Raw genomic sequence first — 72,089 nt, 5'->3', positions numbered from 1 at the left:
GACTATGAGACAAAGGGGGGAAGATGCAACTCTTCCAGCTCTGTCCCACTAAACATCTGTTCAGCCGAATTAAGTGGCCATGTGTGAAACCCTTCCTTAATCAGTTTGCTATCAGCTCACTTCCCCATATATGTACTATACATATTACTTATTTGTACATTTTCAACTGAAAGTGTTTAGATACGCTCGCAAATTGAACACTACTTCAATGCATTAAAAATACATACATTCTATTGTATTGTTGTACAGTTAAATGGTCCATCACATGGCAAACACAGAGACTCATAACTATGCCGGGCACACACAAGTGAAACATGCAAACTCCACACCCAGGCTTGAACTGGGGACATGAAAATGATACATATTAAATCTATCTTTCCTTTCTTTTTTTTTGTTAAACTGCATGCATAGCTAAAAATCATTTGCATAAGGGAAAATGCTGCAGTTGTGAACTAAATACTGCTCGTGGTTTTACAATGTTTCCATAGTCATCATCAAATTTCTGGCAAAGTAAGAAAATTACAAGAATCTATGGCATTAATTTGATCTCAGAACATTGTGCAAAGGTTTGGAAAACCATTTTTGAGTTCACACTGTCAAGTACATACAGTGAGTCAATACTATCTGTAGTTATTGGTAGATCTTTAAAAAAGAAACATGCTTTGATTTATGTTCAACAGAAACCTGTAAAGGGAGCATTTTACTATTGTATTTGCAATTTACTGTCTGTTTCTTTGCATGCTACATGCACAGATGTTGTATTCATCTGCATGCGTTTCATTTAATAACAGTATGTATCAACACTGTAGGTTTAATACAGGTACATAGAGTTCACTTTATGGTGAGCGACACTGAAGTGGAGAGACTAGACTACAGCAACGTCCTTCATTCCGGGATACAATGAGATAAATCACTAACCCCCCCACACAGAGGAGAGACAGACAGTAAAAGTCTGACAAGAGGACTAAGAAAAGGATTCTTGTTTGATGCAGGAAGGGGACATTGTTCACAAGATGCCAAGGCGTGGGCATCCAGGCACAGATTAGCCACAGGGAAACATTATCTCTCTGGGCCAGTATACGAGACCCACTCTGGACAGGCTTGGCGTATTTTGACCGTCTAGGTACTCCATGTACTGAGTGGCTCTTGTCTCCCATACGAACAAAGTGGGAGCTTGTTGGAGTAACCTCAAGGGGTGAGTCCATGCTCTCCTCCCACCTCCATCCTCCCAGCTTCTCCTCCCCTCTGTGCCCCGCACCAACAGTGAGCCTGCTGGAGTTCAAGCCTGGCCACGTGTTAGCCATTACAGTCCCACAATGACCTTGTTGAGCTCAACATTTAGAGTCCCATAAAAACATTATTGTCTGAGTCCTGGGATCATTTGTCCACTACCACAAAGACTCAGCGAAAACCAAAATGTTAACCCCTCCAGGGATTTGTGAAGGCACATTTTTCAGATTCTGCCCCCTCTCTGCCCATCCACCCCCTCGGTGCCACATTGCACCCACATTGACGCACTTCTCAGTGCCCACAGGGTACTCCTACACCAACTCATTCAGATATGAGGAGGGCTGTATGGTCAAAAGGCTACCCCATAAAAAAGACATTTTGTCTGCTGAACGCCCAAAGAGCAATACCAACAATATCCATTTTCTTCTTGTTATACCAGCGCTTGGCTTTTTCCCCTTTTAATTTCATCGACTTTTACCCACAAATGTTACTGTATGTCATCTGTCTATCTGTTTGTCCGTCTCACCTTCCCTTTCCGGTGCATAGCAGTAGACCAATAACAGCTAAAAGTCTGTAATGGTCATTTAGACTTTATTTCCATTTCACATCGGCTTGGTGCATGTACCTGGAGAGTGAATGGGCAAGGTCGTGCCAGCCTATTAGCCATATTAAAAAAACAGCCCATTATGCTAATTGGCGAGGTCTAATGCATGTACAGGTTGCTTAGTGCCCATGTATTAGCTCTGATAGATGACTCAGTGATTAGCATTGAAAGGTACATTGTAGTACAGTGCCTCTGCTTGCCCTCATGCTCGCTGTCCTCTGATCCTGTCTCTCAGTGCGGTGACCTCTACAGTGGACACTTTAGGTCAGTTATGCATGCTCCAAACCAAACGTTTGGTGCTGGCAATGAGAATGACTGCTGTTGACCATGAGCATCCTTATTCTTTTACGAAGGCATGTAACTCTTTTATAAAATAACAATATTATTTTGTACAATAACAATTTCCCCATTTGGGGGAAAGATGAGAATCTTGTAAGAAATTGTTTGATTTTGTTTTATTATCTTATCCATGTTGTAAAATTACTCTAAAAATAAACTCTACATCCACATCAACACCCTGACAAATTTAAAATAGTGTGCCGAACAGCATACAGAACAACAAAGAAGACACAGTGATTTGTATTATGAAAAAGTTTTAATACAACGTCACATTGACTGTGAGAAGTTTGTCAAGGTGAGCACCTTGCATGACCGTAATGTTGGTGTGCGAGTGAACGGGTCAATGCAGTGATGATATTATTTAAGAGCATGAAAGAGTCTCAACCCTAGAAATGTTTTTATTGGTCTGAAAATCGAATGGGACCTTTGTACCAAGATTGAAAAAAAAAAAAAAAAAATCCCAAACAGCAAATAGTAATCACAGTGCCTTTGTTTGTTGTGGTAAAGTCTTTTGATCAAAAACCCTTTAACATTTTGTGATAGTGAGTGACACAGTTTCTTTGGTATGATTGCAAACATCTAACAATTAGAAAAACAAGTACTTGATTGGATAATATGGCTGGGAAAAGCAAACAAAATGGATATTACAGCAGTGTTAATACAGTGCTACTACAATGAGATTTTTTTAAAATTTGGTAGCCCATAAGGAAAACACTTTGCCTTGAGTATCAAAATCACATTTCATTAAATTTTGCCATCTGTCCCAGACCACCGGCACCCACTACAATCCTCATATTCCCAATATAGAGCTTCAATCCCTTGCTCTGTTAGCGGCCCTGACTGGGTCTCTCAGGGAAGGGAGCACATTCTCCTTTCATCCCCTCTTAGAGGACAAACATCAGTCCCATCTCGCTGCCCATCCATATTCATGAGCCGCTTATAAATATCTGATAGGAGCCTTGCTACAGCTGTTTAGACGAGAGAGCAACGTAAAGCTCCCTGCACATGCACAAACACACAAAAACTGTTTTACCGGGGTGTGCATATATGCATGTGCTTTAACATGTAATGTATTGTTCTTCTTCTCTCTCTTTCTGACACACACACACACACACACACACACACACACACACACACACACACACACACACACACACACACACACACACACACACACACACACACACACAGGTTGGTTGCCAGATCTCAGACTTTCCTCTACCTGCCTTGCCCCCTGATAGCATCGGCTCATTGCTGGGCTATCACTCTCCCTTGTTCTCTCGCTCTCTCTCTCCCAGCCTTAATTAAAGTGTAAGTGTGACTACAGAATGAGAGAGGAATCCTTAAGTGCCGTATTTACCTTCCCTCTGACAGGACTCATGCTTATCAGTGAGACTGGAGTACTGGTGCCAGAAGACAGGGGCTTCTCAAAGGCCTAAGTAATCGCCAGAGTCCCTTCGCAACAACACGGGCACGTACACACACGCACACAGATTCCCAGTCTGCGCATCACCTCCCTTGTGACGGTTTTCCTCCTGTTTATGCATATGGAATACAAATGCTTCACGCTGGTTCTTGTGCTTTTCTGAAATTTTAAATGGTTAATGAAACATAGAATAAGTGAGGAAGGTTGGGCTATACCAGCATTCATAACACCTAATTAGAAGAACAGGGTGTGAAGATGAGCATTTCTTGTGTTCATTCATGATCATTGCGATTGGTATTAATTATTCTTCTTTTAACTGCAATCAACCAATGGATTTTTCATTGTGGCTGCAATGTTTAACTTGTATGCCTGAGGACTTTTTGTGTCCCACTGGTACATTATTATTGACACCTAAATATTTAGAACAGCAAGGGTAAAAGCTTATGAGCTAAAATCAAGAGTGCCATAGAATGATGATGAAACAATTTTAAAACTCTTGTATTAGATTAAATGTTTAATGTGCCATGAATATCTGAGACAGAGTTTCAAAATGTGTGATCTTTTTATTCTGCATTGACGTGAAACTGCAAGTTTTTGTTTTTATCCGCATAGTACAACCTTTACCAAGCGGTGGCATCCACATTTCCAGAAATAGAACCACTCATTCCAGCAACACATGCCACAAAACATTGGATTGTCTGTACCGGTGTACTGCAGCTGCACATCTTCCTCTCTGAGTTCTGTTTTTTTTGTGTGATGCTCTAATTTCTGTTGTAAGTATGAAAAGACAATAGCCCACAATGACATTCGCAGATAAAGTTATTAAAACTAACAGCATTTTGTAATTTTGTCAAAAACATTTTTCCAACATAACATTGTGTGTAAAGTATAATTAATCAACTTTATAGAATTCAATTTTATTCAAAAAGAAATTGCAGTGAATGTCCTGATACTTGATTTTTTTCCCCCCCGTCACTATAAGTTTTATTCTTCCAGCCAGACACGGCCAATTTACAAAATGTTTTTGTTTGTGTTTTGTTACGGCACTTTATTTTATACATTTTATCTCCACCATATCAATGTGACTCTGGAGTGAAGACCCTTGACAATAACATTAGTTAAAAATGACAGACAAGGACAGGCGAGTCACCGCCATTTCCAGACAATTTGTAAGCAATGGCAAAGTTGTGAAACTGGAAAGTTGTTCCTCCGGTTGTCTTTTTTCCTATTGTCGCCTGTGTTCCCTCATGTGCTAGGTGCTCAGTTTGCCTGTTGTTCTTCATCAGGTTCCCTGCAATCTTTCTCCTGTAATCTCTGGTTTCCCCCCCCACTAGATTTTAGGCTCTCCCATATTGATGGAATATTTAGGGACTTATTTCCCTTGTGTGGAAACAAACTTTGTAATTGTTTAGTGAATGTATTTTCTTTGTTTGTGCTTTTGTGAGCTAAGCTAATTATTTGGCTTCATTAAGAGGGTGCATCATTGCCCCCTGTGCAATCTTTGCCCCGGGGGCTCTTGTCGCCCTGACACAAGTGGTAGTTTTACGTGGTGGAATACATTTTGACAAGCGCTGACACTTTCATGCCAATAGCCATCGTAAAGAGTATTACATCCATGTTAGATCAGGATTGACCAGGAATAAAGGAATGAGATATAACAAGTCAAAGAAAAACCACTAGAGATGGCGAATGTTTTCATGTGGGCTAAGTCAATATAACTGGTTTTGCTTGTTTTGAATTCAAGGTTCAATTAAAAGTTGCTTGCGGCCCCCCAAAATGGAACTTTGGCTTTAAATCTCATGTTTTTGACTCTTCTCATTTTTTTTACGCTCCAGAAAGATGAAAAGTCTTGATGTATGTTGCCCCTTTAAGATGGGGTTCCAGACTCTTTGGAAGAGGAAAACAAAAATTGCTTCCTTTTTTCCAAATAGGCTCAAGATTAGAGAGGTGATATAATACCTCCTTATCACTGTTTACTAGTAGCTTCCTAATCACATGAGAGAGAGAGAGAGAGAGAGAGAGAGAGAGAGAGAGAGAGAGAGAGAGAGAGAGAGAGAGAGAGAGGTGGTTGCAGGCACAACCTTGGAAATCAAATGCCACAATCCACCACGTGCTTAGTATGGCACAGATACAGCAACAGCATTCAAAGGTGACATTGCAATCAGTGGACAATGCTGGCACAGGTTGAGTGCACTTTTCTGAAGGCAGAAGCCCCAAACTGCACTTCTGAGGAACTTTTCTGGTTTTCCTCCTCTTTCACTTGTGACTCCTTTTTTTTTTTTTTATTTACTGATACCTTACTGCTTCCAGTCTCTCCTCTTCTCCTCCAACTCATTAGAAACATTAGAATTGCTGATGCCGGCAAGAAAACACATTTTGCTTCGGTCTGAAGAATATCTTTGTTCTGTATCCAATACAAATAGAAGTAGATTTAAATATTGCTCATCTGGAGTGTGCTTGCGTGGCTCTGAGAGAGGAGGCAGAGAGTCTGTGCATCTGAAGTTGAGCAACGATTGGTTGTGCATGCAAAAGGAAGAGATATTGTGTGAGCTTGTATGCATGTGTGTGACTGTATGTGCGTTCCCAGAGGGTATTTCAGTTCCTTATGGGGAGTACAGTTAAAGTGAACAATAGGCAGTGCAGCGCTGCACTCTTTGCAGCATGATACTACAGAACATCAACAAAAGGCAACCCACAGCTTTGTAGATGAATCTGGATGGTCAAATAAAACTTTTTTTTTTTAAATTCTGTTTTATTTTGCCATCAAGGTTATGAACAACTCAAATAAGATGCAACAAAAGTTGCGAAAGAGTGAAGGATTGCATTTTATGAAATTACATCCATTGAGATGCGGGTAATGTAAAAATGTGAAATGTTCTGGTCCAAACAGAACTCATATCTATCATTTTCTTAGTCCGCACCAGTTTATATAGTAGTTTATATAGACTTCCCTTAACACCATCCAGTGTCAGAGCAGTGCTACCTTCACAATGATGTGTTGGTAAGAACTTGAAGTCTAAATATGAGATTGAAGTCAAAATGTTCCATTTCATGAAATACATACATTTGACTAAGAAAAACAACAAAACTGATGTAAATACAAGGCTGGAGGTTTAAAACAGAAAGGGGATGGGATTTTAAAGTGAGTGTTGCTCATTAGCCATGCAGAGCATCTTGGCTCCTCTCCCACACCTCCCGGCTCATCATTGCCTGAGCCCTGCCTGCCAGTGCACCCCCACCTCCATGAAATATCCCTCTCTGCCTCGTCCCTTCCTCCCTCCCTTCCAGCCCCTATAATCACACCCGCAATCACAGCCCCTAATTAGGTTAATTAATTTGTATCAGCCCTTGTAGGGACTTGGCTGATGAGGCAGCCATAATAGCGCCAGCACCCCCTCTTTGCAAGAAAAAAAAAAAAGAAGAAGAAAAGGGGAACAAGATCCGATGCGAGCCTGTCGTCTGTGGCGAGACGGTGCTATAAACCATGGGGTCACATTTACATCCCTACCCCCAAACCTTTCTCTCAGCCACAGCATTTCTCCCCTCTAACCCCAACACATTCCTCCCCCTGCTCAGGTTATTCAATAGGGGTGACACTGCCACCTAAATAGTGATATATGCCCCATCATGTCACCGTGCACCAGTGTGTCCACTGGAATGAGAACATCCTGTAAAATAATAATTGAGTCTACGTCTTCCTGGTGACAAATGTCCAAGCATAGAGAAGTGTGATGTTTTGCTTGTTTGTTTACACTTTGGTACTCTGTCGTGGCATTGCAAAAGTAGAAGGGGGGGGGGGGGGGGGGGGGGGGGGGGGAGACAAAGTGTATGGTATGATAATGATTCTCTTGGTGGTTTGTCTCTGTAACCAATCGAAGCATCACATTACAATCAGCGGCCCTCATCGCCCCTCATCAGGCCACTGACGAACAAACTCTGATTAACACCCCCATCTGATTACTGCAATCACCCAGGCTAACCACGCATGAGCACTGTCCCCCACCAGCACACACACACGCACGCACGCACACGCGCACACACACACACACACACACACACACACACACACACACACACACACACACACACACACACACACACACACACACACACACACACACACACTCACACTCACTCAATACCTCGCTGTTAGTCGTGGAGGTTTTTAGGCACACGTGCACACAAAGTAGCTCTCATCACGCATCGTCACGTCGTTACCATTAGAGAGGTGAGCATCAGCAACAGCAACAAATTTGAGAGAGAAAAAGTGCACATCATTAAGAGAGCGTGTACGTGTTCGACACAGAGGGAAACTAAAAGACAGAGTGAATTAATGCAATTAATAGTTTTGAAAGCTCAAAGCTACCATATGAAACTCAAAAGTCCAGCATCACATAATGTCACTCAGGTTTAAGACACACAAATATCCCTCCTCGCATAAGTGAACAGGGTGCATTCAATTGTGATGCAAGCAGACACTTGCATAAATATACATACTCGCAATCTCAGGCAGACAATGACACAGGGAGGCTGCGAGACAAGGACAGATCCGGTAGTTAAAGCGTAATGAACACGTCCCCAAGGCAGGCGCCTGGCATTCCCCTGAATGATGGACTGACAGTAATACCGGGGCAGATGGGTGCGCTCCACGCCCTGTTCAACACCACACACACACATGCACACACCCTCCCCCTTGGTCTATCCTGGCCCTCTCTCCTGCAGAGAGATACCCCCTGTAGGTTTGATGTGGAGGTGGTTGGGGGAAGCGTAGAAGGGGTGCTGTGTGTGTGTGTGTGTGTGTGTGTGTGTGTGTGTGTGTGTGTGTGTGTGTGTGTGTGTGTGTGTGTGTGTGTGTGTGTGTGTGTGTGTGTGTGTGTGTGTGTGTGTGTGTGTGTGTGTGTGTGTGTGTGTGTGTGTGTGCGTGCGTGCACCTAGAGGTGGGGTGCACAAGTATGAGGCCCCTGTCATGATTTAGGCTCCCATGCAAATTTAATCAATTCGAGTACCTCTCGCCAGCCAGGGCTCATTAGCAGCAATTTAAAAAGGAGGCTCTGTGATCCCCACCTCATTGCATGAGCCAGACATCGAGCTCAGGCACACATGCATACTCACACAAACATGCTGAGGCACACATAGATACCCAAATATTCACCCACAAATACACAAGAATGCATGCACATCAGGGACACTGTCAAGGCTGCAAAGATTTTCCTTCAGACAGCTTCCCCCTGGCATGGGGGGAGAGGGAGAGAGAGAGACGGAAAGAGAGAGAGAGAAGAGAGAGAGAGAGAGATCCCTGGCCTGCACAACACACCCTCTCCTCCCCCATCTTCCTCCCCTTCTTCTGTCCCACCTCTCTTTCCACTACTTCAAAGGCCCCATGACACCCAGCTTCAAGTTAAAGGAGAGGGGGAGCTACAGATAAAGACTACCTTTCACTAGCCCTCCTCCACCCCTCACATTGGAAGATACCCTCCCAACACTGATACCCCAGGCTACCTCTCTCTTCTCCCCACTTCTCAGTCGCCAGTTCTCAGTAATTGGGCGGGATCGATTAGTACTGTCCTTAACCATCCTTAACCTCAGCTTTGTATACCGGCTCTGGAGCTGTGATATTGAATGTGGTTGGTGGAGCTGCAGCAGTGGGGTTTTTAAAGATCAAGTACCAGGTTAAATCCATTGTGGTTACTGATAAACCAGCGCTGAAGGGGTATTTTTAAGGTTCAATGTTTCAATCAGGAGATCGAAAATGAAATATGATTTTGGCTTACGTCTGTCATGGCAATATGGCTGAAATCTCATGCAAAGTAAATCCAATGTATCCTACATGCAAGTGAACAACTCGTAACAGAGATTGTCGCAAATTCAGTGAGGGGAATTAAATTGACAGCAATGTGTTTTTAATGGCATAAATAATAATCTTTTGATAATTAATTATTTTCAATATTCCAACTTTATTTTTTGAGTTCATTCAAAAAAAAAAATGTTTCTACTAAACATGCATTTCCTTAATGAGTCACTAATGTGTCATTGTTTTTCTGTTAACAAAACAGAGAACAGAAGTCCATTGTAGTTTACCCCCTTTTAACCAGACTGCACTTTCCCTCTCAGTTACCACATATCAGGGTCAATGTCATACCCTGCAGCTGTGTGACTGCCACACAGCGAAAGGCCTCATTCCAAAACAGACTTTACGTTAACAAACCTCAAGGGTCATTAACTTTAGAGATGGTGTGTGCTGGGGACAGGATGGCCTGTGCATGTAGTCAAATAAATTATGAGGTTTTTGACGTTAGTGGAATGCCTGTCTATATCTTTAAAATCAGAAGGTCACCCTCTGCCCACCCCTGGGGCCTGCCGCTGCACCCCGGCGAAACAGCCCCGTCGCTGGGGGGAATGAAAGGCGAGCTTGAGGAGGAAACAGTGGCTCATCTGTGCTCGTTTGGCATTGTCAGATAGGGGTCCCGGAACTGCGCACACAGTGTTTTGACCCCTGGGCTCTCCTCAACGACCTCCACCCCCTCCGCTTATGGACAGTAGTGCCCCAGGGTCCCCGTCCACGCACGCTCTCCCAGCAAAGTGACGCAATAACAGGGGGCAGGGAGGGTTGAGAAGGAGGAGGGTGTGTGTGTGTGCGTGGGGTGGGGGTAAGTGGGCCTGATTCATTCATGTACTGGGAGCAACAAAATTGAGACAAGAGTGAGACAAACACTTAAATGCCACTGAGGAGTCTTGTCTGGCCTCATGTAACTTGTGCAAAAATAAATCAATGCATGCATATACTGTATATGTTTAACTGGTAAACTGGTTGTTGCATTTTAACTATTGGTACGCAAGTCAATAGAAATATTCTTTTTTTTAAACATTATTTCTTCAAATGGATGGTAAACATAAACATTATATGCAATCCATCCATCCCTCTATTATACTGGGCTCTAGATTATCCCAGTAGTCAATTGGCATGGTGCACCATGAAAGAAGTATTATATATGCCATTTTATGGAATATAATCAGTTATAATCGGTGTCCAACTGACTGATGTCATGCATATTTTCCCATTTAGATCTTAAAAATCTCATTTTCATTCCGGTTTTTAACAGTCCTATTGACAGACCCAATTCACCGAAGACTAATGCCATGTATCATTATGTGGTATTTTCAAAAAAGTATAATATATTTAACTTGCTAGCCACACTGTTTAGTTATTTTCCGTAAGGTGCATATCAGATATGGTGCTATTGTATTTCAAGGTAAATGTACTTCAACTATTTGGGTTTTCTGTGATAGTTATGAGCTTACCATTATTAAGTCAAAGGAGATCAGGTAAAATCGCCCAAGACTTGTTCAATAAACGGTAAAAAATATAAAAATCCTTTTTTCTTATTGGTATGATATTTACAACTGCTGAACCTGAGGTTTCTAAAGCTGTTCTGGATTGACTTTTAAATGAAAGCAAGTTGTTTGGCCATATGTGACTTTCAATGAGATCAATCCATGCATACTGTATAAGTTTGCAACACCTGTTTACCTTTGGATGTATTTACATACATTTAATATGAATCTTAATTGACAGAATATTCAGTGCTGCAGGCTTTTACAGCTGGTATTTGTGTACTTACTTTTTAAAGCAGAGCAACTAAACCAAACATGTCAAACCCCGGTCACAATGTCTCTGCTTTGGCACACACAGACTCGTTCAGCTCACCTTTGCTCTGGTCAGCAGTGTTCCGGCCAAGGCCTCCAGTGTAGTCCCTCCACCTCTCGCTATACGTCGGCCTGGCTCACTCGCTCTCTTCTTCGCCTGCACATTCTCCCAGGAGAGGCTGATGGATGGGCTCGGTTTATGAAGCTGCTGCCACCACAATGATCAATCAAGCCTGGTCACTGTGATCTGCCAGGCCTTCAGTCTATCCCACACTATAGGCTGAGGGGAAGGCAGCACACATGCACTTTGGTAGCGCTCGCCTCATGCACATATAGCCAGTTCACACGGAGGTTAATGAAAAAAAGAACAAAAAAGAAAAAGAGCTGGAGTTTCTTTGTACAGTTGCGAGCGAGCAAGTCTTGACTGTTCCAGCTTCACTGGACCAAACAAAAACTGACCACCAAGGACTCATTACTTGAGCACATGGAGGCATCGCAGTGTATTCCTGCTCCACTATCCCATTCAGATAAATTGATAAGCACAATCACACACATTTCCTGAGATGTCTAATTAGCAGAACACAGTGTGAGCTCTTTAGATGCGAAGGCAGAGATGGGAAATGATAGACCTTTCTTTTTAAGGGGAAAAAAAAACCTGCGCTGTCACATCAAGAGATTCACGGGTATAAATAATGAAATTAAAAATGGCAAGTTTTGCATTTGTCTGCTGGAGTTGCTGTGTGGTGGATTTGTACATACTGCTTCACAGACACTCAGAAATGAATGGGACACCTGAAAAGACAAACGAATTGTAAACATTACTAACATCTGTTCTTTTTTTTTTGTCTACTGAAAAAAGAAAATGATGCATCACAGCATCTTTTCTAATCTCGAGTGTGAAGAATTATCTGGTCACGATAAAAAACTGAAACACTTGATTGCCTGAGACAGTTTAAAGCTGCCTCACACTAAAATGCTACCAGATAAACTTTCCAAGGATGGAGCTGTAACAATTTGCCTCTGGAGGGAGGCTTTTAACAGAGATGTCTTTGCATAAGCACAGCTGCAGCTAATACAATTAATAAATGGGTAATTCTGTTTAAAGTGAGCTAATGAGCAAGCATTGACAATAGAAGTATTGTTATCGATGTCTGCTACCTGACAACCTAAACCATATTTAATTTTATTAGCTGCAGCTGTGTCTACCCTGCTGTGACGGGGGAAAGGGCCCCGGTGAAGGTGTGCATTCAAAGTCAAGGGCCGCAACGAAGGCGTGTCCTTCAGCGGCTGCGAAGGCTTTGCTGAACCTGCATCTCCACCACACAAGAGTCCAATACATGAACTGCATACTGCATACCGTACTGCATCAGTTTCAAGAAATAAGATGCATTTACACTTATGAGATTTATTTTTCTTTATTGGTTGACATAACTGACAATAATCTGTGACCTGAATGAAATGTGTGCTTTTATGAAAAAAAAACACAATTGAGTAATTCAGTTAGATGGTTTTATTATCAGTTTGAATGATTTGAGATGTCAAACATGTTTCACCGTCACTGAAGTTAGATACTTGTGTGAGTCATTCCACCAAAATGGTAAAATCATACAGAATATACCATATTCTGAGTGCACAATCTCAGCATCAGGCCAGATTATTAACTTCCAGGGTGGAGCTCAGACTGCTTTTTGCGCTCAATGTTTTTTGTTTTTTTTTAGGCAGCAACGCGTCTCTTTCCCAAAGTGTCACAAAGCGCAATAATGCCCCCTAGTGGAGGTACGAGAGAAAATAAGGTGGATCCGGACAAGCGCTGCAATTAAGGTTGTCACTTTTTAGAACCAAGTTGTATCGTTTGTAATTATAATGTGCAAGGAATGTAGTTGATAGCAAACACAGAGACAGAAAACCCACACATACTCATATTTACACCTCAAAGCAATTTCAAAACATCCAATTTGTCTCAAATGCATGTTTTCATACTGCAAGATCAGGCCATGCATGCTCAGGGAAAAACGTACACAGAATGTGTGGCGGCTCCACTCTAACAAGGATATTGTCACTGTGAGGCGAGACAACAGCTTTAGGCGAGGGGAAGACAGAAGATCCAAACTCCACAGAAAAGCCCAAAACCCAATTGGCAGCCCTGATACCATTACAACACTGTGCGAACATTGAAATGCATTTTAACATTCCACAATATTGTTTTGATTGTTTTCAGACTATTGTCAGAATGAACACTTCTCAATTTATAGCTTTAAATTTTCTGATAATAATGCAATGTTCACCATATTTATGTTAAAATCAAAGTTGCCTACAAACTACTGAGACATACAATTTTATTAATGGGTTATTTTCTAGGGAAATTGGATTAGGACCATTTTTGAAAATGCACTTACACAACATGCCTTCTGTTTGGAACAGCTACTTTGTGTATTTCCATCATTGATGTGCAAGAAACAGGAAGAAAATAGGATGCGAACATCCATATTCACTGGTTTGATCAAATGTAGATGACACTGAAATTAGAGCTCTGATTAGTTAAGAAGGAGAACACTTAAACATCTGCCTATATCATTTGTATAGTCCTGGATTCCTCATTAAAATGCAGGCTGAGAAAATCCATCACTAATTATTTTCCTTGTCACCCTGCACCCCCCCACCCATCCCATCCCATCCCACCCCCCTATAGACAAGAAAACCCATGTAAACCAAAAAATCACTGTGAATCAACCACTTCAACCTGTGTTTTTCTGATGTTTATTTGAAAGAAACTAAGCCTTAGATAAATATGTACAAATCTCTGCAGCTGCAACAATGAGCGAACAACATTACTCTTGTCTCCACTGTGATTACAGCTGTTTGGTTCCACGTGGCAGAAGTTCATTACGAGCACATCCTAATAACAGATGACTTCGCTTTCAGCGTTTCCTCTTGGCTTCAAACTTGTAGATGGCTGCACTGTTTTGCGTTTCCTTTTTTACCTTCACTTTCTTGACTTTGTCCTAGAGCATGAGAACAACAAAACAATGTTGGGATGAAGATGTCTACGATGCCAATATTCTAAACAAATCTCAGGATCTCCTCCCGGCTCACCTGTAGATCTTTGCGGGTCTGAATTTTCTGAGTGATGACATACATTTTCTTCTCTCTGTCAATCCTCTGGGAAAGGATCTTATACTGGTACTTCCTCTGCTTTGCCAGTTTCTACAAGTACAGCAATAAATAAAACATAAACACTTGGAATCGAGTGTATTAACTTGCATACGATTATCATTTTAAAATTGCATGTGTGTGAGAGATCTTTGATTATAACCACAGACCTCAATGACACGAGGTGTTTTGACTCCTTGGATGGCTTTAGTCTCCAGAGTTTTCAGAGTTGGCCTGTTGTACACTCTGTCCACCAGCTCAGGAGCCGTGTCCAGGTGGCGTGCAAGGTCGAACGACTGCACTGTGGGCGCACATACACACAAAAGATAGAATCAGAGATTCTCTACTTTCAAACCATCGATGAATTAAGAAACAGGCAAAGTCTGTCGTGACCAAAAAAAAATAAAAAATTGAGTTAGTAAATCAAAATATTTTTTCACCAAATCAGATATTTACCTCCTTTTTTAGAATCCACAAAAAACACGTGCTTGTTATTTTGTTTGCTGTCTGCGTCCAAAAGATGGAGCTCTGCTTTCATTCTCTCAATTTTCTGGAAAAAAAAAAACCCAAAACATTTTATAAAAATTCAGATTAAAGGGCACCAAAGTCAACATCTTGAGCATTATTTATACTGCTAGTACTATCCTGAAACACTGTTTACATTAGATAACTGTTCCATTTGATTCACTATGACAAGAAGCTTTACTGTGTAAACATTTCTATACAATACAGCTATATTTAGACTGAAGGTTAACACTATCAGGTAAGATCAATGCTCGTCAATAAACCTCAGAAAATTTTATAAATGTTTCTTCAAAACTTCTATGTTTATGATGCTAGTAAAATGCAACTTTATACTGTAATTTCCAGATGATAATCTGCTACTTATTTTACCACGCTTTGAACCCTGCAGCTTACAAGATGCTGCTGCAAATTCTGGGATTTTTACAGGTAAAAGGGCTTCGTGGGTGCGGCCTATATCCAGGTGGACTCAATAGTCCGGGAAAAAAACAGTACTTTCTATTATCAGTGCAAGTTTTCGAAAGGTCAGCAGGAGTACTTTGCCTTCAATGGATCCTGATTAAATTCACAATTAAGACGAGGACTCGTATTAAAACATTTAAAGTCTGAACTTCAGTGGCAGTCTCTTCCCAGTAAACAAGCAGAGAACTGCATGTGGGAAAAAAAATATTTTTGTGTTAAAATGTGTCAAATATTTATTTTAAACATGTTAATGAATCCTTGTTTTTTTTAATCAGCAAAATGTAGTTTGCAATGATGACAAGTTTCAAATTCATACTATCATACAAAGCAGCATGTCAAAGCCCCAGCATACCTCAAGCGAGCAAATGAAAGATTGTATTGAAACTTAAATATAAGCCAATCATTCACATGTGGTGGGAGTGTAAAGTGTGAAAGAAAGTGTTTTCATAGCTTGCAATGTAAGAGATGAATAAAAGGAATGTGTGCACAATGTGATAGCTGAGCACACTCAGTTAATGACAATATCTTAACCGTCCCCCACTTTAATTAAACACACCTTTGTCTCTGCAACCCTTTTCATCTCCACATATTTAATGTCCTGCGTCCTCATCACTTTCTTTTGCTCCTCGGTCACCTCCACCTCCTCTTGTGGCCGTTTTATGACGTGAACTCCATCCTGTCAACAGAAACACAGGAATCAGAAGCAGGGAATGCAAAAGTAACATGTATAGTAAAACAACACATGATAATAATGATGCAGCTGTTACCTCCAGTTTGGTGTTGACCATTTTGAAGTAAAACTCATCTGGATTCTTCTCCAAAGCTTTCTTGCGAAGAGCAGTGAGGGTGTTTTGTTTCTTGTGGTACTCACTGAATAAACAGATTGAGTCTACATCAGTTGTCATCCTTCCATTGGCATTGGGAGTTTAATGAAAACATGTAACTTCTCCCTCAATTATGCATTTACTCACTCAGCACGGAGTTTGTAGTCCTTTTTCTTCTCCAACAACCCCAGGTTTTTTCTGAAAACGGGCTGGTCGGAGAAAATAACATTATTTACACACAAAAAACACGAGGTAATATAGTCACAAGATCCCCACTAGCGTGGTTTTAGCCAGCCAACGTGCTGGTGAACCAAACACCAAACCGCTTACCTGAGATCTTTCATGGTGATTCCTCTGGCGGGATTTCAGAGCTTTCCTGAACGACGACATGTCAGGACGATATCGTCGACCTCTAAAAGGCCAAATCAAAGCGAAATACTGGATTATAAGGGAGTAACAAACACAAGCGGCAGCTCAGCTTCCTTGGAGCTGAACACGTGGTTCCTGCATCCGAGCTGTTTATCGTTTCACGTCCGCAGATTCGACACGCGCTCAAACCGGCAGTGAAAATACAAATAGAAGAAAAAACGACGGACTGATTCACGATGAATATATTCAGTCCGTTTTCGAAAGTTTTAGAAATCACAGATTTTTTTCAAATGTATGTTATTAGTTGTGTTTTCAATAGAAGAGAATTATCGAGGTTGTATGCGGCATGTTGAAGTTGTGTAGAAACACCAGAGGGCAGTGTTGCACACAAAGTTGAAAAAGTTTGAACTCAGGCACGAGAAACCTTTTATAGGACATAATGAGAAGGATCTTCCAAAAACGTGGCCCAATTATAGCCATTATATTTTTGATCTACGAAAAAAAAAACAGCACACTTTCACTGTAAATATTTTAACTGTAATGAGTAAACCGTTGGCCAACATTTCACCAAAAAAAACAAAAAAGCAACTGGAAAACACAAAGTACTTCTAAAGATCTTTCTTTTTCACACTGTGGTGGCTTCATTTGCTACAATACTAACATATAAAAAAAAGTTTTAACAATTTATAGGGCACTCAAAAAGCAGAAATGGAACACTTCAACTTGATGGTATAGTTGAGGGATATTCTAATACACTTTTATCACTTTTTATAAATCATTATGTGCCCTTATTATAAGATTAAATAAAATACAAAGAAATCAGTATTGAACTGTAAGCCATGGTTTTTGGTTTACCTTAAAATTATCTTAAAATGTTCTCTATATTAGATACATATGGCAAAACCAATGTATTGTTACTAATTGAATGTGCATACAGCCTTTAATCAAACTTCATGCCACAACTTTGAAGAATTTTATTTGATTTAATCAAGCACACCAGGTATACAGCAGAGCCTAACTGATAGCACAATTATCTAATGATGCATTATGTAGATGTCATCATCTGGTGATAGTTTGAACAAAACAGGAAGTTCATAAATATAATCACTTTCTTGATAATGGTATGTTGTAATAGTAGATGTGGTCTCGCCAAGCACTTCTGACATTTGTGATGCAAAATGATGTGGTATTTTTGATGTGGCATTAGTAATGAAAGGATTTTACCTCTGGCATTGTATCAGTAATATGAGTGGACTCATTTGAGATATTTAATCAGACAATGTTCCTAAATGTTATTTATCTATTATTTAAAGATTATATTAGGTAACAGAAATATTATACCTTATTTTGCTTCACTCAAATCCCAACAATAGGTTCTATAATATGGCTCAATGGCAAAGACAAATGGAGAATGATCACAATCATCCATCTACAAGAGCAGTGTGTTTGATGTCTTCCCCATCTAAACTGTGTACAGGCTTGGTTTGGAAAGGAATAAAGTAAAACAATTGAGGATCATCATAACAGTGGTGATCTAATATGTTTTGGCTGCACTGCTGGTACACCAAATGATTTCAGTCATTATAATGAGGACCAGCATTTGGCAGAATACAGTTTACACTAATTGGTATCAAGTTAGTGTTTTTCCAGTAGGAACCTTGACTGCGTGTTTCCACTGGACTTCAAATGTCTGAGTTTGATTTATGAGCTGACTAATAGATACAAAAGAGCCTGCTAAAAACGTTGTGGTATTTTATTTAATGTCATTTAAAATGGTCAAAGAGTTTATGTGAATCATCCAGGTGTGACTAAAATACTAAAGTTTTAGCTCACATGCAGAGATGTTACATATATATATATATGTATGTATCTTTGTGTTCCTCTCCAGTTGTTTATCTCTGCACTCTGAGGAAAAAAAAGAAGTTCAGGACCTCAGAGGATGAGGCGATCACCACTCCTCCCCGGGAGAAAAAGACTATCCACTTCCTGGTGTGATATTTTTGAGGAGAGACAAAGACAAAGCCACAGCGGCACCAGTCCCTTAATCTCGCCCAGACTCCCATCCCTCTGTGGATGTGAGAACAATCCAGTAAGACAGAGAGTGATATTCCACTAAACAGACATTTTCCCCCATGGAAGCTCACTGTACTCCCACCAACCGCAAGGAATTTGTTTTATATGTGTGAGATCTGTCTGGCATGCAGAATGTTTTGTGGGTGAAGCGACCGATGAATGGGATCAGTGTTTCCACATTATGTCACCGACTTGTTTATCAGTCTGATGGCTAATGACCCTGATTCCTGTGAAGGTTACAGCCAGGGCCTGACTGATCCAATCACCCACCAACATGTGCTTAACTAGGCAAACACAGACAGCTGGCGGGCTTTATGGGTTAAGTGTCTGTGTTCTGACTTACTGGAGACCGTGCTGTTTAATTCACGTGAGTATTTATCATTACGAGTGAAATGCCTGGTGAGCCGCAGCAGGAGTAAATGCTACTTTTGAAATCGGGGGCTTGTAACCAGCTAATGCAACAACAGGAGCGCTCAGGGGTTTGCTCAGGGTCAGCAGCGGAGGAATGCCCTTGCGGAGCAGATGCAAAACCATTCGGTTTTCTAAAATGGCCCTGTAAAAATAACACTGCTGACATATTCTAAGGCTGCTGCACTTGGGCTGAGCTCAGGACTTTGGTATGTCTCCCCTGACCATGGTTGGTTGTCATCTGCACTGAGCCGCTTGGCCAGCCCTGCTGAAAAATGCTTGACCCAGGAGTCCCTTCACTGTGATCATAGTAGCAGCTCCTAAAATTCATTCTCTGGTTAAAAAAAAGTACTTCAGACTGACTCAGGAATGAGCCCATTAAAAAAAAGCCATTGTTGTCCAGGGTAGACACTGTACTGAAGTTTTAAGATAGTTGTATGCGCCTCATTTTCTTCTTCTTCTTCTAAACTTTGAACTATTATCAGTTTAACTTAGCTTCATTTACCTGACAGCTACTAAATACTTTCTATATGAGTAAATCCGATCCTGTGAAAGGCAACACCTTGGACAGGCAGTACTATAGCCTCCCAGCAAAAATGTCCCTGTTTCAGTTCCTTGGGGGCCTTTGTGTTTGAAGTTTGCATGTTCCAACTTTGCCTTTAGTTTCTCCAGGTTCTCCCACAAAGTCCAGGCATTAAGTGAACTGGTGTCTCTATAGATCAACCATCAGCTTGAATATATACATGCCTGTTTCTCAGCGTCTGCTGTGTGACTGTTACTTGACTGATGTAGTGGTAAGCACTCTCACCTCCAAGCAAGAAAGTTGTGTTTTTGAGTCCCGGCCAGGCGTCTCTTTGCATGTTCTTCCTGAGCACGTGGAATTAATGTCTATGTTTCTCTGTGTAGAAAGTCAACTACAAATTGTTGGGTTTGAAAACACAGATTATACAGTAGCATACAGTATGTTTTATGGTAGACTATGTAATAATTTAACACTCACTGGGCCAGTTTAATTCAGAATTCACAACGTGTGTGCATATTAGTATTGTTACACTCGGGTCCTCCTACCGTATAGGTGTTCTCCTGGGTGGGATTCTCGCTTATAGTCCCTTAACCACAAAACCTCGTAAAATAAAATTGTCTACAATTAAGTGCCAATATGGTGCTTATTTCCACTGCTTGAGTTTAGAGAGCATATATATAGCGTCATGAGTAGTTTTATCCTCAACACAATCACAGTAGTGAAGTGGAAAGAAGTGGCTGGCTTTTTAGAGGATGTACTTTATATTTGAAGTGCTCTGTATGCTGCTGACACTATTAAATACGTTTTCGGTGTTCTGATGTGTGTTTTGAAGCTTGTATGTGAGAGGCGGGACAACGGTCCACATGCCCTTGAATTTGAAGCAATGAATGTATTGCCTCTTTTCAATTGTGAGAGTTTTTCTGCATCACGCTGCTGTATTTTCAGTATTTTACATCTTTATGGCAGCATGCTCCTGTTTCCACTTGCTATAATGTGTGACAAAAACAGACACACGCCTCGGCATTACTTAAGCGGGATATTTAGCCCTTTAATTGCCTCATTAGACGAGTGCTCTGGGTCAGGACGCTCATTAGAGTTAATTTCACTCAGGTGTTACAAAACCGCACATCCAAGGAAGGAGTTGAAGGTCTGCGGAGTAGCAAGAATTTTATGAAGCACAGTGTGGCAATCACTCGAGACATTATGATCATTGTTCACATGACTGTACTTTATAAGGTGAAGTGTGTTGAAATAGGCTATGTTCATCTGCTGTCTTCTTTTCTGGTGAACAGTGTCTTTCAATCCATATTATTTCAATTTAATGCATAGAGAATCATTTAAATCACATCTTCAGAGTAGATTTTCTTTAACCAGTCACTACAGACAGGTTTGTCCCACCGAATACAGACAGTCTGTCACGTGAAAGGATAAAGAAAAGGAAAGCTGATAGATTGACAGACATATATCCTCTAATTTGCTGGACAGTCTGACAGGACCACTCCTCAGATTGTAAATTTATAATTTATAATTAGGGGCTTGTGGGAAAATGAGGGGTACCAGACCAGAGCAGATCAGATGCTTTCAATTATCACAGCCCTGTGAAAAACATTTCACATGTTTAGACAGTCTGTGCTTTTATTTAGCTATTTTGAGTGTAATATATATATTTTTCGCCTCCTCAGTATTTTACCTGAGTGACAAAACTGGTTTCATATATTTCTTCTTATCTGCTGCTTATGTTTGATGGATTATGACGCTGCTATTTGTCAGAACGTATGAGTCTAGAAAGCGGAACGGTTTGCTGACATATATATTCAGTTATTTATCATTTAAATGTGAGCGGAGGTAATCTTAACATCTCTTTCTAAGAAATATATAATTCTGAAGTGTTGAAACGTTAAATAAGTAGTTGGCAGGCTTCCCATTGGACACTTTTTTTCTAGGTGCAGAAGCAATTGTTCATTGGGAGTTTTGATTTTTAAGGTGTTTGTGTACTCTAGTCAAGGAAATCCTTTCAACAATCACATCTTCAAAGCTGTTAATTCAACATTCATCAGCATATTTATTGTCTCAAATCATTCATTTTCCCCAGGAGAGTAAGAAAACATTGTTTGAAATCTTTCTTTTTTTCGTTCATTTCTTCTTTGAGAGTCATTTGTGATAATCCTGAATAAAAATTAGACCACTGTCTTGCATTGGAAATTATTATGTAGAATAATATCCAAATAAATATTTTGTTGGGCAAAAATTAACTCTTGCAAGCTGCAACTCTCCGTAGTGGCAATAGACCAACTCTCAGTAGTGGCAACAGACTCTTGTGGGGTCTTGCTCTGGGACCGCCAGTGCATGTTTTTTGGACTGTGGGGAAAACTGTAGTACCCAGAGGAAACCCACACACATGTTGAGAAGATGCAAACTCCACACAGCAAGGCCCTGTATTTCAACCCACAACCTTCTTGCTGTGAGGCAGGAGTGCTCACCACTGCGCCACCATGCAGTTTCTTTTGGATGAGAAAAAAAGGTCATCTAATGCTCACATGATAGAAATCTAAGTAAATGCCACATTACAGGTATTTGTTCCCCCAAACCGTGACGAAGCCCCATAACACACAATGACAACAAAAGTCCCCTTTGAAAGTAGCTCATGTGTTATTTCGATTTATTGGCTCGTTGGTCATACGGAAGCTCCATGTGTGTGCTGCTTCCAGTGATAAACTTGATGAGATAGTGCGGTGACGGTGTGCCCGAGCAAGCGGGAAGGCAAACAAAGTGCCCTCAGGAAGAATTTATCTGGTAAGGTGGTGCTTCTGTCAACAGCAGTGTGTTTTAATGCAATGGGCACTTACTGATTAACTTCATAGTTGATGACTCAAACAATCAGATGTTCCACGTACAGTATGACCAAACCTCAGCCAGCTGCCCTCCGGTAAAAGAAACGCCACTCCCACTCACTGAGTCATTGCAAAAATGAAACATTAGAGCGAGAGAGAAAGGATTTACACTGTCAATAAATGCAATTTGACAGCTGTGTTTGTTGTTAAACTGGTTGGTAATGCGTGGCTCATTCAGAGAGGGAGTCTTCTGTGTGCTTTAGTAAAACTTTCTAAGTAGCAGGCAGAATTGTTGCAACTCGATGCAAACAATGGCTCTAAAGTTATATCTAAAATAGTCTCTTTGACTGAAAGGTTACCAAAAAATCGCTTTGATAGAATCAGTGGTTTGAGTTGGTCTGATCAAAGATCACCCACTTACAAGTGATTCTCCACAAGTTCACCTTAAAGGTTAAATAAATGATTCGACATTTTTACTCAAGTACTAGTGAGAAGAAGGAAAAAGTACTACCTCTGTAATATATTCAAAGCATGAATGTAAAGTGTTCTGACTGTCCGTTTACGTCCTTCAACCTGACAGCTTTAAACGTTACTCTTAAGGTCACGGGTGAGGAATGTGTTACCGTTCTGAATCTGTTTTGTTCTCATTGTCGTCTGGTTCGCTTTCTGTCATGTTGCTACTAGTTCTGCTCGTTTCCCATCACAGACAGCACAGACATTCTGGGAGGTTCAGTCTCTATTCATTCACCTATTGTCTGCACTTCATCGATTGGGCAAAAGGCAAAGTACATGATTCCAGTCCATGACGTGGCTTATACACACTCACACCTAAAGGCCCTTTTATTTACTATGCAACTAAACATGCCTAGTCTCAGATTGTAATAAAAATAACCCTTGAATGGGTGATAATAAAAGACACAATGTCTTTTTCCACTCAGGTTGAAATGTGAGTTAATGTTCAAAAAAGCTCTCAGCTCTGGAAAAATATAGGTCATCGTATCACATCTGAAAAGAAAACTACAGAACGTATGTTGTTAAATTATATTTTAGAAAGAATTGACCTGGTAAAATTAAAGATGTGACTGGACTTGCGTGGTCTCGATCATTGTTTAATTTTCATCGGCCATTTTTGTAATATTAAAAGCAATTAAACATCAAAATGTCTCAGTCTATCTGGAGAATGTCCTTGTTTTTACTTTGAGGATATTTAGGTTTGTTGCTGTTAAATAAAGAAAGTTAATTATTATTATACTATTTGATGATCAACAATGCAAAGATAGTACTGTTCTTCTTATGATCAACAAAAACCGCTTAGGATGAACGGCTTAATGATAGCACGGAATAACCAGCTGTTGAAGAGAACAATGAAGGAAATAATACAAAAACTGAACAGTTACAGCTTGTTTCCAGTAAGTAATCAACAATTAGACAGACGATCAGCATTGTCTGACCCATCAGGTTGACTCTTTGTGTCTCCTCTACTCCATGTATTGAGTTTTCTGGATCCGCCTCTGGGAAAAGTGGCATACTGGGTATATTCATTCTTGTTGATACTGTTGAATATTACAGGTCAGTGTTGGATGCGTCCAGTGATCTAAACACAAGCTGTGTATAAACACTCAATTCCATCAATACTGTGCACATGTGATAAATTGACACGTGACAAAAATACAATGAAAAACAAATTAAATGAAAGGTTTTTAAACTTTAGCAACTTGCAATCACTTTTGGGTCATCCACCCAAGATCCACCCATGACACACAACAAGAGCTTGATTAAATAATAAAAGTAAAGAAGAGCCAAAGTGGCTGAAGTTTGAGAAACTGAAGTAAATCAGAAAACCCTGTGCTCAGTTTTCTCAATGTGAGAGAAGAGTGTGTAGAAGAGAGCCCTGCAGGGATCTGGTCTCCTCCGTTTGAAGTTGCTGGAGGCGGGGAGGGAGGGAGGAATGTATTTTGGGGGGAGGCGGGATCTTGTGACTCACCAGCAACTTCCTCAGTAGTAGGACAAAAGTAACCGGCAAACTGCATCCCTGTGCGACGCAGACAGGGCTGGCTACACAGGAGAGACGAAAAAAAGTTCCACAGCTGACAAGAGACGCTGCTGAGCGGTGTGAAGGAGTGATCTGATTCCGGTCCTGGTCCAGATCCCGGTCTTGAGGAGGTCGGTTACCACTGACAACTTCCAAAGTTTCTTCCACACTTCAGGCTTTACTTTTGGTAAGACCTTTTAAAAATGTATTTTCATCTTTGTGCACTTCTTTGGACTTATAAGTACAAAAGTATCTAAAAGTTGTTGTTTTTTTTATTCCATGGGAATCAAATTTTGCCATTTCAATGGTTTTTGAATTCAACTGTAGTTTAGTTACTTTCAGCACACCAGTTATATCTTCAGTCAATGTGATGTGGGGGAAAAATAGTGTAATACTTCAATTTTTTTTTTTAAAGTGTGGGCTTGACCTCCTTCAGGGGGTGCAAGAGAGCTTCATGGAAGATGCAGCAGGAAAAAAAAGTGGGGTTCAGAGAGATGCCTTTTCCTAGGATGGTTATTTTTATTTGATATATATTTTAGGAAGAAATCTTAACATAAAGACTTTAAGTAGTGAGAGAACTGAGTTCTTCGTGAATTTAATCAGCTTTTGTGAAACCGTACATGCAATAGTCATGACAGTTACAGATTATGTATCAGGACTTACCTGATATTTTGAATTAAAATGATCTGATTAGCATGAAAATAGTTGTGCTTTATATTGCACGGAGGTCACAATAGATGTTAACAAATATTTTCTAGTGTTAAAAACATTGAAAAGTCTTACATTCAACCAAAGAATAGTATTTAGTGAGAAGTAAAGCATGTTCTGTGTAAGAATTGTGGTTTAATCTTATCTTACTTGTTGTCAGGGTTTATCATTGTCACGGTAAAGCGTGGTCAAACTTATCATTTCACATTTATTTGCACCATAATTGAGATCGACTAAGCTTGAATTAAACACAGATTTACTCTTTGCTTGTCTTGTAGTTTTATTGCTCTCATAAACAAAATGTGAGTAATGATATAAAAGCATGTATGGGCTTGTCATCATGACAAGTAATAATGCTTCACACCTTAGTCAAACACACATGCCTCTGCATCAGCCCACAAAGTCAAACCCTGACGTAGCTGATTGGGGTCTGAACCTTTTCTCCCTGCCTTTGTGGGTTGTTTTTTTTGTTGTTTTTTTTTGCTTCCCCTGTTTAGTCACTCAAATTACAGTGTGCTTTTGTAAAACGCATGCAAAAAGAGAAACAAACGCATGACCCTCCCTTCAGTGGAAGCACTGACTGTATTAGCTTGGGTGACCCACTGAACTGTGCGGAGGAAGGATTAAGGGAACAACTGTTGTGTCACAGAAGGTCCCAGCTGAGCAACACATGAAGGCCTCAGAGAGCAGAAGCCCTCAGGCCAAACGTGTCTTTTCTGAAGCAGCAGGAAGTGGGGTATGGCAGCATGGTGCGCATGGGATGGGTGTGTCTGGGCTGCGGCCTCTGGGTTTGTTTTGTGCGTACATCATCGCATCATAGTGCGTAGCAGTCTCACCTCCGTCATGAGTGTCTGCAGTTACACCTGTTACGTCATGTGGGTGCAGTGGGCACGGTGGGAAAGGGAAGTGTTGAGGCTTGTTAAAGAATCTTGAGGATTTACCAAGGGCATGTGGTTCTGTGACCATTTGAACAGGTCACATAGAATACGACCAGGCTTTGTTTTCAACCTCGTTGGTAGGACTTCTGTATTTACATGCACATATTGACAAGATATACATACTTCCCATTTGCTAGACAATAATACTGCACTTTATGTTGGCAATAAAGTATTGAGATCTTCAGTTACATGCTTCGATTTTGCAACCTTTACCAAATATGGTTTCGCTGAATTTGAATGGACACAAATAGAAGATTTTAATTGAATATCTCAAATGTAAAACTATCCCTTAAAACATTCCTGAAAACAGAAACAGCTGCATTTAAAATCCCTCAGGGACAGACAGAACGATCTCTAAAAAACAACTCCGATACATTTTTAATACAGTCAATCTACATGTCAGTCGATTTGAAACTACATAAGAAGAACACAAGGAGTTAGTGATTTCTTTGTTGTAATATCTATCTAGTCCACAGTATTTGACATTTGATGAAATCAGCCTTATGCTACAGAGAGGAACAGGGTTCAGGAGACCAGAGACTCTCAATAAACACAATGAAGAATGTGAATAATCTCTGCAGCTGAAGAGACCGTTCTTTGGGTTTATCATTGCAAGTAATACCTGTCATATAAATGTAGCCACTTGATTCATGTTAGATGATTTATAATAAAACAAATTGACCTGGTTTTTAAAGGATGAAAGTTTGAAAAGTCAATGACTCCTTATGCTGTCTGGAAATCGCTTTCATTTTATCGTCACTTCAAATAATTCTCACTTCGTCGCAATGGAATTCAGTCCAGCACTTCTCCTTTCTGGTGCTATTGGATTTACACCTTGAAGGGTTTTGAGGGATCCCACTGTGCTTTCACCACTGACAGGTTATTTTTAACCCTAACTATCTGTCATAGTAAAGAGAAGAACCGAGCAGCCAAAAGCCAGTCAGTCTGTCCCATTTAGCATCTGGGAAGTTTGCCCTGACAGAGCCCACGGGCTGTATAATCTATTTGTTTGCCTTTTTCTCTTCCTCTCTCTTCCTCTCTCTCCCTTTCTGTTTCATTGACCATGGTCACATTCTTCGGAGGTCTCAGTGTTTTCCAAAGGTTAGCCCAGCGTGGTGGTTGGAGCCCAGCCAGCTCTAAACTACAGTGGGACTGCAACTAAATGACTCGGACTGGTTGTGGTTGGTTTTATGTGTTGGCACCATTTGAAACCAGGCCAATGATAATGATGGAGGAATCGGCGGTCAAGTGTTTGCAGGTGGTTTAGGAGCAGAATATAGATTTGGTTTGAAGTTGTTTAATTTTGACATTATACAAGTTTTTGTACTGTAGTACTTCAAAGCTCGGCAAAGTTGTTTTTATTCCCCCCAATGATGCCACTAAGGTCATTCGCTTACCAGGTTTCATCGCCAAGATGCAGGTCATATATTGCCTGGTAAAATACATCATGACTAGAATTTCTAATGTTTTCTTTAATTGTTGTTGTTTTTGTTGCTTGGAATTTGAATTACATAAAAGTGTCTTCAGAAATCAATATGTTGGCCATAGTGCTTTTGTAATTGTTTGTCATATTGTAATAATCTTACATTATTGGGCTTTGTATTATAGGTACAAGAGTACAAATGCTGTTTCATAACTATTTCTCAGAAATTTGAAAAAAATGTAATCCAATCCAGCTTTTAGCTATTTCAACTGATTAAAAATACCACATCTCCATTACTTGTGAGACCAAATAAGGCAAATTGAAACCTTTGCTGTTGTGTTAATAAATCCAGTCTGGCACATGACTCTCGTCCAACTACGTCAGTGGAAGAACAATGACACATCATATGGTTTTGACTACCCTTTGTATTGGAATTTAAATATCTTGTATGTATGGTTATTTTTCTTTGTATGAATGTGTCTTCCTGGCTGGTAGTTTCCTGCTCAATAGGATGTGGGGGCGCGTGGCTGGCAACAGGAGTGTGTCTGCGTTCCCTGAAATGGGGGAAGTGACCTCAAATTTCCTGTGTGGGGATGGCCAGGTGCTGTGGTGTTATTGTGTAGGTCGCAAGACTTCCTTCATGGATGCTTTGTTGGTAAATGTCTGAAATTTGATCTTCAGAGTCAGGGCCCCTGTGGGAGGCCACGTGCCTCACCATCCAGACATCTAGCATCACTCGCTCTTTCTTTATGATCTTCATCATCATCTGCTGCAGTGTTCACTCTATCCGAGGTTTTATGTTAAGAGGACATAAACTTTATATAGGTAGTGCACGAGTGTGAAAGGTAACTGAGTCTGTGCTAATGGGGTAATTAAATTCCTCCATGGATACAATTACTGGTTTATACCCAGCACTTACCTGTTACTGTCAAAGGAATTGCTGCATTCAGAGAAAATACCAAATTGTGAGCACAAAAGAGTCGATGCCTCTTAACTGCATGCTCACTAGTTTAGTACAAACTAATTATATGCCCTGAAAGAAGGAAGTTCTGCATTTCCTCTGCCCACCTTTTACCTGGCTTACTCCAATTTTCCACATCTGTGGTGTTGCATCTATCACACATTGACAAAATGGAACATGCTTCAACATAATCAGCGTCTCCTCTGCACTGTCTCATATGAAACAGATGTTGTTTGGGTGCAAGGAACCTGTCCATTCACTGCCGCATCATCACGATCTGTCTTACGTTGAAGAAGTGCGTGAGTCAGCCGTGACTGTTTTCCTGCACCCTCGCCTAAAGGAGGGAGGCTACCTTCATGCAACAGACGCTTGTATGACTTCGCAAGAACTCAAGGAACGAAGTGTTGTGCAAAATGTGCAGTGTAAATCTCTTTCCTCCATTATGTGCTCAACCTGCCTGGGTTTGTTTCTTTGGATCGAGAACTCTGAAAAACCGGTCTCGATTTCCTTGGAGCTTTCTCACCTTGACTGTGGGATCAAGAAATCTTTTCCAATGAAATGCAGAGCTGTCAGGTGGTGCGTAATGTGACGGTTTGCGCAATACTTTGGCACCGATGAAAGATGTTATTCTCAGAAAGCAACATGTTTCTACATCGGGACTAAGCATTGCAAGTCGCATCAAGAAGCAAAGAGAAGGGAGTACTAAGAGGGAAGCAGAAGTTTAAGCCTTGTGGACAAATTGCAGTGGTCTAAAACAACTGGTAATGCAATGTGTACTATAAATTTGTACAACTCCTGGTTATGGTGGGCTGCGGCTAAATCACAGGATAGCCTATGGTTAATGGAAGGAGCTGAAGACAGGAAAGTTGAGTAAGGGGAATAGCTCCAGAACACAAGGTAATAAGATGTTATTCTACCCTGATATGTCTCCACTGAGAGGGATGACAAAGTGAGGAGCCGAGCATTACACTTCATACTACAGCACCACATCTTTATATCTGGGCTACCAGAGTGATATTCTCAATACGTTTGTTATTGGTGCCCAACCTCTGGTCCACAATTATCATGACTTCTCTCAGAGGTAGATCATGAATAAATTGCTACATGCTGCACTTACTTTTGGCTTAGTGAAGAATTTTATGCAAAATATCTCATGCTCGCTGACATTCATGGCCACTATGGTATCTTTCAATCGGAGCATGCAATAAAGTTGAGCTATAGTTTGAGCAAGTCTACAATAATGCAATACTGACCGTCAACTAAGAACGTGGTTTTGTTTCTGTTGGAAAAACAATGTTGTCATTGTTCCCATTCGATGTTCTTGTACACTGGTTTAACTGAGCAATAATCTGAGTGCATGTGGCTTGACTATGCATTGATATCCAGCAGGCATCAAACGAGACACACCATGCCTGAAGCTCAAAGTGCCACCTTTCAAAACACGGCAACCCCCAGAGAGAGTGTAGGCCGTTAACAAAGTATTTCTCCCCAACAACAAGCTCACAGAACTCTGCTCTCATAACAGATGTCTTGGGGAGGTAATTAAACCTTGGCTGTGTATATGTGCTCTGTTTGTTTCACCGTGCCACCACTACCGTATCCCCACCTTCTCCCCATGCTGGAGTGGTGGTTGTGTCTTTATATGGCTTGTTACTTGAGTTTGCTGCAATGGCAGCCGCATTAGTGTTGATTGCTTCCCAGATACTTAATAGTGTTGGCCTCCACATCTGCAAAGAATGAACCTGGGCCCGTGACATCACTGGAGACCAAGTACAGACATGAGTTTGGGTGTGTGGTGAGGCGTTGGTGTTTAGCATGTGTTCGCTTTTATTTGAATACACATAAACGCTCAGTGTTGCACAACTGCCTTCCAGGAATGAACTGCATGAGAAGACATTACTTGTTGAGATTTGAAGTGTATTATCTTGTCTCTGATAAGTACAACACTGTTTATTTGGAGTGCAGCTGTGAGGGAGGTCATTCCCCTCGCTTAAAGTAAACGCAATAAAGATGCCTGCTCTGCATGATGAAACTAGCAAGTGATCAAGAATGTGACTCCTTAACAAGAATTTCTCGCACTATCTCGTTCCATCATCGTTCCCTTTAGTCTTTTTTCCTGCTCACGAGCATTTGCAGACTTTGTTTCACCCTCTTGCTTTCGTCTCTGAGGCTGCGAGAGACAATGCTCTCCTCTGCAGAGGAGGCAGGCTGAAACAAGCCAGACTCGCGACACAGACACTCTGCAGTCTGCATTTATGTCAGTCTCTCAATTTAGTTGTATATGACAGTTCTTCCCTTTTTGGAATAAACACACAAGAGTGCATTTGGCACTGCTTGGGCACACTTTGGCATGGCTTTGTGAAGCTGTCACAGTTGCATTGAATAGGCATAGAAAGTAGGCAGGATGCTTCTTGGCCTTCTTCGCTTCCCTGTCTTGTCTCACCTTCATGAGATACTGATCAGCCTTCATACTGAGTCTTGTGAAAGCCATAAATGGGAGAAGTGGCCTTTGTGTGGCTATAAAAGGATGTCAGCTCTGCGACAAAGAGAAAACAAAAATGGACAACCGGGATGAGCAACGGAGTGCGCAGGGTGAATTTTGTGTCTTCCCCATTTGAATTAGGAGACAGAACAAAGTAAGAGGGAGTGGCCCAAGCAAGGTTTTATTGCCTGCAGTTCCATCTGTCAATGGTCTGTTGCAGAAAGGTGTAATTGAAGCTGAACACAAGCCCCTCTGTGTATACTTTGCTCTGCGTATCACCTCTTCAGCCTGGGAAAAAAAAAAAAATCCATTAATCTGCAGGCATTTCAGCAACTATTTACCCTTATCAGAACCAATGTACACAAGTGAAGGAACATGTTGTGACTTCCCTGATGCGTCTGGCGTCGTGTCTCACGCACCTTGTGCAATTAAAGTTCTCTCAAGCAGTACAGTGCGATCATTACAATGAAGAACTGCTATATTTGACAGTGTGTTTACGACCAGCACATCAAACTGAGCGATGGCATGCTTGTTGTGAATGAGCATAACTCAGTCCTGATGGAGGGAATTTACAGAGCTTCAACACCAGACAGTTCTGGAAGCGTTGTGTTAGTTTGACAAGTATTAAGCAGAATCCTCTGGCAGTGACAGTCTCAATATTAAATACATCACAACAAGAGCGATAAAGAGTTTTTATTTTTTTCACTGTTATCAGGCTTCTATCTAGTATTCCAAGTTGTTTATTTATTTATTTTGCTCCCATTGACAAAATTCTTCATGTTTAAATAGATATGATAAAAAAAATCAAAAACAAAACCATGTTACTCGATTATGACAGCAGTAATAAAATACTGGTTTAATAAAACAAGCCATTAAAAGCCTGCTCTACTTCCACAGGTGTGTTTTAAGGTGCCTTGTAGGACCTGTTTATGCAACTTTTGGTGCGTTTTGAGGGTCCGTTTACACAACAATGGTACTTGAAGTTACTGAAAAGGGAACTTCCAAGGTGGAACTTCTTGAAAATGCTCCAACTCTGTAATTGGAGAAAAACAAAAAAAAGTTTTTTATGAAACGTAAATCGCAAATCGTTGTCTGCATACGCGACAAAGATTAATTCATAACGATGACTGCAGTGTGCGCTCCTCACCCTTGAATTTATCAGCGGTTCTCTAATAAAGTGCATACTTCCTATATCATAATGTGAGTCACATGTGGTAACACTTTTTTCTTTTTCTTTCTTACAAACAACCGAGTGAACTGAGTGGGCCAAAACAACAAATAAAGACAGTTTAAAGGAACTTCGAGGTTTACAGCGTGCTCTTCTCTGCAAACATACAGATGTTTTTACTCCATTAAAACCACATCCATTCGTAGCCCTACAAGCCATGTAAACGAACATCGTTTTCAAAATGTGTTAATGTGTAACTTTTCTGAAATGAAGAAGCTAAAACAAGGCATTTTCACTTGAAAGGTTGTTACGTGAATGAGGCCTGAAAGATGCCCACTGAAGCACCAGCTCTTTTGCAGTATTTTCACTGAGTCATTCATTTTTGGGGCGCAACAAACTCAGAGACTGTCATTTTAAACAATGATGCGACCAACAAAACTTGGTGTTCATAAATTGATCTGCATGTAAAAATATGGATTTTAAAGTGGGTTACGCAGCTAACAGGAGGTCAGTATAAGGGGGCCAAGATGGGAGTAATATGACAATATTTGTTTGATATTAGCAGATACTTGCAGTTATCTATTTGAATGCATATTGTTACTTAGAATGGCTGTAGAAATTACAACGGAAGTGAAGGAAGGTGATGCAACACAGCATGTGGAGAGTAACAAAGCAATCAGTTGTTGGAAGAGTGAACAGATGGATAAAAAACAGAGTTTCTTCAAAGAGACTTCAGTTTTAGAACCATGAGAACAAAGCAATCCAGCTTTAATTTGAAAGTGTGTCCGATAATGCCCCAAACAAAATCTTTCTATAACAGTGCACAGAGTGGAATAACTGCATTATCAACAAAATGGCGATTACTTGAGTACATTCCAAATTTGTTCACACAAAAAAGACAAAAGTCCTAATTGTTTTTTTCTTTTTTTAACAAGAGACATTTATAATGAAAACACATGCAAATAGAAATGTCATATACAAAATGTATTTGGATGTTTTATTTTTGTGCACTTTTGTAAATTCCTGTTCAGAATAATAAGGTGTTGCACATATTTTTTCGACTATTTTTTCTTTATTTCCTTATCTAGTTCCAGTATGGATCTGAGTGACACAAATGGGTTTCATATAGATTTCACCGAAAAGTGCAAATGAGCACGTTTCATTTGAAAATCTTGAACTTAGACCACATTTTCAAATATGATTCGCTGACTTTGTGTTCAAGAAATTGTCACCCTTGTAGTCTCCTCTCACCACAGTTCACAAAATGACTAAAAGACAGCACACATTACTTCATGAATGATGGGCAAACCTCAAGCTGTAGTAATATAACATTTCTGTCTTTCCACCACAGCTGGAAAAGAATAGATGGGCACACACATTCGACTGTGCTGTGGTGCACGTGGTATAGTAATACATAAACAGATGGGAAAGTGAAGTTGAAGTATAGTGACGTGGAGTGCTTTTGTAGCAATTTAATTTAGTTTGACTGCAAAAAATTACAGATGTCTAGACCTCAGTGTTGTGCGCTATAAAGACATATATATTATATGCCAGTGGAAATGTCTTTTTTTCCTGCCAATGAAAACCTTTTATCTCTTGGAACATCACTGGAGAAATAAAATAGATACAATTAAAAATATTCCATCAGGTGTGGATTTCACTTCATGTAGTTAACCACAATGTGGTGTCTATTTTCTTATCTGAGCATTAATAGTTACTGTGAAAGTTCACTGCTATTACACAGAAATAAAGCTGTCTCAGAGATGTTGGAAGAATTTCGTGACAGATGCCGAACCCCATTACAAATAGCAGCTGACCGTATTGTGTTTGTCTTGGGCAGTTGGCCAAACCACCTACAGAGATACAGAGGTACTTGACCACATTAACAGACACAAAGTGTGAATGTTACACATGCCCGCCACCAATATACAAATGCATTTTATATAAGTGGGCATTGACTGTTAAATGCTGACCCAGTGAAAAAGACAGATGGATGAACTTTACTCATGTCAAGTGTAACTTTGATGAATCATATTGTCTATAATTCATTGAAGTAGGTACATTTAAAATAAAGGGTGAGATTTATGTTTTGACCCATGAAAGATATTTTTTTACATCGATTCAACCCAGCATCAAATGAAGATGAACAAATCTATTCAGGAGCTGTACTTCCACCTCCCTGGAAGTTGCTCAGAACTGTACATTGTGTTTACTCTGATCCACTCACTAGCCTTGCAAGCCCCACTGAGTTGTTTTCTTCTTTACTTGTCCTTAGGACCGCCATACGTTTGCAATTCTGTTCGCGCTTTAATGGGCCCAAACACTGAGCTTCAAACAGAACCACATCCAATGTTGGCAATGGAAATTAGATCAATGGGTAGAATGTGGGCCAGACGGTGAGCAAAGCGCAGCAGAGGGCCAATGACACAAGCACCATGACTTCACTGTGGAAGCATTCAACCCCCCTTAAAAAACCCCATCCCTCATCCCATTGCACGCTTTCTCAACACTAGTGAGTGGAAACTGTATAAGGTTTAATGAATGCTGAAGAAAGAATGGAGCAAAATGCGTCCTGCCATAGGACAAGTCATGCACAATGACGATCACCAGTCAGACTATGCTTTACTTCTGGTTATTGGTCAGGGCAGTAATAAACCACCATTGTGGAGCTCTGTCTGTCATGTAGCTTTTACTTTTACTTGTTTCAGTGGATCCTGTTAGTTCAGTGCTCAAAGAGGAGCCATACATCTTGTTGATTTACTCATCGCATGACACACATTTACACTATGCTTGATTGATGGCGAGACCGTAGAGCTTGACAAGAACCTAGTGGCCTCTGCTTGGTTCTTCACTTTGTTTGTATCTGCTTTGTGTTCAGCTCTTTTTCCCAAAACCCTTCAAGCCAAAGATTCTCCTCTGTAGGAAAGAGCAGCGGGACAAAAAGAGAATGAGGTCAGAGGAGAGTCGTGCAAGACTTGTGGTTAATAGATTGAAAAAGATAGACAGGTTTGCTTGGGTAGCAATATAATTCAGCCACGCTATCAGTGTTTACCAAAGCACCTGTTTTTTGTGTCGCCACTCCATTTAACAACTGCAGCCAGGACTTTGCATTTTATCACTGATAATGAATTAGGCAGGGAAGATGAATGGTGTTTTGCATGGCTGCATGATAAAGAGATCCCAGTGTGTGACACGCTGAGATAAGGACCTGACGGATTGCAGCTCTCTTCTGGCAAAGTCAAGAAACTAGCTCTAGGATTTCTGAACTTGCAGGTCTTCCTGAGAGTTAAACAAACCCCAGATAAATCCTCTGAAATCTGTTGTCTGTCAAAGGTAGCCCAGTGTTTTTTGATACCAGAGCTAATCAGTTTTAGGCGAGTACATGTTTACATCTAACACTATCACTCCGTCTTCAGCTCTGACATTTAACAAGACGTACCTGCAGCCTGGGCTCGACACAGTTAAGTCTACCTACATAGCCACTCGCGCATCATGGGTGGATGCAAAACCTTGAAAATGAAGTAAATAGTAGTAAGCTACAAGGTTTGAACCTATATTGGAAGTGCAGCAGTCGCAGGAGAAAGAGGTAGGTGGGTTTGTGACGTTAGGAGCAAAAGGGTGGAGGCAGTGGAGGATGCATGGCAGCATGATTTATGGACACCTTTTGAAGTGAGCTCACTGCAGCCTCACTGCCTGCTTGCTGCCTTTCAGAGCTGAGGCATGACTTCTCCTGGTAGCATGACAAGGAGGATAAAGTACTTTTAGGTCAGCCATGTCAGCGAGTTTACCTCTTACATATACACGTCCTCATATTGTAACAAATCTCTAGTGTTTGTTTGGTTTCCAACCAGCAGAAATCTGCTGCCAAAATATCCACCAGACATGTGACGCTCTCCTCAGTAGCCCATTAGAAGGTCAATGCAAACAGGGAGATGAACAAAGAGGAAAAGGAGGAGGTCCTTCTGTGGATCGTAAAAACTGGGTCACAAGGGGATTTGTTCCTACACTGTCCTTTTTTTTTCTTTTTTTTTTTTTGCTTCAGTATGCAGAATTATCTGGGGAAATTTATGGTATCTCCAGTAAAGCCTTGATGGAAACTGATTTTTATCATCCTCTGCAGTTTAAAGCTCGGTCTGCTATAGTCTCACCAGTGATGACATCACTCTTTGAATAAGTGAAGCTTCCATCTTCTGGTCTGCTCATGAGGGTTGAGGGCTGAGGAGGGCGACTTGGCATCACTCTGTCCTGGTTTGTCAGTCTGCTCTGAATTCATCATCTGCTCGATTTGTTTGGATTGCTGTTACCCAGATCGTCCCACTTTGTTTGAAAGTCATTTCCTAAACACATCAAATTGTTTGATCTTATCAACTTCATTCATGTGAGCAGAAAAGCTGGGGATCATGGATATGAGGGATAATTACGCTCAACAGGAAGTCCCCACAAAGAGACTTAAACAAACTTTGGGTGTGTGTATGCAGCTGCTCTCTGTGTGTGCTCGTCGTTTACAATTCACTCATTGTCCACCAGTTTGTTTATTTTTTTGTTTGATCCCTCTATCTCCTTCAGCTTTGTGCACAAAACTGGAGGTGTGGGTCTCCATCTGCACAAGGCTGCAGGTGTGTTTTAGCAACTTTATCCCTCTCTTTTTTTACATATTACACTGCCTTTTCAGTGCAACTGTGTGTTTACAAATCTGTCACCACCTGTTTGAGAAGTCCCAGAGATGTCTCTGTTTGGGGTAAGAGGAAAAAGCACAGTGGGAGTTCACACTGTCTTGTACTTCTCATTATGATTCTTCCAAAATTGGAACTGGAAGGTCAATGCTGTAAACACTTAAGAAAAAAAGTTTAAGCAGCATCTGCTGGGTTTATATAAAAAAATCTATAAATAATTAGTGTCATGCATTACTCAGTCTTTCGGAAATGTAACCTGGAAATATGACGAGCCATTGAGATGCTTTGTGAAGGAAACTTATAGTGAGAAAAGTTTGTTGATTTTAGAAATCACATCATATATTATATACATCAACACATTTTTTTTCTACAGCTGTTGTAAACTGAGGATTGTTGTGAATACCCAGTAACAACCCTACTGTATTTGGTACATAGCAGTTGAACAGTCAGTGGTATGGAAATATTACAAAGTAGAAAGAGAACACGGTAAACCTGATTCCCAAACTTGCAATATCTGCAATACCATCATTTCCAGAAGGGGAAGCATCAGAGCTTCATTCTGTGCAACCGGTTTCATACGATATCTAAGCAGAGTTTTTTGTAATTGCAATGCAACTGTGCACAACTAAAGGTGTGTGTCACACTAACGCAACACCTCAAAAGTGCCTTGAAGAGGTGGACTCGGGGCGACAAACAATCAGAGTAGATGCTTATGCCACAAAGCTAAAGGTGAGCTAAAAAAGTTCCTGTATTTCAATGCCCGATGCAAATTGTTTTATAAATGCATAGATAACAACATGCACGGACATTGATGTTGACATTGATGCCATGTTCAGTAAATGCCTTATGGAGAGGGTCTTTAAGCTCTCTGCATAACAATCTGCATCAAGGCAAAACAATTCCAGGTTAGTGACTGACAATGTATTCCAGATTCCACCTTACTGGAGCTATTCAACAAAGTATGTGACAACATACAAGGTCATTTGTAACTAAAATTGACCACTATTAGTTTTATTGCAGACATCTGGAGCTCTAAAAGTTGCTTCATCTCACTGCTAAGCCTCCTTACACAAAACAAGGTCATTTGATTTGTATACCATAATACCACTTTGCAGGTCAATACAGGGAAAAAGTTTCAAAAAAAAAAAAAAAAAAAAGATTGGGATTGTGGGCCAAAAATTCTAATCCCATTCCTCTCATTGTATTTCATAGTATTTCCACATATCCCACCTCTTTTTGAATGCAAATTCATGTTTGCAAACATGTTCTTGTCTTTTTGAGAAGTCTCAGAGATGTCTCTCTTTGGGATAAAAACAGGAAACACAGTGTGTGTTCAGACTGTCAAGGACTTTCATTTCTATTAGCAGGTCAATGGGCTGTATAGTATGAAGTAAAACAAGAATTCAAGAGGGGTCTTTGTTTGTAAGCCTTGTTGCAGCTAATTGTATGTTTATATTTGTACAACTTGACATACTAATAATGGTTTGTTGATTTTAATATTCATCATATGCTGTCAGAGCAATTGGTTGAAGTTGGCACAACTTATGTGGCCTTTTTAGGAACTGAAATGGGCTACTTCCTGCTTTGTCTGGTCCAACATCTTAAATCTGGAAGGTTGTAATTCCCTCGAAGTTGGGCCACTTGATCATTTTTACAGTGTAGGAAATGATCCTACATTTGTTTCTCAGACAAACTACCAGAGTGAAGGAAGAGCACATTATGTTTTTATGACAGGAAAGAGATGCACTGGGTTGGTTCAGAGGTCAACCCACATTACAATGTCTATTTTTAGGCTTTATGCTCTATGTTTTTGCACTGCAGTGATTTGAAATCCACGTATGATAGCGTGCGTTTAACTTAGCTGTGATGTCAGGTTCATTTTAAGCCAGTTCGACCTGATTTTTAACATGTGCATTTGCAGGCTTCACTCCAGACACAGTCAGGAAGTCCAAAAATCTTCCCAAATGATCTAAGTTTTGGGAAGTGTTACTAGGATAGCTGAGTTCCCCAGTGGGCTCAATATTTGTTTTGGTGTAACACATTGATTTCCACATTGCCAGTGAATCTTTAATAAAACACTGAGCTGTGTCGTCTGTCAGATGAGAGCTGTGCATCACTGCCAAGAGGTTTACGGTCCCGGCAATTCAGGGCATTATTTACAGTTTGCCATGGAGACGTGTCTGAGAAAGGGAAAAATGGCCGCATTTACTGGAAATTACTTCCAAGATAGTCACTCCAGCCGGTTCACATTTGGCACATTCCCTCAGTTCTCTTTGCCAACGTAAAGCTTTTTAAAGCATGAACTCATCTTCTCAAGGTTACAGAGTCAAAGGGGGAGAGGTGAGTATTTTAGGTCAGCTGTGGTTGTGAAAGATAATTTGTGCAGCTGTTGTCAAGAATGGAGGTTGTTCCTGCCTAAAATGCCAAGTATTATACCCACGACGGCCCTCGGTACCTAGTGATTTAAAACATCCACCTGCTTAGAACAACATGCTGAATAAATGAATATCCATGTTTGTTGATTTTCTGATGTGTTTAAGCAACTATTACTTTCCAAAATATCTTGTCTGGGCATTAACCTCAAGGTCAGGTGCCACCACTGCAGCCACGAGCCGCAAGTCTGAAAGAGTTATAAATAATTGCTTGCAGGTGTGTGTGTGTGTGTGTGTGTGTGTGTGTGTGTGTGTGTGTGTGTGTGTGTGTGTGTGTGTGTGTGTGTGTGTGGCATGCTTAGATTGCTGAGAGTGCAGTCTGTGAAACCTTAACCCAGTTGCTTGATGTCATGGCAAGTCGTGCTGACTCAGCAACTTTAGGAGACCACCTGGGAATGACTAGAAGTCTGCAGGAGCCATTTTGTGTCGATTGTTTCACAGTAATCTGACGTGTTTAGTACCGATGTGTGACTACTAACCACAAAGGGAGTATGCAAACAGCAGTGGTCAAGCACTTAAGTCGAAATGATGACTCAGCCTTCACAGTCTGTGTCACTGGGCTTTTCACCTTTTAAATTAACATTTTAAATGGTGTAAATTCTGCAAACATACTACTATATGAAGCTTTATATTCAATGAGTTTTATTGTACCGATTTTAATGAGTGAACCAATATTTTCTGTGCATTTTCAGGTAAACGTCACCAGCTGAGTGGGTGAAATGAATCTTGGTGTTTGGTGTTCTTTAATAATTTACTATCGAGGCTTAGTTTTATTACTGGAATGAGAATCAAAGCAAAGTTAAGGTATATATAATAATTTCCAATATCAATGTTAGTGCCCTCTGAGGAAAAAGTTCATGTGTGTGATGGCTTTTTTAGTAAAACACATTTATTTTCTGAAGCACACTTTTTGATGGATGATCAACAGGACTAAAATATGAAATAATTTTTCGTTTATTATAAGGTCAAAAAGCTGCACACATGCAAATTTACCGAAGCGCAACAATAAGAATATTGTCATAGGAGAAAGGTAATGCATGTTTTTATTCATCTGTGGTGGCCTCAGAACCCCACAGGCAGTAGTCCAAAGGCCTTCGCCTTAAATCCATATTAGGAGCCATATAAATAAAATGTGTTTGCCTAATTTTACCTTAAATCTCATTGCTGACAGTCTGAAGGAGTTCGATTTATTTGCAGAAACACTTCAGAGGCATTTTTTGATGGAGTGAGTCGAGCGATATCTGCTGATTCGCCAGGCCATGAAACAAATACGCAGATAAAATTAGATTTCTGTCTTGCCACCAAAGCTATTGCATCAGAAGGACTCTTTCTGTTCCCCCTCTGGAGGTTGATCCTGTGAAAACAACATCCTCTCGTGGGGCTTGCAAAGCAGTAACTGAATCAACCAGCTCACAAGTGGAAGTACCCTGACCTCACCAGGCACGACTCTGATTCTGACCAGATTTGAATAGAGTCTGTACTGTGTACACAAGCTAAATATGTGGGTGAAGAACGGCCCTTGAAAAGGTGCATGTGCTCAAGCTGAATGCAGGGCTGTTCTCCTCAGCAAAACAAAGCCTGTGTTAAAAATTGAGATGGTTTTCTGAGGGAAGGCTTCACATTTCAAAGGGATCCCCTATCGTTTTGATCACAGGGTTTGAGGATGATGGGGAGGATGTGAAGATAGAAGGAAAGTGACTGAGATAACCATGTTTGGGCACAAATCTGAGATGGGAAACTTTTGAGTAACAGGGTTCCTGGGAATAATGGGCTTGTTTGTTCAAAGAGAAATGACATGCAGTTATACAAAGGTAGAAAAAAAAGAAACCTCTCAAAACACTTAGTGAAACCCCCAGAAAATAAGATCCCTTTTCTTTAAAACAACACACTTATCTTTGTGAAAATGTGTACAGGCATCAGCTTTTAATTCAATTGTTGAATACTGGCTGTTGATCACAAGTTCTTTTTACCTCCATTGTTTCTGCATTCCTCACCACCCTGTTTACCACCTCAAAGGGTATCCCAAGATTACCCAGTAAACTGTCAAGAGTTTTTTTTTTTCTTCTGAGCTTTCAAGATTTGCTTTCACCTTTGTCACTCTCATCCTACTTTTCTCTCTTCCATCTAAACATTTACTGGCAAATACCAGTGCAGAGTCAAAGAAAAGAAAAGAAAAAAGGAAAACAACCTTTCTTGCATTCTGCAGGCAGTGACTCTACAAAACCTCCACTGGCACACAGGAGTTAACTGCATAGTTTCCCCAAATGCAAACCAGATGTGAAGCACTAATGTATGGCAGCATTTTTTTTCCTCAAAGGAAGACAAATGTAGGCCAAAAATGCAGTCATTTGGCCTCCACACACAGTGATACAATAATAAATTCATATTCATTTCAAGTCCAAACTCTCCATCCTGGTGGTTGGGACAGTACTGTATGATTTAGTGTAATTACAATGTTATTGGTAGGTGTTGAGGAACGTTTGGATTGAGATGGACTCGTGGAAGCAAGAAGACAACAAGTGACAGTTGTGTTTTCTGCTGCATTCCTCATTAGATGGTTTTGTCATCCTGCGTGGAGTCATCCCCGCCAGCACGTCCTTCAGACTGACTTTGCCAAAGGACTGTCAAGATGATGACAAACTTGGGTTTTAAGTGCAGCTGAATGGACGTCAGTGTGTGATGTGCTTTTGGATATCTTCAGTCCAAATTTAAATCATTGTTTGAAAATCCTTTTAATAAATTACTTCAGAAAGCTTAAGATACGGTGCTTGTGGCCAACATTCACTCGAAGCTTTCCTCTAATGCTGCAGTGAGAACCGTACAACAGTATGAAGGCTAATATTAGGAGACATCAAGTCATATCCACACACTTGCATTGTCATTATAAGTTGCCAAGAAGGGACAAATTACAAAGGCCACAGTGACATTTTCTGCTTGCAAGTATTCATTTTCCTCCTTTATGTTTATGACGTTGGCTTTGATTTGAGCCTTCTGTTGCCTCCCACTCCACACCAGGCGGTGTTTAAATGCTCAGGGACAATAACAGGTTAGTGTTCCAGTGTCTGGTCCTGCAGCCTGTACTCTGTCGTCAAGTCTGACCCAGGATCCCACAGCAGTCTCAGGTAGCCCCGCACCAACTCCCCCATCTACCTTGTCCTCTTCATCCTGCTCCAACAGATGCTTGATGTTGTTCAAAGAAACTTAGTGGATTAAACTTCAGTTTCCTAGTCATCATTTCGAGCCACATACTCATCCAGCGTGCTCGGAAATGTGGGTGGCCCGAGTTTCCTCAAATGCAAGACAAAGAGACAAAAAATGACGACATGCATAGAAGAGCCACTGGTTATTTAACAGTAGTGTCTCAACGGTGGCTGAGTACTGGCTCCATTGTGTAAACTCTGATGACCACAGATTGCTCACAGCCCAAATTGTTATGAGGTTAATTGTAGTTATGGTTTTCTGTCTTAGAATCAGTGTCAGATCGTCACTAAACAGCCCAATGTTGACTGGATTGTCAGCGTGTTGTGGTGAGCCTGTTTGTTACATTCAAATACGCATATTTTAGCTCAACATCAGAATTAAGATGTTTCTTGGACCAGCGCTTGTTTAAATAAGCACTTCATTGTATGAATGCCGCTGCAGCATTATCACTTCTCCACGAGTAATTTCCCCCTCTTCCTGTGATAACATTCATTGCCTCTGTGTGTTCTTTTGATTACCAAACCTCATTTAATCTGATCCAGTGAAAGCCGGCAGGATACATTTGACAGTTTTACAACAAATATATTTAGATGCAGACTCTTGCGTTGTTGTGTTGGGAACTTAATGCTTCTGACCACTTCTAGTGGTATTCATGAAAACAATTAGTCATGTTGATGTGATTTAGTTTGTGGAGTGACTCTTCTTCAAGAATGTGGACATGGAAACTCATCCTAACAGGCCTGACCCCAGTTGCCAGAAAAAAACAAACATGAATGTAATCCCTCCGAGAACTCAAGTTCTTAACCATTGTCAAAGAAAAGAAAAAAAGATTAAAAAAAATAAAAAATCTTCATTGTGCAAGTCATACATTTACTGGCATTAGTCACCAAAAAGAAATCCTTCCACCGTCAAGAGTGGCCGGAATAAATACGATCAGAGGACATCTGCATCAGGCTCCCTTCAAGTGGAAACACACATGACCTTTTCTGATGATTTATTTTTGATATGCTTAATCAGGCTCTTAAATTATATCCTTTTGTGTCCAGTGCTGCACTTTTTCTCCATCCTCAAACTCACCAAGGAGCTTTACAGTGTCTGGAAGTTGTCCAGGCACAAGACAAGACACAGTGAGAATTTAAGCTTCTGCTCAAGCATGCATTTTTTTTCCCGAAGTGACACCTTCATATCGTTTGTGTTACACTCCTATTCAAATCTTTTCTCACTTATCTCTGGGATGTATATTAAAGGAAGCAGGTGTAAGCTGGACGGAGACAACACACTGCCTTTTCTAGTGTCCAAATCTATGTTCTGCCAAAACCACTTGACTTTTAAAGAGATTGAGTAGCTTTTCTTGCTGCTAGTTTTTAAAAGTAATTCAGACCTTACTGCACACAGTAAAATCCACCCTTGCTGAAGTATCCATTTGGTTATAAAAGCACAAGTCCCACTGGACCTATAAATGGACCTAACAAGTCCAGCAATCGCCCGTCTATTGAATTGTTTGTTTTTATGTATATTGCTTGCAGACTTTTACTGCAGCATACCCGGACCGTTTGTATGATAGCTGCCTGGATTTTAGAATGAGCTGCCACCACTTCATTGGCCTTCATTGGTCAATACGTTTGCACCATTTCCGAATTCCTATGCATGTGAGATATGTGTATAAGCATTATTGAAGCAATATAATAGTTTTTTTTTCTGTTGTCGCTTGGAAGAAGAAATTGAATAAGTCATATCAACATGCTGTCATGAAATAACAAGAACAGAATTAATGCCTCATTGAACATTTTAATGAAAGTCCATGGTTGAAATACAATGAAATATAAAAGAAATTAAGAAACATCTTTGCACGGCTGATTTAATTATATTAAAACTCTGAAAGTTGATAATTGTTTTGGAGTTTTGTGGTTACATGTGCAGTACACATTCATTTGCCTGCTGTGGCCAACACAATGTTTCCTGTGTTTATGTAACATTCAAGTGCTTTGTCTAGTCTAAGAAAAACAGACATTTTACAAGCATATTCTTTTAAAGGACAGAGAAGAGGAGGGGGCGAGCTCATAGATTTGTTCCCAGCGGGCCATGTGGACTGTTGATTTGGGATTAACCAGAGCATAAGCAAAGTTTGGATTGGGGATTAACAGGCCTGTCTGTGGGACCGGACTGGACAGGGTATGTCGTAGGCCATTCAGGAAACCAACCATGACTGTGTTGTCCAGCAACAGCGTACAGTCTGGTTGCTTGCATTGGTCTGTTGCACTGTGGCATCTCTCAAATAGCCCTGAACCTGACATTTTTATGCCAATCAGAGATGGTTGTAATGACTAGTACATTATGCTGTAGCCTTGACATTCTTCTGTTTGCTCATAGTTGGAAGTCTGAAGGTTTGTTTCAAGGCTCATGAAGCATAAGGGTTTATCTTATTTTCAGGAAGCATTAGCGCTGTCTAGTGTTGTTTTCTTTTAGGGAAAATTAACATTGTCCTTGAAAGAATGGACAGGGAATTGTTATAATTTACAAGATGTCACCTATGCAAAGCTTGGGTATGTGTTTAAAAGTAAAATCACAAGGTTCTTTCACAGAGCAGATTATTGTGTTTTTGTTGGACCTAAACATTTTGTCCAAGAAAGAGTACCTTGGGGAAAACCCAAGGAAACGCAAGAAGAACATGCAAACCTCTCATAGAAAGGCCACCAAGCCTGAGATCAGACTGGGAACTTTCTCACTGTGAGTAGAGAGAATGCGAATCAATACTGTGTCGTCATCATACCACTACCACCTGGAATATGGTTTACTTTCGTTATTGATTACACAAATTCTGAAGTTTTCTGGTGCCCCACCAAGTGAGGCATACCCCACCTGACCAACTATGATCATAGAACTTTCGTTGATTTACAAATCAGAACTTGGGCATTACGCAGTATCTTTCTTATTGACCCATTTAGTAACCCATATACTATATTTTTGTTTAACTCAGCTGAACTATCGCCAAATCGTTAGATAGTGACTGGAATGTGCCGGTGTCTATATTAAACACAGCAAAACTCCAATCACACTCTGGACCACACTTCTATGTGGATACAGTGGTGATTTCCTTGAAAAGCTTACACTTTCCCCAGGGGGCTGCATTTAGTCACAGCTCTGGTATTTGTGAACAATATTAACCCAGAGTGGGGTTCTTAGTCACTCTGTGCCAGGAGATGGACCTCTGCTGGGAAGCTTACGTTAACAGTTGTAGATATACAACCCTTGTCTTCTCTTCTCTTCTCTTCTCTTCTCTTCTCTTCTCTTCTCTTCTCTTCTCTTCTCTGCACCCTTGGGTTAGCAGTCTCACGTCATGCCCCTCTGTGTGAGACTATGTGCCATCAGAGGTTCATTTCAGACTCTGCATTGGCCAGTCAAACACTAATATTTGAAGACAAACTCTGAAATGGAAACAGTATAAGCCGTTCTTTCTAAGTAATCCCATAAAACAAATGCAGAGAGGGGAAGCTTGTCAAAGCTGCATGAGACTTTGGTTGTGTCATCCATCCCAGGTACAAGCTCCTGGATTATTAAGAAAATCTGCTTTTGAAAAGTGTCAGATTGTCAGGGCCTCTAAAAGTTTCTTTACCTGTTTTGCTGTGTCTTTTGTGCATCCGTATGTGGATCATGCATCTGAACTTTGCAAGGGAAATAAATAGCTAAAGTTTCTTTGGAAATGAAATATGAAGATGGACGTCATAGCTCTGGCTCCGTGGCATTTTGAGTCATGCCTCGTCTCGTTTCTCTCACCTGGCATGCAAAGACAGCACACACTGTACCTACCTGGCACTGCAGATAACATTAAGGTCAAACGCTCCTCTTCAGCTCTATACTTTGTTGATCTAATCTTGACATTGTGGTTTCGTGGGCTGATGGCAGCATTGCTGGAATTTTCGGAGGAATGGTCTGTCACAGAAATTGATCCTTAAACACAGACTTGCAAGTTCAGCACCTTGCTGTACATTCGACAGTCCAACCACAGCTGCTTATTCTGACATTCTGCCATAACCTCCAGCTGGATACTATAACATGAGACACAGGATCCTCAAGATGTATCCATTCCATTCAGCCATTAAAGACAGAGATGTGGAAATGCAGTGATGTGAGTTTGTGTACACATAGCCACAGAGCTGTCAAGCATTTAAGCTTTGTAACTTATGTTTTAAGGTCATTGAAGGGCTTGAAAGTGCTTCACCAGTTTGGAACAGAGTAATGTGCTTTTTGACAGCTTGTCACCGGGTTATATATGAGGACTGTGAGCAGGTGAGGGCTGTTGGATCTTGACTTTCTCACCCCAAGTCATTAAGAGCTTTTGTCTTACAGAGGACTGAGACAGTTGAAACCTGAGAGTCTGGGAGTAATGTTTTCTTTGATGATGGATCCTGTGTGATTTGGCTTCTACTATTCTTTCTTCCTTTTTCTGTGCGTGTCACCCTGGGCTTTTGTGTGGATATTTTTGGTGTGTGGGTCTAAGACAGGACAGTGTAGAGACAGTTTGAAGTGCGATTGGTTATTATATCAGTGATGATCATCATGATTCGGCGGTGGGAATGAGCATCCAGCCATGCACCCAGCCAGAGGACTACATCACTTATCGCTGGGCTTTCCTCCAACAATGCTGTAATGTTTTGACAACCCCATATTGTTGCCATAATGCTCTCACAATATTATTCTGTCACTGTGTTGTGTGTTCAGTCTTGATCAAGGGCCCTGTCGCACAGCGGAAACCGTGTTCTTAGACAGTGTGCCTCTTGTATCTGTATGGGTGCATAGTGTGGCCTCATCTCTCTCCTGAGTGGAAGCCACTTGCTCAGAAGTCGTGTTCAGACAGCTTCAGCTGTCTGCTCGTTTGACACCAGTATACGCTGAAATGCATCACAGGGTTTTTGTATGCGTTGGTGGTCCTCACTTTAATCACAAATAGATTCTAGGCTCATAAATATTTACAGGTGTGCGTGATGGTTAAGCTTCATAGGCCTGTATATGCTACTTCACCTTCTTTTCGTCACCGCAGACGTTGAGCGTGTTGTGCTTTAATCTCAAACTGCAGATTTTGAGAGTCTGACAGCGACAGAAAGGTGTTTCATTATCAAGTGCAAGTGGCAGTTTTATTTTGTGCCCTCCCTCTGCATCTAGCAAACTTTCATCCATAGCAATAAAAGTTAACAGGCATTTTGTACAGCCTCTCTTTCTTTTCCACTTTCTCCCACTTGCGCTGTGTGTTTTGTTTGAGCTCAGCTCCATCGCTGCTACAAGCCGAAGTATTTACAACATAAATATTGGCAGTGAAAGACTATACCGATGCCCAACTGCTGTGATGGAAAAGGTGACTTAGTCATTCCTCATCCCACTCCCCACCCCCTTTTTTTTTTCTTCCCCCTATTGTTCGTCTATTTCTTGTTACATCCTTTAACTTTGGAGTTGTTGACATTTGCTGACCTGAGGTTCTACTTTCTGTGTTACAGACTTGCAGAGAAACCACAATGGCTGACCGATTCGACTGTGACAACTGCAATGAATCGCTGTACGGTCGCAGATACATCCAGTCAGATGACAGTCCCTACTGCATCCCCTGTTACGACAGCCTGTTTTCAAACACATGTGACGAGTGCAAAGAACTGATTGGCCATGATGCAAGGGTGAGGCATCTGCTTTGACATGAACTGACATGTAATCCGCTTTGTGCTGTACAATAACTGATGTTGTACTTTTAAAACTGCAGTCAGAAATGATTGTTAAGCTTGAAGAGAAAATGTCATTTTCGCTGAAATGTTTTCTCGCTCCACTGAATCGCACATGTAATATATGTCTTTCACCATTATCCACCATCTGTTTCCATATCAAACAAAGATAAACAACATCAAAGAACAACTGTACATCGCTTTAAGTCATTTTAAAAAAATGTTTTGACGTGGTTTTGGATCACTCAAACACAAGCTATGTCATGTTAATGATGCATAATTCAAGATAAATGAGGCGTGTTTTATATATTTTCATGTGGCACGACAGCGCAAAAGGCTAATTTAAAGTGCAATCATGCGGGCAATTTCCAGTAAATCCACATAAGCCAACAGACTAATTTAGTCCAAGATTATAAAAATGCACCATGAGCAAATGTCTCCTGCTTCCCCACAATCAATTTAAAACGGAATCCTCCCTTTAACGGAAAAGATTAACATGATGTGGATTATTGAAGAACCGACACATGCTCATTCATACAATACACAGAAAACTAAAGTGCTAAATAGTGTGCTTCAGTGGCTAGTCCAAGGAGCTCTGAACACCCTAACAAGGAGTGAACATTGACTAAAGTCAGCATATTCTTCTGTCGATTGACAGAATTACCACTCCCAATCTTAGAAGCGATTTCAAAACTGCAGTATGTTCATACTTCTGTATATGTGCCACATATTTGTTCCTGCAGATATTTAAAGTGTCAGTTTGACCAAGAGTAGTCTAAGACTTCTATTTGTTCTTGTGAACTTCAAAATGTCCTTCATGTCTTATTTTCATCTTCCGTATTACCTAAATTAAATGTGGCTATATTTCTGTGACATTTTTATGACTCTGTGAAATGACCAATGTGTGCCTGCTTTTGTTCTGCTGTCAGGAGCTCTTTTATGAAGACCGGCATTATCATGAGCACTGCTTCCGCTGTTTCCGCTGCGATCGCTCGCTGGCAGATGAGCCCTTCACCAGCCAGGATGATGCATTGCTCTGCAACGACTGCTACTGTAACGAGTTCTCGTCCAAGTGTGTAGCATGCGACAAGATCGTCATGCCAGGTAACTGTTCGCATAACCAAGCCCCAATGTTTTCAATCTTAAGTCAGTTCCCATTTATTTAATTCCCCAAGTTCTTTTTTTTTTTTTTTTCGTTCCACCAGTTTAATGCTTTTATGTGGATCTCAGGGTTTGATTTGTGAAGAAACGATCGAGGATGGAATTTCCAGGGGTATATCTTAATTCCATTATTTTTTCACAGGAAATCAGCATTCATAAAAGAATTAATAATATAATATGTATGTACTGAAAACAAATAAAACAAATAAAATAAGCTATCCTGTTATAGCTAACAGTTAGACTAACTTGGACAACTTGCAGTCCGATAGAGTTGGTACTAATGTTAATCCTGCCATAGAAATATACTTTTCACTTGGCTTTCTGTAGTATAATATTGATGGTGACATTGGAAATGTAGACTATCTTTGCTTGACATCTAAGAGGAAAAAACTTGAATATATAATATAACGAGTGAATGATGCCTTGAATAAAATGCCTCATACTAATGAATTTGACAGTGCCATACATTACAGTATATCCCCCAACCACTAAGCTTTATCCGGACTGTCCTTCGCTCATTTTATTTTCCATGTAGTATACAAATTGAATTTTAAAAGTCGGCAAATGACTTTGGAAACTGATGACATGGCAAAGTCTTGGAAGTGAGAGATCAAGCAGATAGAGTAGGGAAAGAGGTTTTGGGGAGAGAAAAAAAAATAAAGTACAAGGCAAAAGCAAAAGTCCACGGCAGAGCAGCATGCAGGAGTGAATGTGACGGAGTAATTGCCAGTCTGCTTGATTTGTTGTCTGTAGGCCAGATCCCCGGGGCTGGCAGGCTGCCAGAAAACTGATGATGAAAAGAGATAAGCAAACTCAGTTTATTCCAGTGCCTCTGTAGCAGCTTTCACAGCACTCAGGCAAAAGATTCCTCAAAGAGTGTGACTATGCCCTTTATTTCCATTGTGGGGGGATTTCTTGTGACATTAGCCACGTACTCAAACTTGCGGGATTTATTTGATAGTACTGTATATGAAAGTGCACACTCAGGAACGCCACAGTGTTATCATTGTTGACTCAGGTTCATCTGACATATCAAAATGTACGAATGGATACCATCTAAACCACTAGATGTCACTGTACGACAACAGAATGCTGCTACAATACCCTTGAAAACTTCAGCTGACTGACAGAGCAATCAAAATGTCACCATAATGAAAATGCTATTCAACTAAATTATAGCTAAAAAATAATAAGTATAGCTTCACATGCAGTTGAGTATTTTTGGGATTACTGAAAAAAAAAGGACTTATGAAATGTTTATCTAAATGGCTTCTCGTTACATCAAACAGAAACACTTCGCTTTTTCTGTACAGGACAGGTTCACCCCAACACACCCCACAAGCTATTGGCTATTAACTTTTTGATAAAGTAATGAGTTTCAAACAAAAGGGCATTAACAAATCTTGTTCTTAACCATTTTGTTTTTGTTATTCGTAGCAATAACTGCCATTAGACTGTAACTGTAGTCAACAGTTAGACAACACCACAAATAATGCAACTTTTTATGGTTTTTGTCACTAACACGATGGCAAATTGTACCAAACACAACCCAGACACACAGAATTTTTAGTCAACCTAATTAAAGGAACACTGACTTTAGAACTGAACAGACTGTCATGTATTTGATTTTAATGTGCCCATCCTCAATTCCTTCAACTTTGCTGAATAATATAAGCTTAACTGATGAGAATTCAAAAAATGTGTTTCACCTCAGTTACTCATCAATATTGAATACCTATAATCAATGTGTGCTTTTCATGTATTTTTGACAATGTCAGTAATTTTCAATAAACCCACCAACCTTGTATGTAACACATTACATTTAACTTATTTGAAATCACTCTTCTATGTTATATACAGTCATGCTTACCAATATTGGAATTAATTTACATAATGCAGAATACTTAATAAAAAAAAAATAGTTAAGTAAGTAAAAAAATTTTCTCGAGAGAATTTATGTTAAATTGAACTTCAAACTTTCTGTGCCATTGACATTGGCAGCCTTTGTTATGTCAATCAGTATGGAAACACACCATGACTTGCCTGTGGTAAACCACAAATTAGAATCACCTGTTGGTAAGTTGTCTGTGCCCATGTAACATCAATTAGCCAATGAATGATGACTTGCATGTATTAAAAAGCAAACTGTTTTTTCTTCCTCACAATGGTGATGGCAGAAAGCGCTGACTGAGCTTGTGGAGGCTTTGACTGTCTCGAGGGAATCGTGTAATCAGCAGATAGTCATCAACATTAGCACTTGACAAAAAATATGCAGTAATGGTAGAAAAGTAAACGACTGTTTAGGGAATGCCAGTAATCAGTTATGATCTCAATCCGATTGAAGCCAAATCTCCCTTTGGGGAAGATAACCCTCCAAAGATTCAAGAGTTTGAGCAAATTGCAAAGGAATAGTGGGTGAAAAAAAAACACCAGCTGAGTAGAGGATGACACAAAATGTTTAGAGTCTGTCATCGCTGTCAAAGGGTGTGCAAACAAATATTAAGAGAGGTGTCGTTATTGCCGTACAAAGTGGGATTTTTTTTTCTTCTTTGAAATTGCATGCAAGTTGGCAAAATGATTGTCTTTGTTAAATTAGTTTGGGCCACTAATTAAAACATCCTGATTATATAAATCTGGTACATTTCCAATTATTTCTGAAAATATTGATATATTATGCAAAATATGATGGGGTGAGCAGTAATGGGGAGCATGACTGTTACTGCATTTCGGCAAGTCAAATGTATTTATAGAGCCCAATTCAGATGCAATTCACAGTGCTTTATAAAGAAAAGAAATGCAGTAAAGCTTTACGGAGAAATAAAAGAAATACATTAATGCAAGCAATTAAGAATATTCATCTCCAGCATATTAGGAGTATGAAATACTTCAAAAACTCTCACATACTCTCGTCCCTTACATAGGATCAACTTTGCGCTTTTGCCATCGTCGTATTTGATGTCCCAAATCACCCACAAATATTACATCCTCTTGTCAGAGACAGGTAATGATGTTCCAGGTACCTGAAATAATACATTTCTACATGAGTGGAGGAAGCACTTCACTCCATCCCTTCAAAAAATGTAACCATCTGTTGTACCAAAATCTACTTCGAGTTAATTTCCATATATTAACTATCCAGCTATATCTACATGAACTGCTTTAATGCCTTTATTTGATTAGATTGGCCCTCCCCAAATGAAATTAAGACCAGATTGGAGGAGTGGGTGTAGCCTTGTTTATGATCCATGTAAAACAGCACGGTAGATTGTTTCTTGGGCAGCACAATACAAATTTATCACCATCACAATATCAGCAGTTGCAATTTACATATGACAAAAGACTGACTCAGCGGCAATAAATCATATGTCTCCATGTTCTGTGTCTTCGTGCTCCACATGGGACTGATCAGATAGAGCCTTCATGCACAAGACTGGGTCAACAACTTATTGTATTTCAGTTATTTATTCCAAAACTGCATCTTAAGTGTTGGAAACAAAGGCAGAAGTAAAAATCACAAAAACTAAAATAAAAACAAATGCTAAAAAAAAACAAAAACAAAAAAAAAACAACAACAACAACAAAATGTAACAAACTTCTCTGTCCTTAAAATGCTGTTGTTGGAAACCGCAGATGCACGTGATTAAAAAAAAAAAAGGAAGAAAAACATAAACGTGGCGTGTTTGGGTGTGGTTAAATTGAAGATCTTTAAACTTGTTGGAATGTTGTAGACAAAAGTCAAAAGTGCAGTAGTTTACTTTTTGTAATTGTCTTTGTCGAGGTACTCGGGCTCCTACGAGCTTGTATCCTGGAAGGGCTTCGTGGGGGATTTTTGTGTTTTTGATTTAGAAACACCACACCACACAGCCTAAAGCACTGAAACATTACAGAAAAAGTCAACTCTGCACAGACCACAGCATCGCTGCAGAATAAACCAACCGGTATAATAAAAAACTCAACAACCAAAGGAGTATAAGATGGATGGGTAGGGCACAGAAGGGAAAATTACTTTATCCATTTTTTAAAAAGCTTGCTACTAGTTTCCAGCCGTAGGAAAAGAAGTGTGGGACCTGTGGTATAAATTTTGGTGCAGTACAATGAATTGTATATTTCTTCATGCGATACAAATATTTGAAACCGCCGAGGATACCAAAATGAGCTTCGTAATTCTGTCACACTGTGTAAATGATGCTAACTCAGCCTCCTTTAAAAAAAAAAAACATTCTTTCCATCCATCTTGTTCCCTCCTGTCATGTCTCTTTTCTTCTGCTACTGTAGGTACAAGAAAGCTGGAGTATTCAGGCTCTACATGGCACGAGGGCTGCTTCATCTGTCACAGTTGTGAGCAACCGATTGGCTCCAAGTCCTTTATTCCCGACAAGGACGAGCATTACTGTGTGTCCTGCTATGAGGACAAGTTCGCTCCACGCTGCACGCGCTGTAAAAAGGTAGAGTCAAATGGGAAGTGTTGAGTCACTTTGGCTCAACACTGTACATTGCTTGGGCATCAGAGTTTTGGTTTTATTTGATAGGTAGGTAGTTGCAGTGCTCCTGCATTACGTAACAGCGTAGTCTTTAAAATGAAGTTGTGACCATTTTCTCTTTCAGTCTTGTTGTACAAGAGCCAATACACGATGCAGCATATAAAGAGTCATACGCCTTCGGTTACAAACAGATTCTCTTCAAATAAGCTATGAATGCTAGAAGTCAACCTCAGCTGAAATGTCCTTTGGAAATGAATTTAGAAGTGCAGTAGGAGGCTTTTGACTTGACCTTTTGGACTTTGTTTTTAAAGACCCTGGCTAAAGGCGGCGTGACCTATCGGGACGAGCCGTGGCATAAGGAGTGTTTTGTGTGCACCGGCTGTAAGATGCAGCTGGCAGGTCAACACTTCACCTCCCGAGAAGAGAACCCATACTGCCTCAAGTGCTTCGGCAACTTGTACGCCAAAAAGTGTGAGGCCTGCAGCAAACCGATCACGGGTAAGATTTCACTTGGATTCATCTTGTGATAATCATTTAATGCACATTGGAATACTGGAAATGCTATTCATGCCATGGTTGTTGTCCTCTATATGAGTTTTATTTTTGTTGCCATTTCATTTTTAGATCATTTCATTCATTTCTAGATTGCTCAGAAGTTTTGAAATGTGATAGTAAACACACTTTTCTGTCACGTTTCATGAATATCTGTGAACATATATAATCCCACTAGTAAACAGACGGTTAAATAGACCACATATTGTCATGAAGGGGGGACGTAATCTTTTTTTAAAGTCCGAAATACATCCTTTCATGTGCACAACTGCCCTATAAGATATATTTTAGAACATGACGATCCTAACCCCTCCACCCCTGTAATGGTTTGAAAACGATTTTACACAGAAATAACAAACGCTGAAAGTCCCCGTAGTTTTCATGTTGGGCCACTCGTGGGTACCGTTGTTTATTTTTGTAACGAAATTACACACATTCACATGGTGAGCACACAGACATTCATGTTACATTTTTGGTTGTTGTGTACATGGGACCTAAATTTAGCTATTTAGATTGGTTATGTGTTTTTGAAATAGTCAAAACGGCAACTTGAAACTTGACGTCCTCTCATTCATCTCTCTTGTTTGGCAGGTTTTGGAGGCGGGAAGTACATCTCATTCGAAGATCGACAGTGGCATCAGCCATGTTTCACCTGCTCCCAGTGCTCAGTTTCACTCGTGGGCGCCGGCTTTTTCCCCAACGATGACAAAATCCTGTGCCGTGACTGCCACAGCAGCCTATAGAGCAACAGCCATTTACCCGACCCCCACCCCTTCCTTCAACACACTCTGAAAGCTTTTAAAGAATGATTACCAAGGAAGGTAACACAGGCTAACAACTCCTGCCTCAGGTGATTTTTTTTAATATGTATATATATATATGTATAGACATCTATTCCTCGATGTCCATGTCTGTATCAGATTTTCATCCAGGAGCTTGTGCGCAAAATCCTGCTTTGATGCTGCCTTGTTTTGCATGAAACCACCGCAATGATTTTGTTTTTCTTAAACCCAACTTTATTCTTTTATTTTATTTTTATGGAGTTCCGTAAATAATCACTTGTATTGTGTGCCGCAGAAGCAAAGCAATGCAAAATGCTTGCCACTTTTCAGAAAGTCCTACTTTTTATATATAGAAATAATACGTCAGGTTGAAGTCAAGCTCTGAAGCGAGAGACACACCGATACAGTATAAATATAAATCTTACTCTGTCTTTTAAAAGTAAGATAAAATAAATCTTTATTCATCCCACGTTGGGTGGATTTTATCACAGCAGCTCCATATTGCACAAAAAGTATGAACAAATAACAATTGTATGGTATAAATATTAAATATTTTGAATATTTAACAAGAAAATTATGCCATGATAAGGACTCACAATGGAAAGACACATTTGTGTTTAGTATGGTGGAGTTACTGTTTCAATGCTCTTATAACTGCAGATTTACGCATTTTGAATGTTGCTTTTCCTCACATGTCAGTTATGTTTTGCTTTATGTATCATGTGCTTTATGTATAAATAATGACAGTAAGGTGAGACACTTTCTGTAGCATGTGGCCAAAATCTGAAAAAAGTCAAAACAAAAACCAGTCGAGAAATAACTTGCTGATTAAAATTTACTGGGGAAAAATAAATACTGGTTGTCAGTCTGAACCATTTGCACTTTGGTTAAAATATTATTTTGCTTATTTTATGTGCACATAAAATCACATTTGAAATACATGGCAAAATATGCAGAGACCACGTTCGCCAGGTGTCTGTTTTAATTTTTTTCCTTTGAAATGAGTTATTTTCCATAAAGTTCTATCTTATTTTTCTTTTCCAATTGTGGTAATGGATTGTTTAATCACTGATGCACAAAGAGCCAGCATTAATAACCCAAAAGAAACTGAAAGGTAAAATCAATTGCCATTATTGCAAGATTATGCATGTCTTAATCTGCCATAATACACCGGAATAATGACTTTGTTGTCACTGTTTGGTCTTTTTTTGTTAGTTTGTATCATGTTTATGTAAAATTATATATATATATATATATATATATATATATAATGTCATTATTTCAGCTTTGATGCTGATGAGTCAGAGTTGGCAAAATATACCTGGTAAGATGGAAGATAGACCATCAAGAAGTGTTTGAAGTTACTGTAAATCAGATGATAATTGATGTGGCTGAATGGTTAGTTTTACTTTTGAAACCTTATTAAATCAATTTACACTAAATTGTGTTTGGTGAGCAGTTCTTTTTTTTTTTTTTTTTTTTATATGCCTTGGTAATTTTGCGGTTGCAGTGAAATCTTTATTACAGGTTTAAGAGAGCTGTGTTTACTGTCTCAGGCATAAAAAAAAAAAAAAACCTTTGGTGTATTTAAAATGCCTTTCTAGGAAAGATCAATGTGTGCGGAGCTCTGTGTGTCAACTTTATCTTCTATTCTTGTAGGGACCCAGTTGTGATTGCACACAAACCTTTAGGGACTTATTTTACCCCAAGGTAAGTATTTACTGTATTTAGTCTGTAGTGGTTCAATTTGAGTCAGTACATTTTCATTTAGTCATAGAGATGTGACATGCGTCTTTTTGTGTGTAAATCTCAGGCACAAGGGCAACAAGTGTGTGGTTGTGAGAATGGCACCATATATGAACTAATAAATGAAAGAATGAATGGATGTTAAAAGTTTTTTTTTTTTTTTAAATCAAGATATTCTAGGAAATACGTGCAAGTTGATGTAGCCCCCTGAAAAGGCATGACAACTCAATGGGGTGTGTGCATGTGTGGTGAAAGGGAGAGTGAGATCACACATCTGAGTGTCCCTGAGTGGGTATACATACACTACTGTTTATGCTGAGTCGACCATTTCATTGCCTTGATGGAGTACCCACACACACACACACACACACACACACACACACACACACACACACACACACACACACACACACACACACACACACACACACACACACACACACACACAGGCCAGCAGATACTGTCTCCTGTTGGCGTTGTCCTCCTCCCTGCCCCCGTTTTCAGATTTTTTCACCAAAAAAGGAAATGGAAAACTCATAGTTGCATGGGGGAGGGCAGTGGTGAGAGTGTGGGAGAGAGAAAGAGAGAGGGAGGATGTTCACATCTGGAGTTGCTCCATGGCACTTTCACTGGGGGGGGTCAGCTCCACACATGGCCCCCTCTTGAATTTATTAGAAGAGGAGGAGACAGGAGGGAGGTGACGGCTAGCAGGAAGGGTCAGAGGCAAACTGTTAACTACATAATGTGGTGCACGCTCTCTACAAGCAGGTTAATCATTCACGGTAACTGTGAGGGGGGAGATGTCCTCGCTCACTTGGACCATCGATTCCCACAGATTCATTTAGAAAGGCCTTATTGTCTGTCAGATTTCTCACAAATGGTGTTTCTGTCACTGAAAATTGAGTTTCTACACAAGCTTTATATTTTTCCCCCTGTTATTTGATAGCAATTCAACACTTAACAGTGTGAGCTGTACTTCACATTCAGCTGGAACAGACTGACACAATTTGATACCTGAACAACAATGAAGAACCGAGTCTAGTCAAGTTTCATTTTACCAGATAAATATTTAAGTACACTTGTGAAAAACATTGAATTTTAAACAATAAACGCTACTCTCTATATAATACATTGCCCTGCGTGTCTCCTGTATTCTGCTTCATAAGTCAGTTTGCAGCTATAGTTAAAGCACATGTAATGTGAAATTGAAGAAGAATTATACTTAATTATGGAGAATTAAAATGAGTGTATATCCATCCATCAACTTTATATGAAATCCAGTTAGTGTCAGTGGGATCACAGGCATGCATGCACACATTTATGGTGGTATGGGAAGAACTCAAAGTAGCATCAAAAGAATGCATTCATTTAAGCTTTGGAAGAAAATGCAAACTCCACAAAAGAAAGGTATCATTCAGTTTCATTCGTCGGTGTCAACCAAAAGATAACCTGAAGTATTCCAAACAAACATGACATCCGTTCCTATATATATATATATATATATATATATATATATATGAGAACCGTAAGAGTAAAGCTGACACGTACAGTACTGTGCACAATCAAACTGTAGCTCGACTCAAAGTTGGAGTTAAAAAGAATAAAATGTATGCCTTACATTTTCTCAACTATGCAATTGAAAGACATTTTATGTTAAACCTATAATCAGGGTGGAAAAACTTTGCATTCGACATTTGCCAAAATAATAAAGTCGGCAACAAAGTATGTCAACTAAATTGATGGACTCTCATCACCAGAGGAGCAGCGCTGCCATTAAGTTCAGCCTGAAATGTAAATCAAGTGAAAGTTTCTTTCTCTTACCAATATGAAATTGCATCCAAAAAAGTGCAATCATTCTTTTATTTTTCTGTACCCTTGCATGGGTAACTATTTTTCATTTTTAGATATGAGATGTAATGAGTTTTTTTTGTACCATTATTGTATATCAGCATGGGTTACAGTTTCAAGTCATTTAGTTTCAAAGTTTCTATTTTCAATTATCTAATACTTTATACTTCATGTTAGTGTGCTTTTTTTTTAAAGGTTATTGGCCATCTGTTGAATGCAAACAGCTCCCCCTGTATGAATATGATAGATAGTTATGTTATCTGTTCTAAAAGAATAGAATAATAAAGAAATGTCCCCTTGCTGTTTATTCCTCAAAGTCCAACATGGACGGGATCTGAAAATCCTGCTTGAACCAGCAGTGCAAGTCTTGCAGCAACTGATGGCTAGGCTATGTTATAATGTCTAGACAAGAAGACAATGGCATGAGTCAGTTGTACCTTGATACGGTTCATGCTGCTGTGAGCTGTAATCACACGTAGGCAGTATCATTTACCAGGATTAGGAGATGAGTAAATATTTGGTGAGCATTGTATTTCCTACATGTGGCACTCAAGGTGTGTTTTTAGAATAATCCCCTTTAGCTCTAATCTGGTAACATCTGGCACACCAGGTAAAAACACACCTCTTTACAAGTGAGTAAAAGTTGTCTACCGCTGAGGACTTACTGAAAACCGCCTTGATTGAGAAACAAAGCGTGTATACAGTCTATACTGAGTTGTGTTTAACTTCTCTCATTTCTACTAGAAATTGAAATGAAAGCTCTGCTTGTAATGAAATATGTAATTTTTCCCCCCCCTGAAAATGCCATATTTTAAGCCATTGCCTTTTTGATGTGGTTTCGACTGAAGAGTTTGAGCAGTTTAGGGAATTTCCTACGCCAGTCTGTGCGGTGTGTTGCGTTCAAGCTGTTGAAAGCTTGATCCTTTGTACTGAATGTCGAGGATTTTTTGCAGTCATTTCCAGACAATATCAATTAAACCTATTCAAATGTTTACGTTTTGCAAGAGTGAAAGTTTGAGAGCAGTTTGGTCAATTTCTCCAAATGTTGAGCAGAGAAAATGTTGCATTAGTATTAAACACAACCCAAGGAGCCTTGCAACTAAAAATACTGATCCAATGGGAGTTCCATCAGAGTTTCATATAAACTATTTCTTTTTTCTTTTTGGGGGAGGGAATCTGGCCAGAGTGAAACAGGAAGTGTGTGGGCTATCTATTCCAGTTATCAGCAGTGACACAAGAAAAGTTGAAAAAAAGCCAGCCAACAAAGGAAGCGAGGTCACTTCTTTCACACCAGACTCATCTCCACCAGAGGTTGGCTCTGTTGTTTGTGTGTCAGTGTGTGAGAGGAAATCCCACTACAAGTTTTAAACAACTTGAACGTATGTGGGAATGTTTTGTGATGTTCTGCATTAATCCAAAAGTTACTTTTCTGGCATTTAAAAAACAAGAAAGTTAGACTGTGAAACCTTATGATATGTAACTTAATCCTCTAAAACATTTTGAAACCATTTGAAATTAATTCAATTTAAATGTTGTAGTTGTGAATCAAAAGTTTTGGGTGTTACTTCAATCTCTTTGTTTACAATGATTCACTTTCCTAGGGTAATATATTATATTACAATTGTCCCGATAAATGATACGGATTGTAAACTACTGCTGTGTGGTGTGGTGGTTAGCAGTACTGCCTCACAGCTCAGTAAACATCTATGGTTTGAGTCTAGGCTTTGGATCATTCTTTGTGGGGAGCAGGGTTTTCTTCAGTTTCCTCCTGCGTTGCAAAAGCAGCATTCAAAGGATAATTGCGTACTCCTCGTCATCCATACGCGTAAACGTGGGTATGAACCATCATATGTCTTGCCGTGTTTGTCTTTGGAGGTGTTTTTGCTAACTTTTAGTTACAAGAGTAACTCAATTCAGTAAAATAAATGTTGTCAGATTCAAACTTTGAAGAACAGTAAGTACCAATTGTGACCGAATGAACTAAAAAAGGCAGTTTTAATATCCCTATGAGGTAGACACCAAGCTACAACTATTTTTTTTTTTTTTAAACCTAAAATAGTTATTTCAGGGGTTTGATCAGTCATATTGTTCTCTGTACAGAGATGGTCACACTAATATGATACATGGAGAGAGAAATCCATTAATATTAAATTCATTAAATTGATTTTAGTTGAATTCATATTGCTTTTATGTCTATTTCGATGAACAAAACTCTCATTTTTGAAATACTTTTTCAATGTTGAACATGAAAACTGCAGTCACCACAAAAACAAAACAAAACAACAACAATACTGAATAATCATTTGTTGTATGCTGTTTTTCTTCTGTACCTTGGCTTCAGTATTACTCAGTTTAATGTTGGGTGTCCACTTGACAAAGTGCACTGGTCTACCGCACTCACGTCTGTAGTTGGTCACCCCCAGTAATCATGGGTAAACCCCACAAGTCTCAGAGATTATAGTCTCATTGTTCAGCACAATTTCATGGGTCCTTAACTGTATGTCTGCTACTGGAGAGGCTGCTGTAATGCAGAATAAAGATGCACAGTGATTCAGAATGGAATTATATTCCAGATGGTGACAGTTTAAAATAAATGTAAAATCTTTAAGCATTCCTACTCGACTGGGTAGACAGAAAATACTGTTAAACACTTGTACGAAAACACAACAGCCTAAACACATTCTGCATTTTTCAACTGCGAAGTTTAAACGCTAATCTCAACAATAATGAACAATGTTTTATGACGCCACTGGTTCATGTAATCCATAGACAGTGTTAACCTGATAACTGGTTGATAGTTGCTCATTATTTATCTTGTACACGACAACCACAGAGTTCCTGTCTCTTTCTGTCCTGCTCAATAACCATCAGGGTAAACCAAAGCGCTTGTTTACTTGACTAGAAGTGCCTCATTAATCCTGAACTATCTCAGCCATTCTGACAGCGTCTTGAAAGCTGTCCGACTGTCAGCAACATAAACGTCACAGCACCTGCGAAACATTTGTGGACTGAAATCATTCTCAAAGATGCATATTAAGGATTTTCATGTATAATTTTTTTAAGTACCAGCTTATCATAGTTACACTTTTATATGATTCTGATCTACTTGTAGCTTGTAAATGACCCAGATGTTTGAAAATTGTGAAGCATTTATAGTATTATTTTTTTCAGTGAACACATTCTTAAAAAAAACCAAAAAAAACCCGGAATAAATTAAATAAACCTTTCACTCTGTGATACCAAAACAGACATACGAACAAAAGAGACGCTCATCCATCATTTAGTGGTATCATAAATCCATCTTGCATTCATAATGGAGCCTCCTGGAGCCAAGGTTATTGTCGAGCGCATACTCTGAACACACATTCACACAAAGACACAAAGTAAAGTCACATGCTACGAGCCTATAGTCATAGTGCTATTCCAAGATTTTCTTTCTACCGTTGGTTCGGAACAGCAGCAACCAAACACAGGGCTACACAGCAGGTAATTGGCTCATGTTGTACTGAAGACGTCTCGTGAGCTGGATGGAGAAAAAAGAAGACGACAACAACATACATCTGTGTCCCAATCTGACACTCACAGAGCTGGTGCTGCTTGTTTGGTGAGGTTTGGAGTCTGCCTTTGTGGCTTGGCCCAGGCATTCATCCTCTGCATCGACTCCCATCTGAGGTCAAGGAGTTGTGCTCGCTTGTGGGAAGCTCCTCATGCTGTCTTGTAATGAATGTTCTCAGCAGGAAAACAAGGGCTTGTTTTGCCAGAGTTCGGGGTCAGATGTGTCCAATGCTTTCATCTGACCTCTATTTGATTCGTTTTTGTTCTCAGGGTGACTGAGGGCAATTTGAACTGTGGATGGGATTTTTCTCAGCAGGATACTTCACTTGTTTCCCTCGAAACATGCTTCTCTCTCATTATGAGTACTCTCTTTACATTCACCGATGTGAACAAACAACAATAAAAACAATACAGTAAGACAAAATGTTTGTGTCTTCAGAAATATTCCTTCCCAAGATAATAAATGCACTTTAGGATGCAGTATATCTACTCAACTTGTCTTCTTTGTACTTGCATTTCACACTGACGCATATTTTCACACACTCGGTGCACAAGTACACACTTTTGTTTGTTCTGCCAAAATGTCTTCCTCAAATAAAGGTTTTGAACTTTTGCAGCTTCGATGTGGTTTTGGAAGTAAACAGTCCAAAAATGTGACAGTACTAGAATGTGATAAAGGATTAATTGTCAGTTTTGCTTGTCTTTTATCGGGTCGTATATAAACTATCCCTTCATCCTTTTTTTTTCTCAACGCACATGTAAATCCAATGCAGAAATTGGCTCTTTTCTTTCCTCAAAGAAATGACACATTTGTGTTAAGAACTTTCATTAACCATCTTAGAATATGAATAATGTTCTTTATATTCTTATAATGCCGAATAGCATTTCTTTTTCTGCCCAATTTCAGCTTTGTTATGTTCTTGAGGTGCTTATTAGTTTCTGACCATAAGAACGAAGTGGTTATTTAGAAAAGTGAGTTATGGGTCGTTTGTGATTGTTTCTCTCAATCAGCTTAGCCAATCGGGGTGTCTTAGCAGAGCTGTCAGTACTTTGTTAATCATTAAATTCTGTTATGGCTCACTGAATCCGCTGGATGTCAAATATTGGCACTTCTTTTGGTCAGTTTGAGAGTCAGCCAGTGCTGAGGTTACATTTGGGAATCCTCGATTGACTGTGCTCTCATGAGCGGGAGGAGTTGTTTGACAATCATGTAGAACTTTGCATTACACCTGTTATTTAAAGTAATAATGTGTGTGTGTGTGTTTTTTTTTCAAGAATAACATCAATTAAATGCAGAAACAAAACAACACAGAGTGCAGGATGGGGAGACAGCAGTTCCACAACTGTTTTTCATTCATGGCAAAAGTTAATGGAGCAAGCTATTCAGGAATTGTAACTGCATTATCTTTTATTTTTAGAACCAGTTGCTTGTGTATTGCTTATAAAAGTTGTAGGATGATAGTAATATAATACTTCAAAATGTGTTATTCTCAAAACTGCCTTTAAGGGAGTTTAGAAAAGAAAATCTGATCTAAAACTATAAAGAAAACACAAGGTTTTGAAAACATTTAGCAAAAAAAAAAAAAATCTCATTGACATATTTGTTTATCTTGATTTTGACAGGTGTACACTGAGGGTAGATAAAGAGCAAATGAAGGGCTTGTTAACCATGACATAAAAAAAACAATACAAAACCTGAATTGAGCTGTTACAGGAATCAAAACAATAGTCAGTGTTGGGATCACAGTTCAGTGACTCTCCAGCGGTTGTTTGAAAAGCCCACAGCAGTCAGAAGGAGGTCAGCAGGGAGGAAGACAATGAAAGGCTGAACAAATGAGCCAAAGTTGTTGACAAGACATGAAGAAGCCCCTGATCACTTTTCTGCTTCACTGGGACTGACGGTTGTCTGTGGAAACAGTTCTGCGGGTAATGTGCTTGAATCTGTAAAGGCTCATGGCACTGGCGGGGGTTGAAGGGTTGGTTGATTGGGCTCAGTTTTGTAGTTCAAGTACTAGAATATGAATATTGGTATGATCAAGTGCTGAGGTGTCATCCATCAGGACTCTGAACCCCAACTTGCTCAAAATGATGTGAGAACCTTACTTTATGCCTCAGTGTGTGAATTTATCAGATCATATAAAGTGAATTGAGACTATTCAACCACTAAAATTTGCTATATGAGTAAAGTGTTTTCACGGTTTCAAAGTGTCTGAATAAACTGTAACATTAGACCAAGTCAAGTGATATCCAAATACTTTTCTTGATTTTTCTTTTGGAGCTCTCCAACACATCTACAGCCGCTTGCTGCTGGCAGCTGGGCAGCTCAGTTTGAACAGTTGTTTAGAGATGAGATGTTTGGAATGTAAAAGCGTTACATGAGTGGATTGACCGTGATCGACTGTAATTTAAAACGTCAAAAAGATTTAGCATTGAAACTGGAAAAAAAAAAAAGGCATGGAAGTTTTCCAGGTCTTTGTGAAGGAGCAATATTTTTGCTCTGAGTTCAGCTAAAAAGAAGGGAGAATGTGTGTGAGGTTATGTTGATGGAATGAAAGAAAGAAGTAGACACACAGAGCTATGATTATTTGTTTGATAGAAGTAATCCAAGAGGATTCACTCGCTCAGGGAAAGAGGTCAAGCAGCCGGCATGTCTCTGTGCTTGGATGGACAAAACACATTCATGTATTGATGCAGTATTTGTGGCATTCACTGTATTTTCAATGAAATGTCACCAGCGACCGACGCTGACAAATTATGAATATAATGCTCTTAATAGAAGGAGACTGTATAACACTGTTATGTTTTGAATTATATGTTATTGCTACTGTTTTTCTGGTGTGTTGTTGACTTGTGACTCTCTTTTTTTTTTGTTTTCCCTGCCCCTCAAAACATTTTGTATTGTTTAGAAGAGTGGTTTTCAAAGTAGGGAGTTGGCCCACCCCTCAATGGGCACGAGGGAGCCTCAGGGAGCAGCAGCAAGGGAAATCACGTGGATGCCTTTTTTTTTTTTTTTTTTTTACTCTTCTAATATTTGAGGAGAAATAATAATAATTATAAATAGGTGATGGGTAACGCTATAATTTTATCCTTACATACATTCTTAGAAATTCAACTGTAACTGTGATGTAGGTACTTCACATATATTACACTTTAGTGTAAAACTGTTAAAAACAGTTGCAGAGTTTAAGACCAGAAATATCTCTAATGGACAGGCAGAGACTGATTATCCAGGGTGTCTTCTGCTTGTATTCCACAGTTGTCTTCCAGCTTTCTGCAGCCTTATTTAGATAAAGTGGGTTTAAAGTAATTTACATACGACTGAAAGGCTGGCAAAAATGACGAGAACTAATTTATCACATTCTAATCCTCTTACATTTGCTTTAATGTCACTCACATAGTACATCAAACCAAACTGGATTATTATTTTCTCCATAATAACCATCGACGAGTGATGTCTTTGGTTATAACGCCCTCTTGGGGTTCATTTTTATACTGCATTCATCCAGTTGGGGCACACAAGCGGAGAAGTACTGAGTTAATATACAGATTCGTAAAACTCATCCTGTTGTCCAGATTTCTTTCTCCATGCTGCTGAAAAAGCAGTCTGTTTCCATCCATCCATACCTTTCCTTGATTATCTATCTGAATGCATCTGTTGTTGAAATGAATACATGATACAACACAACATCATCAACAATGCAATAAAGCAATCTAATTTTCAATTTAAAACATTGAAAATTGGTTCTGACGGCTCCAAAGAGATCAGAGAGTGTTTTCTCTGTGCCTCAGTCAATGTGCTTTCATTCACAAACTGAACAAAAGGAGCAAGTTCAGTGATCTGCAACAAACTGCTGTAGTATACTTGGTTCAAATCTGGATTTAGGGACCTTCTGTGTGCCATTTATATATTCTTTCCTTGCATGTATGGGTTTTCTCTTGATAAATCTACTTTCTCCCACAGCTCGAAGATATGCATGTTAGTTCAGGTTAGGTTTATTGATGACTTCAGACTGTTGGTCTGTGTCAGACCTCAGGAATTGGCTACCTGTCCAGGATGTATCGACCTATATTTTTCCTATTATCAGTAGGGCTTGGCTCAAGATTTCCTATGACCCTGAGTGGAATTAAGTGATTTAGAAGATGTATGAATGGACACAGTAGCCTACATGAACACAGGACTGTGGATGAATTGTCTGACGTGCAGAACAGTTGAGCTCCACAAGAGAGCAGTATACACCAAGCGCGTTTCATGACTAAACAGTGACAAGCGTCTCCTAAACTATGTTCCGTTTTCAGACTGATACATAATTGTGGATAAATCCAGCTTCACAAATCGTTTTTGAAGTACTAAACTACTAAGCAATAAATACTAAACTAATAACCATTGATATTAACACTAAATGCTTCAAATAGTCAATGAAAAACCAAATATTATCTTAAAAATCCTGAAATTTCAATGATTTTCAATGAGCTTTTAATAAAGGTCTAGTCTTACTGCCTCTCAAATTAAATTTGAAAATGATGTTTCTCCTTTGTAGATTTGATGAATTGACCTATCAGATCTTTAGGATTAGAGAGCGATAACATTTCTGGACATCCCGATATATATGCAGAGGGCAGTCGAGTAAGGAAGTCGACATATGGCCTGGGTGCCAAAACCGTGCATTCAGAGGGTCCATAGATGAAACGATATTGACTGGAATCTTTTCAGTTACGACAGTTGCTAATTCATCTGACCGGGGCTTTAGTATTTTAGTGGCAATCACAAACAGTGAAAAGTGACTATCTTTTTTTTAACTGTCATCATTGCCAAAGAAACACTGTTAATGTACAAAAGCATGGCTGGAGGCTGCAAAATGTTGCACATAGAAGAGGTTTTTGAAACTCCTTACTTTTTTTTCATTTCATAATGAAAGGCTTTTATTCTGTTACAGATATAGATTATAGTTATTGTCTTTAAAGAGAGGGAAGAATCTAGATTTATGTCACATGTAACTCGGTTACAGCCTCCAGGGGCCTCATTTACCCCATGGCTCTTAATCACTCAGCTGATGACAGAACATTTCGGTGAGATTTTCTTCAAGAGTAATGCCACCAATGCTGGCCACTGGAACAGGACTGAAAGATGAGGAAGTATTTGTCTATCTGACGAGGCTTTGACAGCAATTTTAAGTGGCACATAGCTAGATAGAAACACAGTTTATATTTCCACAGGCAGTATGTATCAAGTGATGAAGTTTATTTAATTTATAGCCCTTAAAGATTTAAACATTTATATAGTGGGGGGGGGAAAGGACCTCAATATATTTTCCATTCATGTCTCAGTTTCTTTAATATAAACAAACAAACAAACAAACAAACAAACAAACAAACAAACAAACAAACAAACAAATAAATAAATAAATAAATAAATAAATAAATAAGAATTTGGAGAGCTTTCCATCTGTAAGTGATTCTGTGGAGGCTCTAACTTCCTTTTTGGAATTAAAAAGTATAGTTTATTTGCTCTAAAAGGAAGTAACTGGCTTTTCTGCTGTGTTTTCTGATCAGTATTGATACAGATAAGGCACACATTGCAGGAGGGGGAGAGAGAGAGAGAGAGAGAGAGAGAGAGAGAGAGAGAGAGAGAGAGAGAGAGAGAGAGAGAGAGAGAGAGAGAGAGAGAGAGAGAGAGAGAGAGAGAGAGAGAGAGCTCCCTCTCTCTCCTTTACCAACCTTCTGTCTGCTTGTAGTTATCACTTGTTCTGTTTGTTTCAGTTCTAATGAACATCTGGAGATTTACTTACTTTCTTGAGTGGTCTTCTTAAGTGTCACAAACTTTGAACAGTGTTTGTGACACTCTGTTAAAGGAATAAAGTTATTGACCTCCAAGATTCCAATCAAAGCAAACTAATTGAACTTAAATAGGAATAACATACTCCTAAAAATACATGTAACTAAAAATACTACTTCACTTATTTTGATTTGAAATACCTTGACTACGATGCTTAGAGTGATGTAGCTTTAATGTGCTTCTTCCAGCTCTGCCATCTACTAATCCAATTTTGTTGAGTTTATATCAACAGTAAGCTGTAATTTACTTGTAATTTACTGACCATTTTTCTCAGCATGATATAAGACCTACAAATCTGGTACAGTGATGGCCCTTTTTTTTAAACTTCAGGAACTGAGCGTTTGATTCAAATGGACATAGACAGGGTGTTCCCTACTGACGTGATGCACTCCCTGGGGTCTGGCTTAAAAGCCAAACTAAAGTAATGAAATCAGTCAGTGTTAAGGATCTTGGCAAACTGAGAGCACCCATATACTCCAAAGATTTACCATTCATTTCTCTTGGAAAACATGGGAGTGGGGAACAAAAGAGCAAAGACGGAGAGAGTGGGAGGTGAGAGAGCGAGAATGAGAGCGAGAGCTCCGTCCAATGGAGCCAGGGTAGGAATTTATGGTCAGGAAGAGCGATGAATGTGTAATTTACGGTGCATACTCTACCATTCCCCCTGCCCTCCCCTTTGGTAATGAGAAACGGCTGTTTTGTTGTGGGGCCAGTGCATGGTATATCCCCTCCCTTCTGGCTATGACACACCATTAGTTTTTATTTCTGTCTCTGCTTTTACGACCCCTGCCCAGGCGCCAGCATTTGGCCAGTGATCGGGACCATCACACCATCCAAGCTCTTCCACCTCCCAAGATGGCCTCCTGTAGCTTTGAGGAAAACCATGACTAGAGAATGCATTGGGATTGAGTTGGATAGCAACAAATTCCCAATTTTCCCTGGTTTTCATTGAGTTCAGGTCGTGCAGTTTAAAACAAATACTCATGATTCACAATTATTGTCCAATCCAAATGACCAAAACGGACTTTTCCAGTCTTGAATTTTCAGGGAGAATTTAATACATAAAAATTATGTATGTATAAAAAAAAGAATTACTATGATTATCATGATTGTTTGATTCAAGCAGTATTGAGAGCTGAAAAACAGAGCAACATTGTAACCAAATACCAGTTGTTGAACACAGCTAAGAGAGGTTTCAGTCATCATCTCTTGTAAATCTTCTTCAGTCCTTTTATTTGAAGGGTTGAGTTTATTTTACACATGCTGCTTTTAACAGTACAACTTTATTTAATCAGACTTTTTTCGAGTTCCCAGCTCAATGAATGCACCATGAGTTTGTACCTGTAAAAAAGAAAATCGTGGAAGAAGAATGGACGATTCCAATTGATTAAAACTTGCAAAATCAGACTCTGAAAATCACGGTGTGACTGAGAGGTCATCGGCCTCATCTGAATTTTATTCAGGCTTTCACGGAATAAGCTTTACATGACGATACTAATATTTCTTAGGTTTGATGATAAATACAGCCTGACATGATCCGTATCACAATCCATATGATAAATGAATGAATAATGTAGAGTGTAATGGCTCCTGAAAGTAAAATCTTGTTAAAAAAACAAAACAAAACAGGAAAATGTTTAGGGAATAAAACTACTTTGGAAGTACATTTTTTTTTTTTTTTTAAATGCTATGATTGTTCTGAAATATGAGCAGTAGGAAACATTATACTTGTGCAAAATCTTCAGACCCTGTTGCCAAACATAGTGATAACTGAACAGCTGATGGTTTGTTGGCCTGTATAATAATCAGTGACTTGTATTTACTGCATATTTGATATATCACTGTGCATTTACATTTTCTTTCTTCTGTTTTCTAGACACTGTTCCTTCATTCTAGGAGTCCTCCAGTGTTTCCACATATGTGAAAACCTCAGCACACATGTAGAAACAGCCAAGCTCCACTGACAGACAGCTTAACACCGTGCAGAAATGCATACAGTACGAAGTACAGACACGGCCAGACTTTAGAGACGAACAAACAGACTCACTCTTGCTCACAGCCTTATAACATGCAAATATTCATTTATGTGCAGATATTTTCCCGAAAATAACATTGACATTGAATAAAAAAATGGACATAAATCTATAAAATGGCAAAAGGTTTGTGTCAAAGAAATGGAGAAGGACAGGAGATGAGCTCCCGGTAATCCTCGCCTTAATCTCCTTTTAGGCTTCTTTTTGGATTTCCTTCTCAAAATCATATATTTAAGACCCTCTGTCCTCGACAACCACAAATAATTTCCAGTGCCTTTCTTTATCTTTTTATCTTACAATAAGAAATAAAGGTACCTAAACATGATCATTCATTGTCTTTACATCACATACAGTTGAGAAAATCCATCGTCTGACTCTCAGACAAAAAACCAAACAAAGGAAGAATAGATTGCAATGAAAATCTTCGTGGAACAAAATACATCATCAACCGAAGAAGACCAAAAAAAAAAAAAAAAAAAAAAAAACCTTCATTCTTTATCAAGCTTCCAGCTTGAATGCTGGATTTGAAACTCAGTTTCTGTACTTATTCATTGAGTGATTCAAGAATTCATGACAATAACTGAGTCCAATGTGGCTTTTGCAGTCCAGCAGTCATCAGTAAGTGTTTAATGAACCACAAAGACACGAGTCTCCACCAGATATGTTCATCTTCTCAAAAAGCTTGAGGAAACCTTCTTTGTGTTGCAGCAATCATCCAGTTCTCTTTGCTTCTTCTACATTGCAGCATAGCAGCATTAATCCGTTCCTTCATCATGAATATTCCTTGGTGACTGGCACTGCTGGGTGAGGCATCGCCCATTTTCCTTCCTTTCTTCTCTTGATTAGCCTCATCCAGCAGGCGCTGGAGTTTAGCTGACAGACATGGTTGTGACACTGGGAGCAGTGGTTGTCCTGCTCTGGCCTCTTCTCCGCTTCCCTCCTCCTCCTCCTCCTCCTCCTCCTCCTCCACCTCGACCACCATCTCTTCCTCTCCCACGTGTGTTCTCTCTCTCTCTCCGGGTTGCATCATCTTTTCTGTCTCCTTTATTCCTCCTGTCTGAAAAATTATTGAAAAGACAACATGATCAATACCTCACTTGAGTTTCTCGAATAAAGTCTTGTATAGCAGCGGATCTCAAGTGGTCTGGACCTTCAGGATCCATCGTCACCTTCTGATGACCCTCATCAAGAAAAATATTCTACTTTTTAAATTCTTTGATTGAGAATATGGTCCAGTTTGAATATGAAATAGTGGATGAGAATATCACAGTATCCCAAGCAAATGGAGATGTCCGGATGGACATATTCTTGTTTACACTTAGTTAAGCTTTAATTAAAACCAAAACTTCACCTCAGTAACTGGAGCCACTTACAACCAACTTCAAGCAGTTTTCATGGACAAATATGAAATAAAATCAATCTCTTCTGAGATGTCAAAATGTAGTCCCCTGCTGCTTCAGTTTGGATGGTTTCACACATGTGCCGACATCTTACTCCTCTGTCTCCACTGCCGTGTCTCAGGCCTTTGTTTGGCCTTGCGGAATTAGCTTGCAGGTCTTCTACAGTTTTAAACAGTAGCTGTTAACTGGCATTACAAGTATTATTGGCACCTTGTGTTATAGGAGGTGAATAGATGACTCTACATTGACTTTTATCTTAACATTTTCTTCTCCAAGGCAAAGACCCACTAGTCGTGAATCATTGTTTTACAGTATCTATATCCATAGTCTCAAGCCGGGGTCACGCTCACTTATGGACGAGCTGCCATTTTAGACAAAGATTCATCACCAAATCAGAACCAGCTGATATCCAGTAATCAAATTGTACCAACAAAAACAGAAGAAAGGGAGAGTAGCTTCCGGTACTAATGTATATCATATCGGCCCAACAGTGTAAAATAGCATGGAAGCTGAGTGTAGATGATGAACGGTGTAAACCTCTGGGGTTGTTTTTACTTTTAATGAGTAATT

At 39.7% G+C, this 72,089-nt stretch overlaps 3 protein-coding genes across 3 annotated transcripts in view; 1 reads left to right on the top strand and 2 right to left on the bottom strand.

Moving 5' to 3' along the window:
* Positions 1 to 13,997: 13,997 nt before the first annotated feature.
* utp11 (UTP11 small subunit processome component) lies at positions 13,998 to 16,684 on the bottom strand. Its single transcript, XM_080501695.1, has 8 exons — positions 16,532 to 16,684; positions 16,349 to 16,410; positions 16,145 to 16,247; positions 15,934 to 16,053; positions 14,850 to 14,943; positions 14,564 to 14,694; positions 14,337 to 14,447; positions 13,998 to 14,245 (listed from the first exon to the last, which is right to left on the bottom strand). Exons 1-8 carry the CDS (start codon positions 16,589 to 16,591, stop codon positions 14,162 to 14,164), a joined length of 765 nt encoding a protein of 254 aa, XP_080357821.1. The 5' UTR covers positions 16,592 to 16,684; the 3' UTR covers positions 13,998 to 14,161.
* A 7,775-nt stretch (positions 16,685 to 24,459) lies between these two features.
* On the top strand, positions 24,460 to 56,536 carry fhl3a (four and a half LIM domains 3a). The gene is made up of 6 exons (XM_080500768.1): positions 24,460 to 24,624; positions 47,913 to 48,086; positions 49,058 to 49,232; positions 53,565 to 53,734; positions 54,082 to 54,268; positions 54,914 to 56,536. The coding sequence occupies exons 2-6, from the start codon at positions 47,931 to 47,933 to the stop codon at positions 55,063 to 55,065; spliced, it is 840 nt and encodes a 279-aa protein (XP_080356894.1). The 5' UTR covers positions 24,460 to 24,624; positions 47,913 to 47,930; the 3' UTR covers positions 55,066 to 56,536.
* Positions 56,537 to 70,988: 14,452 nt separating this feature from the next.
* Positions 70,989 to 72,089, bottom strand: part of rspo1 (R-spondin 1) — a gene marked incomplete at both ends in the record, with an annotated part of 11,409 nt that continues 10,308 nt past the window's right edge. The window contains one exon of the mRNA XM_080501494.1: positions 70,989 to 71,176. Coding sequence (XP_080357620.1) covers positions 70,989 to 71,176 — 188 coding nt within the window. The remainder of the gene's footprint in view (positions 71,177 to 72,089) is intronic.

Source organism: Blennius ocellaris (genome assembly GCF_963422515.1).
Source record: "Blennius ocellaris genome assembly, chromosome: 8".
NCBI lineage: Eukaryota > Metazoa > Chordata > Actinopteri > Blenniiformes > Blenniidae > Blennius > Blennius ocellaris.
Note: the sequence above shows the minus strand (reverse complement) of the source record. Positions and strands in the feature narration are given on the sequence as shown.

Bases quoted from the DNA above. Each gene is read 5' to 3' on its own strand.
- utp11 (XM_080501695.1), bottom strand. From the start codon at position 16,591: ATGTCGTCGTTCAGGAAAGCTCTGAAATCCCGCCAGAGGAATCACCAT. The intron at 16,411-16,531 runs GTAAGCGGTTTG...TTCTCCGACCAG, and splicing joins ATCACCATGAAAGATCTCAG to CCCGTTTTCAGAAAAAACCT. The intron at 14,695-14,849 runs GTAAATATCTGA...GTGCGCCCACAG, and splicing joins TGTGGATTCTAAAAAAGGAG to TGCAGTCGTTCGACCTTGCA.
- fhl3a (XM_080500768.1), top strand. From the start codon at position 47,931: ATGGCTGACCGATTCGACTGTGACAACTGCAATGAATCGCTGTACGGT. The intron at 49,233-53,564 runs GTAACTGTTCGC...CTGCTACTGTAG, and splicing joins CGACAAGATCGTCATGCCAG to GTACAAGAAAGCTGGAGTAT. The intron at 53,735-54,081 runs GTAGAGTCAAAT...TTGTTTTTAAAG, and splicing joins GCTGCACGCGCTGTAAAAAG to ACCCTGGCTAAAGGCGGCGT.